The 71,020-nt window shown below is 35.1% G+C and overlaps 8 protein-coding genes across 18 annotated transcripts in view; 2 read left to right on the forward strand and 6 right to left on the reverse strand.

Moving 5' to 3' along the window:
- Positions 1-2,252: 2,252 nt before the first annotated feature.
- On the reverse strand, positions 2,253-5,648 carry LOC110660739 (uncharacterized). 3 transcript variants are annotated; one of them, XM_021819140.2, is made up of 6 exons: positions 5,196-5,641; positions 4,993-5,096; positions 4,070-4,167; positions 3,528-3,739; positions 2,839-2,888; positions 2,253-2,584 (listed from the first exon to the last, which is right to left on the reverse strand). In XM_021819140.2, exons 1-6 carry the CDS (start codon positions 5,575-5,577, stop codon positions 2,534-2,536), a joined length of 897 nt encoding a protein of 298 aa, XP_021674832.2. In that variant the 5' UTR covers positions 5,578-5,641; the 3' UTR covers positions 2,253-2,533. The 3 variants fall into 3 exon arrangements, with proteins under 3 accessions (XP_021674832.2, XP_021674835.2, XP_021674833.2); XM_021819143.2 differs by lacking the exon at positions 2,839-2,888 and having other exon boundaries at positions 2,438-2,584; positions 5,196-5,645; XM_021819141.2 differs by lacking the exons at positions 2,253-2,584; positions 2,839-2,888 and adding an exon at positions 2,907-3,422 and having other exon boundaries at positions 5,196-5,648.
- Positions 5,649-9,317: 3,669 nt separating this feature from the next.
- Positions 9,318-10,444, reverse strand: LOC131171736 (protein GOLVEN 6-like). The gene is made up of 4 exons (XM_058131637.1): positions 10,253-10,444; positions 10,040-10,140; positions 9,866-9,929; positions 9,318-9,765 (listed from the first exon to the last, which is right to left on the reverse strand). The coding sequence occupies exons 1-4, from the start codon at positions 10,368-10,370 to the stop codon at positions 9,602-9,604; spliced, it is 447 nt and encodes a 148-aa protein (XP_057987620.1). The 5' UTR covers positions 10,371-10,444; the 3' UTR covers positions 9,318-9,601.
- Positions 10,445-12,262: 1,818 nt separating this feature from the next.
- On the reverse strand, positions 12,263-16,770 carry LOC110660740 (uncharacterized). 8 transcript variants are annotated; one of them, XM_021819148.2, is made up of 6 exons: positions 16,597-16,770; positions 16,290-16,368; positions 14,993-15,091; positions 13,677-14,557; positions 12,682-13,337; positions 12,263-12,587 (listed from the first exon to the last, which is right to left on the reverse strand). In XM_021819148.2, the coding sequence occupies exons 3-6, from the start codon at positions 15,000-15,002 to the stop codon at positions 12,479-12,481; spliced, it is 1,656 nt and encodes a 551-aa protein (XP_021674840.2). In that variant the 5' UTR covers positions 15,003-15,091; positions 16,290-16,368; positions 16,597-16,770; the 3' UTR covers positions 12,263-12,478. The 8 variants fall into 8 exon arrangements, with proteins under 8 accessions (XP_021674840.2, XP_021674836.2, XP_057988347.1 ...); XM_021819144.2 differs by having other exon boundaries at positions 14,993-15,096; XM_058132364.1 differs by having other exon boundaries at positions 14,993-15,661.
- A 4,993-nt stretch (positions 16,771-21,763) lies between these two features.
- LOC110660684 (basic leucine zipper 43-like) lies at positions 21,764-22,735 on the reverse strand. The gene has a single exon (XM_021819058.2). The coding sequence runs from the start codon at positions 22,474-22,476 to the stop codon at positions 21,979-21,981; it is 498 nt and encodes a 165-aa protein (XP_021674750.2). The 5' UTR covers positions 22,477-22,735; the 3' UTR covers positions 21,764-21,978.
- A 3,270-nt stretch (positions 22,736-26,005) lies between these two features.
- LOC110660742 (uncharacterized) lies at positions 26,006-27,777 on the reverse strand. The gene has a single exon (XM_021819153.2). It carries the CDS (start codon positions 27,734-27,736, stop codon positions 26,261-26,263), a length of 1,476 nt encoding a protein of 491 aa, XP_021674845.2. The 5' UTR covers positions 27,737-27,777; the 3' UTR covers positions 26,006-26,260.
- Positions 27,778-31,041: 3,264 nt separating this feature from the next.
- LOC110660743 (protein ENHANCER OF LHP1 1) lies at positions 31,042-37,208 on the reverse strand. Its single transcript, XM_021819154.2, has 12 exons — positions 36,846-37,208; positions 35,048-36,162; positions 34,701-34,877; positions 34,423-34,536; positions 33,475-33,579; positions 33,067-33,201; positions 32,928-32,983; positions 32,711-32,813; positions 32,519-32,635; positions 32,166-32,292; positions 31,915-32,045; positions 31,042-31,810 (listed from the first exon to the last, which is right to left on the reverse strand). Exons 1-12 carry the CDS (start codon positions 37,129-37,131, stop codon positions 31,352-31,354), a joined length of 2,925 nt encoding a protein of 974 aa, XP_021674846.2. The 5' UTR covers positions 37,132-37,208; the 3' UTR covers positions 31,042-31,351.
- A 26,618-nt stretch (positions 37,209-63,826) lies between these two features.
- Positions 63,827-65,573, forward strand: LOC131171737 (uncharacterized). The gene is made up of 4 exons (XM_058131639.1): positions 63,827-64,089; positions 64,198-64,262; positions 64,345-65,066; positions 65,162-65,573. Exons 1-3 carry the CDS (start codon positions 63,996-63,998, stop codon positions 64,660-64,662), a joined length of 477 nt encoding a protein of 158 aa, XP_057987622.1. The 5' UTR covers positions 63,827-63,995; the 3' UTR covers positions 64,663-65,066; positions 65,162-65,573.
- A 2,705-nt stretch (positions 65,574-68,278) lies between these two features.
- The window catches only part of LOC110660744 (PHD and RING finger domain-containing protein C126.07c), a 3,816-nt gene continuing 1,074 nt past the window's right edge, over positions 68,279-71,020 (forward strand). Inside the window, exons 1-3 of one of the 2 annotated variants that reach the window (XM_021819157.2) lie at positions 68,279-68,416; positions 68,500-69,180; positions 69,752-70,952. In XM_021819157.2, the coding sequence (XP_021674849.2) occupies positions 68,788-69,180; positions 69,752-70,952 (1,594 nt within the window). In that variant the 5' untranslated portion in view covers positions 68,279-68,416; positions 68,500-68,787. Of the gene's footprint in view, positions 68,417-68,499; positions 69,181-69,751 lie in introns of those variants that run through there. The other variant, XM_021819155.2, reaches the window with a different exon arrangement.

A 71,020-nucleotide genomic window follows, 5' to 3' on the forward strand; every position in this document is an offset into this window, starting at 1 on the left:
AGGGGCTGTGTGATGTGATTGAGTTGTGGATATATGGATTGTGAGTATAGAAGTGTATTTTGAGCCCTTTTGCAGGTTGGGTAGGTCCTAGGTATAGGGGAGACTCTGTCGGATTTACGACTTAGGACGTATTGGTCTTTTCTTTGTTTGTATTGAGTCAAATTTATTAAATGATTGTAATAAAATTGTCAGTGAGCCTTCTTCCTCTGACCATCGTCAAGTGCGTGAGTAGAATATTAATTTTAATTGTAATTTCGATATTATTATATGTTCAAGCATGCCCATGCATCACTTATATGCATATATTTATGTAGTTAAACTCTAGGCACGATTTATGTTGCATTCATAGTTGATGTGCCATGGATGTTGTTGTGGTAATTTGGGCGTGTGTTGGCGTGCGTGTGATGTGGTGTGGACTATAGATAGGGCGGGGTAGTCACGCTTGAGTGACCCGATCCTTCAAGGGGTAGTCACGGCTTGAGTAATTGGTTGGGATCCTCGATTTGGTTATTAAGTGGAAGTCCGAGCTTGAGTAATCACCAGTTGGATTTAAGAGAGTATAGGGATCACTTCCATATGTTATGATTGATACTACAGGTGTGTGAGTGCTCCAAATTACCTTTTGATGCTATGATGTGAATTTATTGCTAATGTTGCACTTCATTCCAGTTGCATTAGTTTTAGATAGTTATAGAGATTATGGTTAAAATTGATATTTTACTCTGAGTCGAACGCTCACTCTGTTCAAAAATTTTGAGGATATTTTTGAGGTTAACTCGCTTTCTCCCTCGCAGTCAATTATTTGTATAAACTTGTTAAATCTTAGAATTTCCATGTGTTAGAAATGTTTATTTGATTTGGGTCTATAAACTAAATTATTATTTTGGGACTGTAAACTTAATAAGCTATGAATGTTTTATGGATTGGATGAGGGAGCTTCCATTTATTTTTATGTTGATGAGTATGTGGAGGGGAGCTCCCAAATGACTATATATTGTGTTTACAGTCGAGTGAGTCAAAAACTCCCGTTGGAAAGTCCATTTTTTGTTTTCTTGAAATTGGGCCCAAATGGGCCTTAGAATTTGGTAAATGAGCAGTTAGGCTTATTACGGCCTCGGGGCTTTAATCCTAGGCCCATAGGTTGGGTCGTGACATAAGTGATGCATGAACATGCTTTGAATATAATAATATTGAAATTATAACTAAAATCAATATCTACTCACAGTACACCGTAGACTACTGGGCCAGCTGAGTGGAGGAAGATGGCTATACTGCTCACCTAAACAATTATATTAATGAATTTGTTAGCTCTAATACAAAATAAGAATTTAGAGAGTCAAAAGACACTCTAATTTACGCCGAAAATCGGATAAAATTTCTCCTATACTTAGGACCTACTCAACCTGCAAAGTGATTCAAATCACACTTTTAAATCCAATGGCCTTAGGCTCACATCACAATAACATCATACTGCCTCTCCTAAGCCTGCCAAACCAGTCAAAATTCATATAACTAGACATAAAATAATTATTTAAAAATTCAAGATGTTACAAATTGTGTTTGGATTTTAAAATTTAAATTTAAATTTTGAATTTTAAATGTTTGATTTAAAATTTAGAATTTGTAATTCATAAATTTTAAAATTTTTTATTTAATCTATAAAAAAAATTTCATAAAAGTACTTAAAAATTGTAATAAGATTAATTTAAATAACACAATAAAAGTAGTTATTTTAAATTTAGTTTTTAAACTTGTCAGAATACATGAGATTTGGACTAAATCTATTTTCATTTAAAATTTTCAAATGATGCATTTAATCCAAATTCAAATTCAAATCTCTCAATCCAAACATTGTATCATAATTTAAGATAAATTCGAATAATATATCAAGTTAGAGCATTATAAAATTTAAGATAAATTTTAATGGTATTTAAAATAAATTTAAATATTAAAATAATTAATTATAATAAATTTAGATATGATAATTTTTGCCAATGTTAAACTCTCGATATCGTTAGCTGGATTTGCTAGGCTAGTAAGCAAATAGTTGTAAGTAGGACCTTGCTACTTCTCCGATCCATTAACCGTAACATTTGGTTTCTCAGGTTGGGATATGCATTATTCCAGCATACAACCATCATCTTCAATGTAGTTAGATGACTTTACACCTTAAGGCGTCAATATATTTTTATCATATTAAACTGAATCAGGAAATGATTCAACAAAGATAAAAAGAAAAAAAAAAAAAAAAGAAAAAAAAAACTGAATCAGGAAATCTGTACAAGGCATACCAAGGTTTTGACCTCAACAAACAGGCATCGTAACTCCTTGATGTTCGAATATTAAAATAAATGAAAGAAAGCAAATGAGCAACATATATATACTCCGCCAAAATGACATTTTTTGCAAACTTCTTCACGTGTGCTTGTATATTTTTTACGTACAGCAACTGCTTGCATTTTCTCTTCGCAGCCCCATTCTCCCATCCTTTATAAAATTAAGTTTCTCCTTTTTACTTCACAATCTCTTAAATCTAACCAGTTGCAGCAGTTGCTTGCTTCAAATGTTTCTCATCCTCAATATCCTGCAAATGAACACCAAAAAAAAAAAACTGATCAATGCACGGTACAGTAATTTTGGATAAGTGCTGCAGACTACCATGTCAATTTCTTAAAACCATCAGGGCAAAACCTGTGAGTAACTTGCAAGTTTAGTTTGCTGAGTAGGGTTGTGCAATCAATTAGTTCAGTTTGAAAATTTCATAAACTGAAATAACCAAAATTTATATTTTAACTAAACCAAACCTAGCAGTAAAATGAGTGAACAAGATAAACTTACACAATTGTCAATCTTGTCAAAATCATCATCAAAGTTGCTATCGCCATCATCTGAAAAGAATGTACATAAAAAGAAAACTTTGAAGATATGATAATATAACGGTAACTCCAGTTAATGTATCATTTCTAATGAATTATGTGAGGTCTGAGTTCTTTGCCTATTCCACATAAGCCAGTACATTCACGAATTATCAAACCCAACTGAATGTTCTGCAAAACAAAGTTTGCACCTTGACAAAGGATTACACATCGATTAACACAATGCAGTGCACCGGACTATAAAAACCAAAAAGGATTTCAAGCATTTGATTATGGGATATCAGTGTTGCTTTTAGGAGTCTAATCCATACCATGTCCATTTTGAAATTGAAAAATTTGTCCAATGCATTTGAAATCTGAGCTTCTAATTATGAGGGCATTCTAGCCTTCTAGGATTTCAACTTTCAATAACTTGAGACAATGTATGTGCATATTTCAGCATACCAACTTATTTTCATCACATTGTCATTATAGCCATGCTCCATGTTATGATGCCATATTCATCATTCAACATACAAGCAGCAATAATCCAAGATGTGGACCAAGCTGCATGTGGGCAATAGATATGCTTAGTTGTTCACTAGAAAATGTGCCATAACTCACCATCAACAGAAATATATGGCATAGCAATTAAGTGTTCAAATAATATACCTGCACCCCCATCACTTTCTTCAAGATCTCCCAAAAGAAAAGTGTCCAGGTCCTGCTCAGCTGATGATGCAGTTGATATCTTGCTTTTCAGGTTCTTTTCTGTCACCTCAGACCTAGAATTCTCTCCAGATAATGCACTTTGAGTCGATTTTTCATCTTTTATCTGCTCTTCTGCTTTGCACTTGATCTCCTCCATATACTGCTTCTCGTACCTGAGTTTTAACAACCAAGAGAAAGACAAGCCTACTCTGTTAATTGAACAAGAATCTTTCTTCTTTACAGACAGATTAACAGACAGATCCCTCTTCTCTTGGTAGGAAAATTTCCAATTTTCAAGTAAAACATCCAAAAGCACAGTATATTCACACTGATGTTCCCCATTAAGTCATGCTTGTTAGTAAAATCTTTTTTAGCACATGCAACTTCAAACTACTATTCAACATTAAATACACAATCATGTGTCCGTCAATGAACATCTTTCTTCAAATCATGAATGTAGAAAGTTAATAAAGTACAATAGAACTCAAGTAAAAGACACGTACGGTGCAACATGAGTGCTCAGAAGCGTAAAATAAATCCTCCAGAATCTCCTTTCCTTCATCACACGTGGGCATAATTCATATCTTAGCTTCGAGATTTGCTGCATCAGTATAATCATCACAAAAAATATATATATATATGCCAACACTATTTAGAGAGTACAATTCAAAACATTGAATGACAAAATGAAAATCTCGCCATGCAATTGTAAATTATAAACTCCATCTTTGAATCACAAATTCTGATGCAAAAAGAAATACAAGCACAATATTAATATCTTTCCCTACAAGCAACAATATTAATATGCAACAAAGAGAAACCAAAGTTAAAAAAATAAATAAATAAGCAGCAAATGATATGATAGAGTAACAAAACATAGCCCAGAGTTAAATGAGAGAACTGACAATAATACCAAGACGGATATGAACCATGATTGATAAGCTACAAGAAAATGTTTTGTGCTACCTTTAGCAAGTAATAAAACAAAAACTGTTATACATATCATCTTTCTGGTACAGCCATATTCTCTTTCTTTTCTTTAAATTCATGCTTTTTGCTCTTCTCTTCACATCAATCTCTAAGCTATCACAGAATAGAAACTGAAATAAACTACTTTCCTATGAAATTTACATTAACAAATCCAAAAGTGAAACCAAGCATATATGGTGAAGCAAAAATCTTTAGCAAATTAGAGAGAAACATCAACAAGTTGAGTTTTGAGGAGACAGGTGCTATAGCATTATGCAGCTTCAAAAAATAGATGTCAGAAACCCAATAACCGCTGCAGCATTTTGTCTAATAATAGTAACATGATTGTAAAAAGCAAATTCAAATTATTGTTCCAGCAATAATATATCTATAATTTGCCTGATCAAATACTTAACTACACAAAACGAGAACCACTAATGTTTGAGCACAAAATTACCTTTACATTAGTAAGAACAAGAGTGGCATGCCTCTCCTGCCACTCATTAAGATCTTTCCGTACATTCGACGCCGTAGTCTGCACATCAGACGCCTCAGCTTCATCTGCACCATTATTCATCATCATAAAATTCTTCTACTGACCAAAACAAAGATCAAACTAACGAAGAAGGTGAAATGAAATTTTCATATTAATCCAAGTACCTTGAATTGGAAAGTTTTGGAATGTATTGGAAGTCAGTCCCTTAACAAAATCTCTCAAATCATCTGTAATTCCAAACTTCTGAAGCTCTTCGAGATCCGAAGCCGCAGACACCGAAGAAGAAGAAGAAGAATTCACAATCGAGAGAGAAGAGAGCTGAGGAGGGATGATATCTGAAATGGACTTGATTTGGATCTGATCGGCTTGCTTCAGAGCGGCGACTTTTAGTTGATCGGCTTTCTTCGAAGCTTCCAATGCGAGTTCTTTGGATTTCTTAGCGGTCTCGGCGACTAGATCAGCGATTTTGTTGGTTGAGGTTAGGGTTTGGGACTTTTTTGCCGCTTCTTCTGCGTAGAGCTTCGCTCTTTTCCATATATCTTCCATTTCCGCTCCGCTTCTTTACTGGCGAGGCTCGGTTTTTCATTTCATCTCTTTTAGTTCTTTATCTTCTTTCTTCTCGTAGAAACGTCGTCGTTAACAATTGAAAGGCATAACGACGCCGTTTATTGTATTTAAGGTTTTGCAATAACACTAATAAAAAACATATTCATGTTCATGTTAAACGATTTTTTTAGTTAATGCAACTTTTTTTTTTTCATATTCAACTTTATCCTAAATGAAGTTAATTGTAAGACTATGGAAAATCAATTATTTTTGCTTAATTGCCAAAACAAATTGAAGCACAAGCTTTAGTTTATCAAAAGTGAAATTATCCTTGCGGGTTGTTAATTTTATTTTATTTTATAAAATTTAATTAATTAATAATAAAGATTGTTATTTTTCCTATTTTACAAAAATAAATTTTTACATTCATTTTAAATTATAATTTAATTCTTTTTTCAAATGTAGTTAATCTATTATTTTTTTAATATGTTCTTATTTAAATTAATTTTTAATAATAAATATAATCTTTTACAGTTAAAGTAATTAATAAGAATAGTCTAATATAAATGAAATGAATATTAAAAAAAAGTAAAATTTATTGATGTCACATATAAAGTCCTGTCATTCAAGTTGAAAGGCTAAAAAATTATTTTTACAAAATGTATAAGAAGCTAGTTAATGTTCATCGAAACAGTAAACCTTTTCTTTTTTTTTTTTTTAAACACATCACCCCACCTCATATTTTTCCTTTTCCCATTTCGGCCAGGGACGACAGAATTTGGTTTAAATCAAAAAATCGAATTGAATCGTGTCAATTCGGTTTAATTGGTTCAGTTTTAAAATTTAATCGGTTTGGTTCGTTTTTAATTTATAAAAATTTCAGTTATTTCGGTTCGGTTCGATTTTGAAGATAAAAAAATCGGTTAAACCGAACCGAACCGAATAATGATTTATATAGTCAAATCGAACCGAATCGATTTTTGAATTAATTTTTTTTATGGAAAATTTATGAATTATATTTAATTTTATATATATTAATTGTTTAATTTCATTGATTAATGGTTATTAGGTTCAAACCAAAGTTAAAATTAGACCAAATAATTTAAAAATCAAGTCTAAATTAAAAAATCAATCAAAAATCAAACCGATCTGTTTAAATAAAATCGAACCGAAATAAAGCGGTTCGGTTCGATTCGATTTTTCACCAATTTTGGTTCTATTCGATTTCTAAAATTGACGGTTTAATTTTTATAATTTAATTCGATTCGGTTCGGTTTGAACCGATTGCTCACCCCTAATTTCAGCCACCCTCCCACCTTTTCCAAACAACACCCCAATATATATAATTTCAACTTTTTATTTTAATTTTAATTACTTTTAAATTATTTAATTATTATTTTCATTAAAATAATTTTATTTTAATAAAATGAAATTTACTGATCTAAGGATATTAATGATCTTATCATGATGTGGTTTTCTATTTTTGGTGTTTTTATTTTTAATTTTTTGTTTTATTGTTAAAAGTAAAAACTTCCTTTTCAATTTTTACATTATATATCTTAAAATTTGTTGACATGCCACACTTTTTTTTCTTTCCCAATTATCTTTTAATTTTAATTTAGGTATTTTATTTTACTATTTAAATTTTTAAATTTCTATTTATTTAAATTTGAAACTACATCAGTGTTCATATACTGATTCAAATTAATTTTTTACTATTTTTTATATTATTTTCTTTTTAATTTTTTTTAATTATTTAATTATTAAATTTGCTTTAATCATTATTATCTTTATTTAACTAATGTTAAGGTGATTTATTTTATAATAAAATAAATTTTATTTTATAAATCAATATTATTAAGATTTTCATATCAATACAGGAAAGTATGATGACAAAAAATTATTGATTTATTTTAATAACATTTATTACACCTTTTTTAATTTTTTTTTTCTCTATAAACACTATTTTAAAATAGTAAGATTTTGATTATTATTATTATTATTATTATTATTATTATTATGATCATCTAGAAAATATTAAAATATATATATATATAAACTTTTTTATAGTATCTATTTAGAGTTGTTAATCTATTAAATTATGTAAATTTAATTTATAAGTAATAAATACTTAAATTTACTTTGTTCTTAAAATTTAATTTAATTGTAATATATTTAACTTATTTTTTAATAATTAAAAATCTTTAAAAATAATATGAATATACTTTACTTTTAAATATTCGATGAATTACTATAAGAATAATGTTTTGCTTTTTTAGATAGATTAATCAATTCACTTTTTTAATAAGTGTTATTATTATTTTTTTTTTAATTACTAAACTCTATATTATCAAATTATACTTTGTTCAATTTATTATACTAAGAAAATAATTAATAGTATATTATTAATATTAATTGATCTTAAATTAGAATATATATATATTCAATACATAATATATGTAATGATTAAATTTTAATTTTATTTAAATTTATATTAAATATTATTAACTATTAATAGATAATAATTATATTTATAAGATATAAATATAATATTTTATATTATTATAAAACAAGGTTAATATATTTTTAATATAAATATTTTAATATCCGCAACAAGGTGCGAAGGGTTTTAATGCTTGTTGTTCCTATAAACAGTACTAAAAGATTGAGTGTATGCATATATATAAATATATAATTAAAAAAAGAAAAAAACTATTTTTTATTTTTAGTTTTATCATTAAAAAAAAAGAGAGTTTTAAAAAAAATAATAAAAAAAATAATAAATCATGCAAAAGAGAGAGAGCTTTTGGGTGGCTATCCCTTATCTGGGTTGTGGGCGTATAAAGGGTTTTGGGTTATGTTTTTTTGCAGGTTTGAAGAAATAGTAATAGTAAATCAGTAAACCGTGTTGGATGGAAGTGATCTGGCTGATTATCCATGTCTGGTGTGGTTGGAGGGTGCGGAGCACTGAGAAGTTCGTTGACTTAGGGGAAACTGAAATGCCTTAGAACTCTGTGAGTTATGCCCAGTTTCTTTTTAATGGATGCCGGTTGATTAATTTGCTTTTGAGGTCCAGTATAGATTGAGTGGTTTGATCTAGAAGATATTTGGAACATGAAGACTTTTGTGTTGATTTTTGAATGCATGTTGGCATTTTGTCACCGTTAAAATTTCTGTTTTCTTTTTCCTAGTCTCTGCTTTGGTTTCGGGTCTGGATGGGGAGCGCTGCTGCTGTAGCTTTTGGTGGTTTAGTTTTTCTAGTGTGCTAATTTCCAAGGCTTTTTTATGGGTCATTTGTGGGGTTGGGGATGTTTATTGGGGACTGGATTATGAGCCTTTAGCCTTTTAAATTGCTCTGTTCTTGTTCTTGCCCGATGAACAATGAATGCAATTCTCGATTTGCAGATTAAAAAAAAATAGCTTAATAAAATAAAAACTTACAATGCATTAAAATTGGTCCATTATATTATCTGCAGCAAATTTAAAAAAAAAAGACTAATAATTGATAATATCATAAATTATTGATTAATTCTAGTTCTGAAATTAAATGATATATTTTTATAAAATTTATAATTTCATTATGGATTATGTTCGTAAACAAATTAGATAAATGAATCTAATTTATTTTCCTCTATCATTAAAAATTTTAAAAATGAAAATTTTTTAATTTCGAATTTTTTTATCTATTTATTTTAAGATTTATGATGAGAAAATAAGTTATCACCTTTAACTCAATCAAATGAATAATCTCCACGTAATGATAATAGAGAAAGGTTACATATTATATATATAAACTCACACGTACATTTAGTAAACTGATCCAAAATCTTAGGGTTTTGCTCCATAATGTTGGCCTTAACGTGCATAAATCACAGAAAAGGTCCCCCCATTTTCCCAATTACAATAACATGAACGTAGTTTAAGGCAAAACTGTGTCAAAGAAAGGTTTGTTTGGATCGATAAAGAAAGGTTTGTTTGGATCGATATATAGTCGGAAAATTAATTAAAATCCATGCATATTGTTTCATGGACCAACCGGCAATGCTTTGTTATGTATGGGACTTCTTCTTCTAACGTGGGAATAATCCATCGTAAAATATTGCGATGTGTCGTCGGTTCCCTCCACCCATTCTTGCCTTGTCCCTCTGCTTCTTTTCATCACATTTTCTTCCTTGTGGCGTGATTTTCCTGGACACAGCACATTAATTAATTTATTATACAAATTAAATTAACATAAAAGGTTTAATTAATTAGTTGTGGAAAGTTTGCTCGGTTATATTATATGTACCTGATATATCTCCTCTCTCCATTTTATTGCTTGAAGCGGAACCTTGACCTCCATGATCATTAACCTGTTTTTCAGAAGTTACAAGACAAAAAAGTAAGGGGAAATTAATTGTTAAATTTTGAAGCAATAAGCTAGTGTAAATCAACTATGAGCAGAGATACTAATGACACTTGCAGGTGCTGCTTTCTCATCAAGAAGTAGTATTATTCTAAGCTTCCTTGGAAGCGCAGCAGCAGGGAGAGAAAGCTCGACTTTATCAACTCTACTGGCCATGGCTGCTCATGATATATATACATATATATACACAGGTAAATAAAATAAGAACATGAATATGATCTAAGAGTACAAAGGCAACTGAAAGAATAATAATATATACTAATCCCTTACCTTGTTCTTGAACTTGGGTACCAACACAAGATGATAAAAGCATAGAAAGGCAAATGCACAGAACAGGGAAGATGACTAGAAGCTCCATTTCTTTCCTAGAAGACTTTGCGTGAGACATTTTCTTTAGTATGGTAAGGATATATAACTTGTATGTGGTACACTGCGAGAGCTAACAAACACAAAGCACAAAAAGAAGAGTCCCAAAACAAGTACATGGAAATCCTCTACCTATTCTTCCTTTTTAGGTGGCTTCACACCATTTGGGTTTGATTTTTTGTCATTACCTACTATAGTAGGGCCCTTATTGGTTTCTGTTTCTGTAACCATGTTTATACTACACTACACATATTCCCATCAAAATCCCAAATAAAGAAATATATATTTCACCTATCTGTCGAGAGTAAACACCACCATCGCAATCTTTCTTTGTCTCTTTAATGGAGAAGGAAAGAAATTATTTGATAATTTCATCATCTTGTACTTTATTCTTCTCTCTCATTCTTAGCTAAATGGAAGAAGATTGCAGGCTAGCTCATTTACAATATTCAATCATGCAATTAGATTTAGGCAATTGATACTCCTTGGACTATTGTTACAAGTTAGTTCGGGATAAAATTTTTGAGTTGCATATAAAATTTTATCAAAATCTCCTCTTTTGAATTAAGTTTTAGAATTATAGTAATTTATTTCCTTTATATGGCAGCAGAGCTTACCATATCTAAATAAAATTATAAAGGTCAACTTTTTAAGAAAATCTCTTGCAGCGCCATAAATCTTGATTGAATTGTACTTGATTGAGGATATTACATGAACGCTTTGTCTACCCCATGAAGTTTTTGTCAAATAGTACAGCATGCTTCATGTTAACCAAAGAATACATGGATTAGCTCAAATGTATCTTTCGTTTTCCAAAGTAAAATCACATGCCTTTACCTTTTGTTCTTCTTTCTTCTTCTTCTTCTTCTTTTTTTCCATAAAGGTCTGCTTTTATCAATTGAAGACATGACATGATTTGATATAAAAAAATGGAAAATAATTAAGGTAAACGTATCTTCTAAAATAAAAAGACTAGCAACCCTTCTCTTATAAATTATCTTTAAGCATTTTCTGTATTATTGATCTAAATTTTATCTCATATAATCTAAAGCATAAATTTTATCTCATACATTTCAGCTTAAACTCGCGAGAGAATTAATGCAGCGGGCTCACAGACGAGCCTTTTCTCTTGGGACCAGCCAAGTGCCAACCTTCCGTCTCTCGTTTCAAGAAACACGAATCCAGAGCACGAGAGTGCGGAAATGTTTTGAAGATTTCATTTCTCTCAGTCAAAAAGCTACTCACAGAACTTCTCATTTTCCTCCTTGTAGTTTTCGTAAGGCCTTTGTTTTTTCTTTGTTAACAAACTGTTAAATATTTTATTGCCCATCCCAACAAAGTTTTGAAATTTGAGGTGTTTAACTTAATTTACAAAAATAATTAGCTTATAATCACTTGAGCCTTATTTGATAAACTCATTTAACCTAAATGACGTCTCTTATTTATATTGTTCGATAATATAATATTTATAAAAAATTATTCTCGTATAGGATTATTAAGATAATATCACTATTTTTACATTTTAATAGTTTATCAATAATTATATTTTTACCAAACATTTCTACTGTAAATCAATATATAAATATGTCAATAAAGTATAAAAATGAAAAAGTAAATATAAATTATTAGTTTACAATATTGACTAAATTAGTCATTTTGATATTTAAAGCAATTTAATTACTTATATAAGTTTAAATTAAAATGAATTAAATTATAATCTCACTAAAACCCTCTCTAAATTTAACATAGCCTTAGTGCTTGTAAACTAATTTACACCGATAAACACTTAAAATTTTAAATAATTAAATATTCCCCATCAGAATTAGAATAATGAAAATTGTTTATCTTGAACAATATAAAAAATTAGCCAACAAGCAAGGAATATAAATTGATCTCCAATAGGGGCTGATGAGATCAAATAACAAACAAAATTATATACGTATTGCTTGCATCTCAAATGGCATGCCATGAGATCAAACCTAAAAGCATGACAATTTATAGCCCTACTGCACATGCACCCCAAAGTAAGAGAGAAGAGAAATATGTGTATCAGTACTACTGCCTAAAAAATAAATAAATTGTGTGAAGTATATATTTTTCTACTTTAACCTATGGACATAACAAAAGCATTCAGAATCTACAGCAAAGAAGGCCCTGCCTCCAATTCCTATGTTTCCGGAAATGTCTACGGTCAGCTTTCACCATTCTTACAGGACTGTTATTCCATTCCGACTGCAATCTGTGCCAAACAATTAGCAAAATCAGATTATTAGTATGGATTCAAAATGGGGCAGATAAAGAATGAGAAATGACTAGCTTGACAATTATTTTACATGGGGAATGCAAAGGAGCAGGCGCTCGTTGTGCTGCTATCGGATCTAAGAGAGACACTGCCAGAATTTGCAATTGGCCCTGAATAGCTTATCAGACCTAATAGAGGACCTGAAGCAGAGAAATTTGTCTCCTCAAGACTGTACTGAAGTTGACTTGAAAATGGCTCCATGTTAGTCCCCTCCAGCCTGGATGAGCACGACTCAATATGTTCAGAGCCACCATTCTGAGAATCCTTCTCTCCTCCACTTGCTGCTAGTGTAGAAGAGTGAGAGTTAAAACTTGTACATATAGTCTCCACCCTATTGTTGTCGGATGATTCATCTCCAATTGTACTGGTTGATTCAGGCACAGAACCCCCTTCCCCATCATGGGTTGATTCGGGCACAAAATCCCCATAAGGGCTTGCCATTTTATTGTCTCTGCTGCCATTTTCTAATCCCTCAGTTATAGATTTCATAGCAGTACTTGCTAATACTGTTTCGTCTGCTTTAGTTGCAGAATCCAGGGCAAGGGTTCCAGAGACAGCTTCATGATGGCCAGAATATAATTCTTCAGCCACGTGTACAACAGGATTCACCAAGAATGCTTGCTCATTGCCATTTTCAGTTTCTTCACAGGCAGAAGCCATTGCTATGATTGTGTTTTCACTTGGCCTCTGCATTAGAAGCAACAAAACCATTAAATCATAGATGTCAGACAATCTTACCATCAACCCCAAATGCAACCCTGAACCCTCTTTTTAAAGCGAGGACTTTATAACCTATCAATCCTATGCAGTTTGCACCAGTAGCACAGTGAGAAAACTCTGCATTGACAGTTCTACACCTCAAAGAGCACCTAAGCTCCTTCCCCCACTCCACACACTCACACAGAACAAACATCCTAGACCTCAACATTAATGAAGTTCAAAGAAAAGCTTCATCTCAAAGTAGATTAAACACATGCCACCATTTTTACAAGAATTGCAAACTCTAATGATTTTAGATGTGCATACCTGAATAGACTGTCGTTCAGCTTTATCAACATTGTTATGAGAAGACCCGGGTTGTGAAAGCTCCATGTCCACTTCGGGCATTGAAAGCAATTCTCCAAGTGAAAAAATCGCTTTGAGTGTAACATTTGCAATTTCATCCATTGAGTTAACGTCTGCTTCCTCTATTGGCATCAACTTCTTGGAATCGCATCCAAGAGAAAATTCATTTTTAGATCCCTTTTCTTCTGAAGATATTAGAACATCAGGAATAGGCAAACAAAGTGCTGATTTCCCTTTTTCTGACGAAGGTTTCAGAATGTCTGGTATACAAGTATCTAGATCAACTTTTTCTTTTGCTATCTCACTATTTATGTCCTCAATAGGCAGAATTATGCGCAAATTCTCCTCACTAACACCTGGGTCAAACAAGAACCTGTCCCCGAAAGGGACTCCCTCATCAACGCAGATGTCCTTAACAACATGGCAAATATTCTCCTTGTAACAAACTACCAACTCCGGCAGTTTAGATTCCATAACACTTTTGCCTACATAGAAAACTGGGTCCTGCTCAAATGATTCAATTTTCAGTGAAGAATGAATCGATGGCATTGGTGGGACAAAGTCTCCTACTTCTTTCTCATCATCACTTTTTGAATCATCCACAATGATAGAAGAATCAAGTTTTGAAGCAGCCCAACCACCTTCACCATTGAATGCATATTTTAATTGATCTGTATTGCCTTCCTTGCCATTCATACAACTGAAGACCATATGCTGATCTCCATTCACAATCCCATTTCCAGACTTGAGTCCAGTTGAGTCCAAAGCAACATTGTTGCATCCAAAAAGTTTGGAGTCAGACTTATGGTCGATAGTTCTATGGCAAAATACCTGATTACCATCTGCAGGGTACAATATTCAGTGGTAGTAAAAACGGAAATCTAACATGTACTAAAAATGTTTGTAATGCCTCAAATTTGAAAATTGTGACTCATAGAAGGTCAAAAAGGCTGCTGGTCCAGGAAGAAATTTACAAGACAACACAGAAAAAAAAAAAAAAAAAAGGCACCACAAATTTGCTTGCTCTGCTAAGCACCTTTGTATAGTACATGTTTTAATAAACGGAGGAATGAATAAGATTTCCTTTGATAATTTCTTTTTCGAAGTACAAGATTCATTGACCAAGGAACACAAGACTCTAGCATCAAAAAAGATCAGAAAAGCTGATAATACTGACAAATCTATGACATTCAAACTCTCAATAATAGTTGCAAAAAAAAGAAAGATTATTGCTTCTAACAATGATAGACGAGCCTAAAAGAGATACATATCATTACCGAGTTCCATGTTCACATAGATTGCATAAGATGCAAGATTGTCTGGTTCTTCGAGCTACCTATAGTGATATCTTCAAGCACAACACTGGAAAATGTAACCTAACCTGCCCATTAAAATTAGGCATCAAGCAAAACTGTATAAAACCGCTCTGCATATGAGACAAAGTCATTGTAAAGATACTCAGGATAAAAGATATTATAAGAAAATTTTAATTTAATTAAGCCAATAATGAGAAATATATAAAGAACTTTCCACAGATAATCTGATAACGCGTAACTGAACCAGGTTTAGTCTGTGATCAATACAAACTAAATTGTTCACAATTGAGGGAGAAGAAAACTTTAACACACTATTGAAACAACGTCAAGCAAGTTTTCAACAAAAAGTCTTCATCCAAAAAAATACTTTTACAGGTACTATCAATTTGGGGCAGCGCAAAATCTAAAAAATAACAAATCAAAAATATCCAGGTAAAATACAGAACCCTCCTTTTTTTTTTTTTTTGCGGTTGGGAGAGTGGTCTGGTCAATCCAGCATAGAAATTTTCCATGGGAAAAAAGAATCAACCTAAAGCTCCGAGAAATCATAAACTATGTAGTAAAACTTGTTAAATTATCAAAGGGAAGAAAATTCATAAACTTCTTGAATGCCTTTGACCGCCCTTTCTACTTCAAAAAAATAAGAACAGCAGAGTCAAAATAATGTAGCAACAAATAAATCTGGGTGGAATGCGTAAACAGTAAACCACCAAAAAGGTAAAAGAGATGCAATCCAGCTTCTGTTTCCTAGCTTTCAAATTATGAAAACTTAACCAAAGAAGGGGTTTAAAAAATAATGGCTACAAAAAGAGGACTCGCGAGCCAGAAACTTTCGGCGAGGCAGAAACGTTCGGCTTACCATATGGAATCTTAAATCTGTCCTCTATATATACAAAAAGACGAGAAAAGTTTTAACTTTTACGAAAGCTGACATAAACTTAAAAATTAAAAAAATAATAATAAAAAAAGAACTCTGCATTTTTTTAAATAAAGAAGTGAAGCTATAGGAACTGACTGTCCATCTGTGACAGCACCACCTTGTTTTTGTTTGGTAAGCTTTTGATCTGATCTAACTCGTCACAATTAGAAATTCCATATGGGTATTGAAGTTAGCCTCAGTATCAAGAGAAAAATTAGTAAAAAACAAAATTAAGGAATACGAGAGATCCAAAAGCAGATCCCAGCACAAAAACAACCCTCAACATCGAACCAGAACGAAAGAATTATGAAAACAAATAATATATTAACAGTGGCATACCTTTTTGATCAGATAGAAGAATTTAGTCCCATTTTCCGCTTTCTGGTTCAGAATCAGCAGGCACTCTGTTCAAAAATTACTGCAAAAACAAAGAAAAAAATTGCAAAACATAAACCGACACATCAATATACCGAGTTAAAAAAAAAAAACTAGAATTAGAATAAGAAAACGTAAGAAATGAAAAAGAAACACAAAACAACTCAGAAACTCCTACTTTAGAGAAGGAAAACAAAAAGGGATCTATGGATAACATGACATGATGATTTAAAAGGGGAGAGAGAGAGAGAGAGAGAGAGAGAGAAGGGACCTGAAAAGAGTAAAGAGAGACATTCCACAGCAGAATTTAAGTGGAAGATTCAGATTGATATTAGAAGGTCTTTAATCAAAGCCCACATTCAAGGCAGTAAAGAGAGTGTAGATGAAATGATGAACAGAAAATAAATGCAGAAAGGGAGATAGATGTGTGATAGTGGTGTAATTATGTGCAGTAATCTAAACCTTAATAAAAAAAAAAAAAAGGTCAACAATTAGCTCTGTCACTCTTTGATCCATTTATAAATATTTAAATACGTTAATTTGATCAATTTACAGATTAAAACAAATCAATTATATCTTTTTATACTATTTATATTTATTTATAATTATATAAGTATAAAAAATTAAAAATTAAATTAAATATTTATTTATAATTATACTATTATAATTTTTTATAGATAAATATGAATGATTTAATTGATTTAGTTTATAAATAATATATCTGGTTGTGATTTATTAGGTTTAGTTGGAGAGGTTTATTTTCCAAAAACAGAGGCGAATTAATTATGAATAGCAGAAGATGATAAGGAAGGAAAGCGAAACACAATGGAGCCTTTCTCTGCTCTTCGCTGGGGGCATTCATTACACGGTACGATGGTTCAGAGAGAGGGAGGGACAATATTAATAGTTGAATAGATCCCATGTTGGAGTAACCACAACCAATGAATTAATTTTGAGAGTTCATAAATTTTTTAGGATAAATTTATAACGCAGTATGAGTAAGAGAGAAAGTAATGGGAAAATATGATTTTTAATTATATTTATTAAAAAAAAACTAGTGAATTAATTATTAAAATGTTATTTACTATTTAAAAAAAATTTCATTAAGCCTTTAAAGGCCGACGACTTTTAGAACCATAATTTGATTATTTACAAACTTTGGTATGATAACAATGTAATTTAAAAATGATAGAATAATTAAATAAAGAATACCAAACTTACTGTGAACACTTCACTGTCGATGATAGGCAAGCGTCGATCCCGAGCTTGTGACGTGTCCCCATTCATCTGCTCATAAATATTAATACTATACAGTTTCAACGAGAGAAATATATATGTGTTGCTGTAAAAAAAATCTATATATTTGTATATTAACATGAGATTTAAAAAAAAAAAAAGAGAAATGGTTGAATCTTGTGATATTTTTCATATGTTTTCATTAAAAAAAAAAAAGAAAAAGTGCAAAAAAAACTTATAATTTTATACTTTGATACATAAGAAATTACCTGTAATTTACCATTAAGTGATATTGCTTACTTGATTAAATATCAATGTTCATGCAAATGTGGCATTGAATACCCATATTAACATGGCATTAAAAATAATATTTTATATATTAATACCACGTTAACAACACGTTAATATATATTTAGTAGAGTTGAATCATTTGGTCTAAAAATAGTTGTGGATGGCTATCCTCCCCTGCCTGGATAGATGGGTTGCCCTCCCATTCAGTTGGATTTGAGTTGTAGATATGGTTATTTTGCTTTCTCCTTTTGACAAATCGATACTTATGGATATGACTTTTTGGGTGATCTAGTTGTTTGCATGGTTGTGAGCTCTAGCATGGCATGGGTTGGGTGAAGGGGAAAGTGAGGTTACTGAGAAGTCTACTAGCTTGCAAGCTTTAAGGCGACCCTAGGCTATGTGAGACTGAAATGTCTGGGTTCAAAACTTGCTTTCTCTATTAGTGTTTGTTGTTGCCATTTGAGCTTGGTGTTTGTTTGGTCCAGTGGAGGCCTGAGGTTGCACTCCAGATAATGGTTGGTAGTTTGTAGGCTTTCCTTACTTTTGATGCCGAGTTTTCTTCTTCCTCAGTCTTCACACTAACTCCAACTCTAAGTGGCAGGAGGTGCTACGGTGGTGGCTTGAGTGTTTCCTTGCATAAAGGGTCAGCAGTAGTTTTGATGTGGGTGGTTTTGTTGAAGGTGGTTTTGAGGGTTTGTGGCCTAGGTTCCCAGATTTTGGGTTTTGGGTTTGTGGGCTAGCTTCCTAATTTGAAATATATATTAAGTATAAAATTTACAGACAATTATTTACTCCGATTAATAAAATCTAAAGTTCCTAAAACAATATGGTATTTCATGATAAGTTAAGGATTAATTAGCCTTTCCCTCTTAACAAAACAGTAGCAAGTTGTTGTAAATTATATGAAAATATAGTAAATAAAAAATATTAATTAATAGATATTCTTTTGGAATAAAATATTAAATACTTGACCCATTGAACACTAATTAATTAAAAAAAATTGAAGAGTAAGATTAAGTGTCATATGATAAATAATAAAAAAAAAGAGAGAGAGAGGGTCAATATGAACCACATTCCATGAATTTGAAACTTTTGTATTATGTAGTAATAATCAATGAAATGGTGGCTTTTGCCCTCCACCATGTTTAGTGATTTTCATACATTCTTTAATTGGGGTTTTGGATTATCACATGTCCTTCATCTAATTATTCAAATTTCATATACTCAACTCAACTCAACTCAACTAAGCCTTTATCCCAAAAATTTGGGGTCGGCTTTATGGATTCGCTTTTTCCACTCTGAACGATTTTGGGTTAAATCCTCAGAAATGTATAATGCTTCTAAGTCATGCTGTACTACTCTCCTCCAAATCAATTTAGGTCTACCGCTTTTTTTCTTTCTATCCTCTAGCCTAATGTGCTCTACTTGTCTAACTGGAGCCTCCGTATGTCTACGCTTCACATGACCAAACCACCTCAATCTCCCTTCTCTCAACTTATCTTCAATTGGCACCACTCCTACCTTTTCTCTAATACTATCATTACGGACTTTATCTAGTCTAGTATGGCCACTCATCCACCTTAACATTCTCATCTCTGCAACTCTTATCTTAGATGCGTAGGACTCTTTTAGTGCCCAACACTCACTACCATATAGCATAGCCGATCGTATGGCTGTACGGTAAAATTTTCCTTTTAATTTATTGGGAATCTTACGATCACATAAAACTCCCGTGGCACGTCTCCACTTCAACCATCCGGCTTTAATCCTATGACTAACATCCTCCTCACATCCCCCATCTACTTGAAGGACTGAGCCTAGATATTTAAAGTGATTACTTTGGGACAGTGCCACTCCATTCAAACTAACTTCTTCCCTATCACCAGTTTGGCCTTCACTGAACTTGCAATGCATGTATTCTGTCTTCGTTCTACTTAACTTAAAACCCTTTGACTCTAGAGTACTTCACCAAAGTTCTAGCTTCCTATTGACTCCTTCTCGTGTCTCATCTATCAGAACAATATCATCCGCAAACATCATGCACCAAGGAATACTCTCTTGTATATGTTTCGTCAGTTCATCTAAAACTAATGTAAAAAGGTAAGGGCTTATGGCTGATCCTTGGTGTAATCCAATTGAGATCGGAAAATCTCTTGTGTCCCCTCCCACTGTGCACACAATAGTAGTTGCTCCTTCATACATATCTTTCAATACTTAATTATTCAAATTTCATATAAAATGCAAAAATCAAATTTCAACTTGCATCAGCTTTTTACTCAAATTTCATAGCAATATCATTTTGTTTGATTTAATTCGATGATTAAAAGTATATTATTTACCTGATAGAAACAGATTTAAATTTTCATTCTCTTAATACTTAAAAAAAAAAAAATTTGTCCATGCTCAGTTGGGTCGTGCTGATGCACATGTGTAAATGACGCTATGAGGCCCAACCACAACTTATTAGGACTTGGGCCTTTAACAATTCTGAGATCTCATATGGGCGATGGGTCTCCTCCAAATAGAGCTTATTTCAATCGATGAGCTTTAATTTAACGATTTTTTTTTTTAATTTAATCAACTATTATTATTTATAAATAAATATAAACCAATCAGATTATATATAAATTATAATTATAAGTATTAAAAAACTGTTTATTAATTCAGTGCAATAAACTAAAAGCAATTTTCTAGTTTGGTGATGTTAAGAGTATTTTCAATACTTTAAAATTTTAAATTCAACTTAAATTGAAGGTGAATAAATAAAAAAAATTATTTTTAATATTCTACTCAGAATAATGAAAATATAATTCTGAAGGAAACTTTAAATTAAACGTTATCAATTGCAATGAAATATTTACGCCTTAACTCAAGAATCATATATGCTCAGGGGATAGTTGCAGATGCAGAGTAGCATGGATGCTAGAATGATTTCAAATGCCTGCTTTAGGCACTTGCAAATTTATTCTATATATGTTTGCAATCATGGTACTCTCCCACGTTGGTTTGGGACCTCTCTCCTTAAGCTAGCTTTTGGATGGAATTAGTAACGATCAATTTTCTTTGCATAGTATTAAAGCTTACTCTATTTAAATATTGGGTCACCCGTAAATGTGTTTGCCTGCAAATTAAACTTTATGCTATAAATATTCCTGCCTAGGCATAAAAACCCTTGAGCTGGCTTTTAGATGAAATTAATCCCAATCCATTTTCTTTACATGGTATTAAAGCCTACTTTGCTTCAATATTGGTGCACTACATATTTATGTCTGGGTATGAAAAGATCCCAGTTTGGGATAAGGTGTTTGTGCATCCTAGAATTTGATTTCAAGGCTTCCCTACAAAAAATTGTAGGAGACTAACATCTGGAACATAGTTCATTAATATCATATTAAGAATATATCCAGTGCAACATTGGATTTGCAAATGGAGTTGGCATTATTGATTTGAAGACTAATTAGTGGAATCAGCGCATGCAAAAGAGGTTGCAGGCGCCATTGTGTGGGACTCTCCATCTGTGAAATAATAATTTTGCTATTGATTGTTGTTATCAAATGCAGACTTCAGTTGCAGAAACTCTGTTTATTTTCTACTAACCATCTTAAATATATTTAATTATTTATAAACAAAAATGTTCCGTATCCAATATGGTAAGGGGCCATAAATTCAACAAAGTCCCACGAATTTCTGGCAATAAAGTAGAGCTTTTGTTGGTCATCCAGTGGCTGCAGGCTATTTTCAATGTTATTTTCAGCTTTTGGAGGTATGGTTAGCACCTAGTACTCTAGAGCTCTAGTTTTCTGCTTCTTTTCCAGTACATTTTATTTTATTAGTTGAAGCAAGAGCTTTCAAACGAATCTGTGATGATTTAATATCTAACAGGCCAATGCAGACTACACTACAGAGTCATATCCACTCATTTTACTTTCAGAAATTCTCCAATTTTCTGTTTCTTTCAAGGGAAATGTTAACGAGCTAGGCATTAATCTCTAAATATAACATTACCTGAACACCACAACAAAGTGAAAGCTAAGTGACAAATTCAGCTCTATAAATAGTTTTATACAATGTATTCAATCCCCTTAAGTCATCCTTATACGTATGGTACGTACTGATGATAGATCGATCAATTTGAAGTTTCTCCTCGAAGGCAATTGGTGTTGCATATGCTGTCTTCCACATTTCTAATAGGTGTCAACAGGTCAGACAGAACAATTTGAAAAGAAGAAACTCTCTCCTTGAGCTGGTAATTCTCTTGGAGGATCTGGTGGTTGCTCTCTAACAAGCTGATAACCTTCTCAGAAAGCTGATGATTCATGGTTTGGAGATGATTAACCTGATATTGGAGCTCTTCAATTTGCTTCTTCTTGCGCATACGAGATCTTCGAGCAGATTCCCTGTTGGATATCATCCTCTTAAGTCTCCTCGCATGGGAAATTCCCAGTTGATCACCTGTTTCGTTTAGAGTAGAGTCTGCATTGAGAGCTGAGGTGTGTGGAGATAACATATGGATTGGGAAATGGATAGGGGAGTTGGATGAGAATGATCTATTGAACAAACTTGAGTTGGCTTCTTGATTTCGAGAAAAATTTGCAATGTTTAGAGGGTGTCCTGTGGACTTCATGGTTTGCGCTTGAATGTTGAGGTTGGCTACAGAAGGAGAGAGAGTGAGAAGATTCTGAAACTAGTTTGCATGAGGCAGACAATGGAGTCTCTTGTTTTCCTGTGGCTCCATGACAATGGAAGTGGGTTGAGCAAAGGGAAGGAGGAAGCTTGAAGGGGAGAATTGGGATTTTAAAGATGATCCTTCACCAGTTAGCAAGAATTAGAAAGAGTTCCTTGTTATGCTGGCATGATGATCTTTTATAGTAGGCCTATGTGGCTCGGTGTGCAAGAAAAAAATGAATGCAAATCTTTATATTATTTATGTATTTGAGCTACCAATTCTTGCAATATATATATATATATATATATATATAACCTACCTCTCAATGTCAGCATCAATATCTACAAATTGATGCATTATAAATGTACAAAAGAAACTTAAACAATCAATCTAAAGTGCCAAAAGTAAATTATTTGAGGAATTCTGTTGAAAAAAAAAAGTTGACGAATTATTACCAATTTACTCCTGACAATTTAATAAAACAATCTTAAATTATTGTGAAATTAAACAATTAATATTTTAAAAAAGAATTAATTTTCTTTCTTTTTTTTTTATTTAGTCAGATGGTATCTCACACCGGGACTGGGAGTGATATTCAAACCCTGAATTAATGGTTAATTAGGCAATGCTAATGATGCTTTTTGACAAAATATCAGCATAACATGCATGGTTAAAACAATCAAATGACCAATGTGACGTACGTAGGATTATATATTATGACTAGGCTGTGACTTGCAAAACTGCATAATCTATTATTAAAGTAATTGATAATCCGAACAAATTATTTTTGTGAATAAGAACTCTAAACAACATGAGTATTTAACCAATAGCATCATCCAACATGAAAAGCAACACCAAGAAATGAGCAGAAGCATTTGCATAGATTGGCCTAGGCAAAGAGTCATTCATGCCTAACAACACAAGATCAATATCCTAGCAGCTACTGCATTTTGGAAGCTCTTGTACACTATTGCCTTTCAATTTTATATTACATTAGCATAATTTTCTAATTTGTAGCTCTATGTGGGGGAATTACCAAACGGGTAGACTATCCTTGTGAACGAGCCAAGCAAATGAGGATGCTATAAAACAAAATCAAAGCCCAAACCCATGCTAAATTCCTCATAGCAAAACTCAATGGGATCAAACCCACAGTTAGTTCAAACTTTGATAACATTGAAAACCTGCGCTAATAGTTTATTTGGGAGGAGGTTTTTGAAGTAAGAAATGAGTTTATAAAGTATTATGCTTGTTTGGGAGGAAGATTCTTTAAAGTAGTTAAGGTTTTTGGAGGCTTCAAAATTTTTAAAACTCTCTTTTTTTCTTTTTCACTCGCAAAATTAGTGGGTGAGAAAAATTTTACTATTTATCTTCTATCATCTTGCGTTATTTTATTTTATAAAACTTTCTCTTACTCTATTCAAACATACTGTGAAACGCATCTAGCTATAGTAAGATTAAAAATTTTACATATTTGTTGTGTATAATTTTATTTCATTCAATATTTTATAAAGAAAACTATATAAAGTTTTAGCAAGTCTAAGCACTCTTCTTGTAGTTTATCTTCATTTAATTATACTTTTGGGATTCAAAAAATTAGTGTAAATATAGGCTGATCACACATTTGAGGGAACATTGTATTTTTCATATCCACACGTATATGAAAAAATTAATTTTTACTTTTCAATAGAAGCCAAACTCCAAAAACATAATTTTTATAATTTTAGTATTTAAAAAAAAAAATCATAAAGTATACTCTTTTTTATGCAGTGCCTAAAACTTTAACCTCAACCTAAAATTGCTTCATTTCGAGAGGAAGGGCATAAAAGAAGCCATAATTGGCACAAGCAAATTACATTAAATTCTTTCTTCTGCGAAAAGACTTGCATTCCCAGTTTTTCAAGAGAAATATAGCTTTGTAAAGCTCCTTTTATGATGCGGATAGAAAGCTACTTTCAAGCTGCACTACCATACAAAATCATCTTGATTAACAACTTGTACCTTGCATATACAAACTGTTTAACTTCCGCAAAACCTCCTTTTTTTTGTTTTCCCTTCTTTAAAATGCTTACCCAGACCATCATACTCGTTATATTCAAATTCTTCTTGTGATGGTGCCAAACCTGATATTTCATGCAAAAAAAAAAAAAAAAAAACTCAGTCAAAAAAATTCCCTCAGGTGGACTTGAAAAGAATCTTTTTCCACATAGTAAATCGACAAATTTTCTGATTGTTTTTGAACACTGAACACTACTCTCACAGAACAAAAGCCCTTTCCCAGTAACAGTATGTGAATACCCTCGCTCACTGCTAAGTGGGTTACATGTCGCTTGCTTGAACCACTTCAGACTAAAGAAAAAGATTCTACAAGTTTTTCTTTGCCTCTACCCCTTACCATTAATTGTTAATCTCACATGACAAAGATGGTGACAGTATGCCTGCCTTCTGTGTTTTACTTTTCTACTTAGCAAATGCTTCTAAGCAACATCATTATCATTTCAAAATTCAACCAAAAAAAAAAAAAAAAACTTTCAGACAGAACTTCCCTCCTTTTCCCAAGACAGGGGGAAAAGAAAGACCACAAGGCTTCCACCACTAGGTAGATGAAGAAAACCGATTGAAATATATGGACTATGGAGATTCTGAAATACGTCACAATTGCCCACATAGGATTAATTTTGTCCAAAATACTTACCGATCTATGAGAACTCTAAATCAAGCAGAGTCTCCTGCATGGACAAGTAAATATGTATAAAATTCCTTTTCTCATGACGATGCCACTTGCCAACTGGCGGTACCACATGCTCTCCTAAAAATTCACATAACCATATGCGCTAATACTACGCCATATTTCAAGTTAAATGACACTGATGAAAGAATTTAATAGTTTGGAAACCATGCAAGGCTTCAACAGGGATGCACGGCTCCTTTCCTTTCCTTTTTCCTTTCAAAAGCAAGGTTACAAAAAGGGGAATAAAATGTCAGTGAACAAAATTTAGGATACACTAGTATTTGAGAAATCTTTTTTCCTTTCAAAAGCAAGGTTCAAAAAATGTCAGTGAACAAAATTTTGGAAGCACTAGTATTTGAGAACTTTCTATAAAAACCCATTGCTACAACCATCTTAAATTTCTAGCTCCACCTCCACTGCTTTGCTGAATTATCATCCGCACCAAAATATTCAAAATTTAGTATTCTTTTTGGGGCCTAACACACGATGGATCCGCTAAAATGAGGATGTCACCCAATTTCATGTTAGCAAATTCCAGCTACAATGACGCAAAATCTTTTGCAAATAAAATTTTTTCTTCTGGCACCCTATCGTAAAATTACAAGTATGGGAAGGCATATATGATCAATTGTATCTTCTGGTACCTTATCTATATGTCCAGATTATACCTCCACTCATAATAAATTGATTGAAGAATGCATGTATTATGAACATTCAATCTCCAATCTCAAAATCAATAAGCACAACATACAAAAATGCAGAATCAAGGCAAAATCATTAACATCATTAAAATAAAAAATTTCCCAAGATTACAAAGCTGCCAAAACAATACTCTTATCATCTCACCCAAATACCACAGTAAATTGGGATGAATGTCATTATCCTCATAAAGGGAAACCAATGCACTCCAACAAAAATATTTACATTCTTAAAAAACCTAAAGCTCAAAAAAAAAAAAAAAAAAAAAAAAAACTGAGTCAAAAAGCATACAGGACCAAAATGTAATACCCATCAATGGGTACGGCTGGCACTAACAGCTCTTTGTACTGCTTTCCTCCGCTCATAATCTGCATCATCCGTAGGCAACTCATATCGACATACTGGGCAAGTATTCCTTATCCTTAACCATGGCACAATGCACTCCCCATGGTACCGGTGTGTACAAGGCAAATGCTTTGCTCTCTCTCCAACATTAATATCATCTTTACAAACAGCACAAAGTGCATTATTATCATCAACATCCTCTTTTGTCAAAACCACAGATGGAAGCTTCTCAACAACAGATTTTGCTGCTGGAGGTCGACCCATCAATGCATTTTCATTCTCTGCAAAATGCCCAAACAACATCTCATACTCTGCAGTGTAAATATAATCATCATGATCCCCAAAATAAGGCTCAGCATTATTGTCCTGGTCATGGTCCAGATTTGAGTCCAAGTTGTTTGCATTCAGCAGAACTTCCCATTCCAAACTTCCCAATTCTCCTACCCTCTCTACACTCACCATACCCTCATGGGCAATAATAGGTGATATGGAGAGAGAAACAGAGGCCTCCTCGTCATCAACAAACATGCTTAGAACCTCTCTCTCATCAACACGGCCATCCACTTCCTCCCACTCAAAATCCTCATTGTTTTCTCTATGGTCCTCCAATCGAAGCGAATCCCAACAAAGAGGAACAGTAACGCTTGCATCTTCCTCATCAACGTCGTCAACATTATCAAAATTATCACTTCCTATATTCAAACGATCTAAACCATATTCATCCCCTGAATGCAAATCTATAGATAACGTGTTCTCGTTGTCCTCTGAATCAGAATCCGACCCAAACCCAACAACCCTCATGGCACTAGTGCAAACGCTAACGGTAGACTCGGCCTCACAAGATTGGATTCCGGAAATCCTTCTTTCCACAAAGAAATCATCATCATCCATAACGATATTTGTGCTATAATCATTATTATTATGAATATGATTATGGCCTATATTTTGAAATTCATCATTCTCGTGACCATCTAAACCTAACCCTAACCCTATATCAAGTTCCAAATTATCGATACCCATTTCACAATTCTGCTCTATGACACCAAAGTCCGATTCGTTAAGCGAATCGGATAACAAATGGGAACTACGACCCATTACCTGAGATTGCTGGACTTGCTGTTGAAACAGATCCATGACGAAACTAACCTGGTTCTCACGGTCCAGGGGATTCAAGCCTCCGAGTACAACTGATTCGGTATCCGAGACGGCGTCGTCGTCGTCGAGCGTCTGAATATTGAAATTGGTGTGCTCGGGAAGTGCGTAGGGGTCACGGAGAGTGGCGTGCTGGGAGTGAGGATCAGAGGAGAAGAAGAGAGGGAAGTAAGGATCAACAGTTAGGTTACGGGGGTTGTGTGGACGGCTGTAGTGGTGATTACGATGGTGAGAATCGGAGGCGGCGGCGTTGCGACGGATGTGGTTCTGAAAGAAGGAAATATTTGCCATAACTAGAAAAGAGAGCCTTTTTGTGACTTTGAATTGGAAGCGATTGCATTTTCATTTAAGGGAGTGGGAAATCGATAGCTCTGAATTTTTTGTTAAAATTACGTAACTGTCCCCAGTGCTTTTTTTTTTTCAATTTTGTAATTTAAATTTCTTATTAAGACTTAAAGTTAATATTTTATTGTCATAAACCACTCTACTAACAATGAATTAAACACCATCAATTACTATTATTTAATATTTTTATTTTTATTTTTATTTTAAAAATAAATTAAAATATTTTTAATTTTAATTTCACTTATAAAATATTAACAATAATAAAATTTAATGACCAAACAATAATTTTATATTTTATATTTTTGTTTCAAATTAGGGTTTGGGGTCATAAATTTCTGTGGTTAAAAATAAATTGTGAAGCGTGTGAGAGCTTCCTCGAAGTTCGTGTAGCACTCGACAGAGAGGAGTTGAACCATCTTATAGTGCCGTTATGCGAAATTTTATTTCATGACATTATCATGTGTTATTGTTTATTATATTATTTTATAATTTTTTATTAAATTTTTTATATTTTTAATTATTTATTTATTTTAAATCATAATTAAATTATTAATTTTTCAATTATATATATAAAACTTATAAGATATATAATAGTTATCTTCTTAATATTATAATAAAGAGTCATTATTATAAGATAAGTTATAATATATTAATGTAGATTAATTTTATGTATTTATATATTTATATTTATTATATATATAGATAAATTTTATTTATTTTTATTAAAAGTTTTAAGAGATAAAAATAATAAAAATAAATTATATAATAATTAATAAAATTGAAGACATTACATTATTTATATATTAAAATTTAAAAAAAAATATATAATTTAAAATTATTAATAATCACGTGTATTAATATGAATAATCCCTCAATTATTATATATACCTAAATCACAAAAAAAATAATACACAATAACAAATTTTGTTTAATTATAAGGAAATGAGATTTATATTTTAAAAAAGAAGATGAATGTGCATCAAATAATCTCTAAAAAAATATATAATTAAAGTTGCGTTTTTGGTTTTAAATTTGAATTAATATATGTTTAAAAGAAATATATTTGCAAGTTAGCACATGATTAATTTTACATAATGAGTTTAAAAAGTTCTTAAATAATTATTTCAATTAAATTAATTTTATAAATAAATATATTAATATGAACTGTGTTACCCAAATATTTTACTAAAAAAGTGCACTGGCAGTTGGCATGAGAGTTAGGCAGCCAGCATTTGGGTAATTATGCCAAACTCAAGTGGTGTGGTGTTTATGTAGGAATAATATTACAATTTAATCCTTGTGGTTGGCAGTTTCATATTCTCAAAACTGACATTTTAATAAATTTATAAATTAATCTTTATCATTAAAATTATAATTAAATCATCATTAATTTTAATAAAAATGATTAAAATGTATTTTATATTTAAATTAACTTAATCCCTAAATTTTAAAAAAATTTACAAATTAGTCCTTATTAATTATAATTAATAAAAATATATATTAATTGCATTAAGACCTTTAAAAATTTTAGTTAATTACAAAATCATTCATATATTTTACAAAATGATCCCTACATATTATAACTTTTTATAAATAAGCCCTTATATTTTTGTAATTAACAAACATATAAGGATTAATTTATAGATAATTATAATTGTTAAAGTATGAATTAATTACTTTAAGATCCTTATATTTTTGTTAATTACAAATTTATCCATATATTTTGACATTATAATATAAACTATAAATACAATTTAATAGTTTATTGTAAGTTAGCTATCAATTGTGCTGAATATTTTAATATGTAATTTACAAATTTTTAATTTGGAAAATTAAAATTAAAATAATTAAAATTTTTAACTTTGCCACATCAAGGACTATTTTGTTAATAAATCCAAAACGTAAAAACTATTTTGTTCATATTGAATTTCATAAATAAAGTAAATATTATTTTATTTTCTTTTTAAATTAACGGTAATATGGATGAAAAAGTGGAGGAAAAAGACTAATTTATAGGTTTATTGAAATGTCAAGAGCTAAATAGGTGAAATTTAAAAGTATAAGTACTAATTTGTATACTATAAATTATTTCAAATTGAAAATATAATAAAAGGTATTTTTATTATTTTTATTAAAATTAACGGTGACTTAATTGTGATTCTAGTGATAAAATTTGATTTATAAATTTATTAAAATATCAATTACTGAATAAGTAAATTTTAAAAATAAAAAGACTAATATGTAAATTTTATAAAATCTCATAAATAAATTGCAATTTATCAAAAAAAAATTTAAAAATTTTGTGATTATAATTTTTAATGTTTTATTTCACTCTATTTTTTTTTATTTACAATTCACATGGTCTTAAAAATTAAATTATAATTTATTAAAAAAATAAAAAATTTATGTGATTATAAATTTTAATGTTTTACTTTCACTCTATTTATCTATTCAAAAGATGTGGATTTTTTTTTAACATCTAAAGCTAATTATTGAAGTAAAGAATATTTTAATTTTAACAAAATAATAATAAACAATCCCTAATAACATTCCTTATTCCTTTTTCAAGGCCATATTACCAAAAAAGAAATAATATAATAATAAAGACTTGAGTTCTTCAAGGTTTTATATTTAATTTTTATTGACAAGAGAGAAATTATAAAAAGAAATTAGAAATATATATATATATTTTATATATATAAACTCTTTCTCAATTTAAAAAAAAAAAAACCTTTTCAATTTTGATATATCAAAGATTTAAAAAATAATATTTTAGAAAAAAAAATTCGAGATCTTAATTTTAAACTTTTCATAAATAGATTTATATATTATTTTTAGATGATAAATATAATATTAATTAGGAGTAACCTCATTATTTTTTTTTTTTTATCTCTAACGGCATATAAAGAAATATTTTAAATTTAAACCTTATCATTTATACATTAATTTTGAGATCATTCTTATCATCTAACTATTCTATGATTTATCATTTTTATTATTAAAAACGAGGACCAAAAAAAGATATTTCTTATCATGTAACTCACTAATCAATGCAGATTTGATCTTTCAATATACATATAATGTCAAATTTTTAATTGGTTATACTTTATTTTTAGAATTTATTATATTTTATCAAAAACCTATATTAAGTTTAATCTCAAAGGGCTTTTACTAATTCACCCTTTTGTAAACTCTCCCTCACCTCACTTTGCTATCTTCTATGTTCTTCGAAGCGAAGGAGCTTGCATACATTTGAGGTTACAAAGTTGTCAAATCACTAGTACAATGTAAAGCCATGGAATCTTCAGCCGTCCAAGATTTGCTTTGCTTTAGCAAAGAAAGCTTGCTTGTTATCATGACAATAAAAGCAGATACTACACTAAAAGTAACAATGAATCCTTTATCTGGTATATAAAATAGAACCTATGCCATGCTTTCATGTACAACACACTTTACCCTCAGCCAATGGAAATGAGGCATTTTGACGGTCAGATTGGGCAATGTAATTCCAGCATTCCTTTGGGTATGAACTCATTATTATTCTCTTCAAACCCTCAGTACTTAGTTTTGTGGCTTTTTAAATGGATTAGCAGGACGCTGAGATTTTACTTGATTCACATTTTCTTTCTTCTCTGTTTCTTGATTGTTTGCTGACCTTACAAATGGATTAGCGGGGCGTTGAGATTGTACTTTCAAAACTTCTGCAATTTTCACCTGTCCCACACTGTTCACCTTTCCAGCATTCTTTAACTTCTCTGCATTCCCTACATCCAAACCAGTTTCCTTATTTGCAGCATGGCTGGGATCAGATTTTTCCGATTCATGGTTATTCACTTTCTTGATAAACAGAGGTGCTGACAGTTGTGGTGATGATAGTGGAATACCAGGTTCCAATGTTTCTCTTTTTCCTGATGAAGAAAAGGTCTTGCTGTCTTTGACATCAGCCCTCATAGACACAACACTGCTTGAGTTTAGCAGAGAGTGATTTAGAGTCTCCTTAGACTCATTCAGCAATCTTTCCTGCAATGAGATAAACAGGAGTAAATTTTCAAATAGAGAACAGGAAAAATTTCCAATTTGGTTAACTAACTTTATTACCTTATTCACATATCAATAAGGCTTACCTCCAATATGCTGTTGAAACGCTCTGCCAAATTAGGAAGCTTCAAGGCAGTAACAAGCTTTATTGCTCCTTTCACTGATTTTTCGAGGGATAAAAGCTTCACAAGTTCAGTAGCTCTTACAAGCTTGTCACCTGAAACAACCAACAGAAAAGCATATTGCTAAGGCCTAGGAGCATATTTCGTTTCATCTGGACTTATGCTACAAAGAGAAACAATGCTAGCATTAAATCAGTTTGATAGTACAAACTCACCGTTGCAGCATGATGCAATCAGCCTGAGGATACATCTATCCTGAGCCGCTTCCATATTGAATGCCTCATCATCAAGTGCATTGGTATCCAAACAAGACGCTGCCATTTCTTCCATTCTTTTCTGAATCTGCAAGGTATATTCATCAAACTCACTCAGCAACAGAAGAGCATTAGAGGAAGGGGGTGAAATCATTATAACCTTCTAAAAGAAGGGAATTCATAGAAGCAAAATCAATGATTATAGAAATTTAAATTTCTTTTTATCAAATACTATAATGAAATAATATTGATAACAAAAGTTTATGTTGAGTGCAGAAAGGAGTTTGTTTTAGCGGAAGGGGAGAATAACAAACCTGAGAGAGATGCATGTTGTTGAGGATAAACTCATTTTCAAGGGCATCAGCTCCCAGATCAGACGAAGCAAGAGGAAATGAAAAATTCAGTAATGTAAGGACTGGTTTGGGCATCACCTGTGCAGAGGAGCAAATTAGTAGCAAATTGTTGTGAGAAAATAAAGCAGAAGAGAATGTAGCAAGCTATCTTACCTGTGGGAACAAGTCAGGACTATTACAAACAATGCAAAACAATTTGCTGGCATTCAGTCCAACCATCCAATAGTTTTCATCAGACTTCTTCTCTTTAGCAGCACTGCAGTATAGAAACTTTGTTATACACAGGTGCTAGACAGTAAGTCAATATTAGGAAAGTGTCAACTCAGTCTCAGAGAATCATTTAGTATTCTTAAAAAGAATAATCTTGAACCTGAAGAGCGGGAGCCAACTGCCACCATATTGACTTGTGAAAACCCTCAAGACACCCTACAAATTTGCTCAACCTCAGGTGCACCGTCAAGAAGTCATGTTTACGATTCAATGTAGTGACAAATTGAGGAGACTAGTACCTTTGAATCATATGAACTTAATTGGCCTTCTTCACTAAACCCAAACCACGTTAGATGTGAGCCTGGGCTTAGTGGAAGATGTCCTCTATGTGGCTGGGTCCCATAGGATATGTCAAATACTCTGAACTCTAGCATCTGCATGTTTGAGAAGGAGACAAATTTAGCTTTTGCTGAAATTATAACTAGATCAATATATTAACGAAATGATCTCTGTTTCCTACCAGAGTGAACAAGTTGATTGAATAACTAAGACTTAGACTCTGATTATGAATTAAGAAAATTAGGCCTTTGGCTAGCGGCCCCACAACAGATACTTAAGAATAGAGCAAGCAATTAGGGCTCCAGCCTATTCTCTCCTCCTACCTGGAACATGGAAAGCAATAATAACGGTAATTATTAAAATTAGACCTGATCATTTGAGGGAAGACAATCAGAAACATGAGTGACAACTGCAAGTTGATTTTTGAAGCCTGATGCAGTCACAGTTGGCCCATCAAGGGAGAGAATATGCCTCTGCAATGATGTACATATGAATTGCGTAAGCACCAATATAGAAACAAATGAATAAGAACTAAGAAAATTAAGCACAAACATATTAAATGCATGCACAATCATGTTGTTAAGCACTAGAAATCATTCAATAAATTTATTCTTAGTTGTCATTTGCTTGCTCAGGAACAGCTCCAAGAATCAACAAAATGAGACACGCCTGCTTTTGACCAGCATCAACCAGACAAAAACACATCATCACACTAGAAAGAACTCCAATTTATCAATGTTGGCTGCTTTGGTTACAGACACAGTTTGATTTGAAACAAATATTTTGCATGAACTGGCCGTCAATGATTAATCATTAAATACTTAAGGAATCTCTATAATATATGGACCTAAGTTTAGCATGGTGAACACAAATAAAATTTGTCTTCATCCATATGTAGTTACAACCTTTCCATTTCTCTCTCACATGGATTATTGGTGGAATATATATACATGTGACACAGACACTCCATCCACTGATATTTTGTACTTCACCACCAATTTTGCAGTTCATTCAACATTACACCTTCACATAGGTGCCATTTGAGACAACTTTCATCGCAAAATGATTCCATTCACTAAGATAAAAGATGAAATGATATAAATTCAGGAGTCTGCACCTCATAAAGATTCATTTTGAGTCTTGGAGAAAAAATTTTAATAAAAAAGAAAAGAAAATCCTGTGACTTTTGCAGGAATATTTTTTAGGAAACTATCATGGCCAGAGTACATAAATAAAGCAGAAACTGATAATGACATTAATTGAACATACAAACCACAAAAACTCAATCATGATGTGATGTGAAAATGATACTAAACCTGCAAACCACCCTCTGTGTAGATGCGCAGAAAATTAAGGCTAGTAACGGCAGCAACCCAAGCAGTGCCAAGAGCCACAACCTTCACTTCTTCCCCCTCAAACCGCATAGACCACTGAGTTTGCATGTTCAAACAGTGTTAGCTGATTGCAAAAATCCTCAGTCATTGTAAACAAGAAATAAAGCATGTATAAAGGTAAGTCCATTCAATACTGACTACTGAGCTAACACATAAAATCATAAAATGAAGAATATAATTTGGGAAATTTATGTCCTGACCTCACTGTTGTTCGCCCAGCTACCAAATGGGCGATACATAAGAGTACTCATGTTTTTCTCACCCTTGCAAGGATTTGCAAAAACACTTCCATTCTCATTAAGTGAAGCCATTGTGAAACCAAAATAGTCAGTCATTGAAGGAACTCTTGGACCTCTGCCAGTATCATGGAAATCGATCTGTATCCAATGAATGATGGTGAAACTATCAGCAAACTTTGCAAGAAAACCATTTTAACTTCTCCTTCAGGTTGATGGAGATTATTCCAGCAAAACACAGAATTTATTAAGCAATCCCAATCCCCCCAACCTACCTTTCTAGAAGGGGAAAAAGTATTTGTGTACATTACCTCTATATGGGAGTACCCATCATGTTCAATTGTTGTTATAGTTCCAAGCATATTGTAGCACAAAAAGCGCCTCTTCCCAGGCTGCACAGGAGTTGCCCCAGGCTGAAAAGCCTCCTGCATTTTTGACCTAGCAGATGTTGCTGTGATTCTTATTCCCTCATTTCCCTTATCCATGTTTCCCTTCCCAGCACAATGCACTTTTTTTCTGGGTTCAGTCTTTGGAAACAAGTTCAACTCATCATTGATGTCTTCCTCGGGTTCTTCATTAAATTCAGATCGTTTCCGTAATCTTTTCCTGCTTGGCAGTTCAGATTCTCCAAGGCTGTCTTCCCCATGATCACTTAAACTACCAGATGCACTAGGTTCCTCCTCCTCATCCTCCTCTTCAAACAAAAGGAGCCCATTATTGTTCTTTGACAGCAAACTTGGAATATCTTCTGTGGGGGATTTCATTGAAGAAGGAACAACTGATTCCCAAAGACCATACTTTCCCATAACATCAATAACAGCCAACGCATTACCAATTGGCTTCCATGCCAAACAACATATTCTCTCATCAAATTTCTGCCTGTCAATGTCCTGCTTCTTATCAACATCCCATATCAGAACTTGCCTATCTAAACCTGAAGTAGCCATGTACTTGCCATTAGGTGACCAAGACAAGAAACATATAGGTTGCACATGATCACCTCTCAATGAGAACAGTTTTTCAGCAGTGTCTCTATCATACATCACCACATCATTTCTTAAACCAGGGACTGCTAAAGTCTCCCCATCAGGACTCCAGCTAATTATATTCATGAAGGAAGTGTCTGAAACAGCATTAGGAGCGATGCCTTTAAGGTTATGCAACATAGTGCCAGACTGTAGTTCCCAGAATATGACTGTCCCTATTGAATCAGCAGATGCCAAATACTCACTTTTAGGGTCAAAAGCCAAGCCAGTAACAGGTCCTTTATGCCCTTTCAGAACCCTTGCAATTGAACCATCAATTGTATTAATAATTTTAATGCCTTCATCATCACCAGCTGCAGCTAGCATGCTCCCTGACTTATTAAATGCAAGTACACGTATTGGCAGTGTGAATCTGGTAATATTAGTATCAAACTCACCACCTGTAAAAGGAATAACAGAATTTTATCAAACTAGAACTGATAAAGAAGAAATAACATATTTGCAAATATAGAGGAGTGTACAGATGTAAAGAATGGCCCCAGTGAGAACACAAAGTAGTCAACCAGATAAATTTCATAGAAAAGTATGCATAATCTTGTGAATTTTACAAATTATAAGGAAGTTGATTCAACTTATGATCCTTTTAGAAGGTTCTCCAATTTGAAGTACATCCCCAAATGCTTGCATATTCATTAAAGAATGTGCATGTACAGAGATAGACAAGCACAAAATGACAGACAAAAAAAATCTCAGAATCCCCTTTTTCCCTCTATGCCATAAGCAAGTAAAGCCATAGATGTATATAGCCATAAGCCTGAATGTAACAGCAAAGCATACATCAGCAAATTTTGAAATTTCACCACAAAACCACGTACAGCCAACTCGAAGAATACATTAAACCAATGTTAAACTGCTTAAATCTCAAATGTTAACAAATGACATCGCTAAGAAGCCATTTGTAAATCCCAACATTTTACATATCACGTGAAATCATTCAAACCAATCTGACCTCTAGAGGGAACAGTAAGCCCAAAACTCCACACCTCGAATCAAAGCAAGCAAACCCAACCTCAAAACAAAAACAAATCATTTCCACTGTATAAAAAATAAAAATAAAAACTACCTGGAAACTTGTAGAGCTTGACGGAATGATCAATAGATCCGGAGGCGAGGCAGGTGGAATTTGTGCTGAGAGCTAGGGCTGTAACACCGTCACGGTGGTGCCGGAGAATCCTGGGCGCATCTGAAAGGAGAAGAGTGTCATGGATGCAGATGGCTGGGTCAGAGGAGGAGGCGGTGACCAGGTGTTGGGCCTTTTGGTCCCACAAGATGGAGCAGAAGGAAGGCTGACTGCCATTACTGGTGGAGGACTTGTTAGCTTCTCGTAGCTTAAGCGTACGAATTTTCATGGTGAGAGATTTGGAAGAGTGGAAATGACTTGACCCTGATTTTGGGTGGTTAGGGTTTTCTGTTTTGGGTTTTTTCCTTTTTTCATCTTTTTAAAAATTCTCTTTACGCGGGTTTGTGAATTGTGATTTTGGCGGGAGAGCACTGCAGGAATTTTGAGCCGCGCGTAAAATAATGGGCTCATCTGGCCCAGTTGGTTGCCTGTGAAGTTTGAAGTGGACTAAGGAGCTGGAAGCAGTGTTATTAAAGGCCTATCTCGCATTGCTGTTGAATGTAACTATTGAATGCAAATGTTAGCCAATAATCATTAATGTTAACTTATAACGATAAGTGATAATTGGAAATAATTAATTTATATTAAGTGTTTTATAAATTTATATTTAATTATTAATATATAAAATAATTAATAATGATATATATTATATAATTTATTTTATTATTAAAATGAATATAAAATTATAAATTTATCATATTATATTATTTATTTATTATCAATGGAAATATAAAATCATTAATTTAATATATTATATTATTCATTATATTATTAAAATTAATATATAATTTTTTATTTATTATATTATATTATTTTTTATTACAATAAGAAAAATAATTAAATAACTCAAAAAATGTAGTTATAAAATAATAAAATAATTATTATTATTGATACACAAAAAAATCTTACAATTTTAAGGTTTTAGACATAAAAAAAAACCTATTTTTTATAATAAATAAGTATCTTATATTTTATATTATTAATAAAAAATATTTTAACAAAAATGCAATACAGTAATTAAAGTATTAAGATTGTAAATGATGAAAATAAAAACAAATAATTTAATAATATTAATTTTCAAATTATATGAAAAAATAATAATACAGTTTAAATAAAAAATAAAATCAAATCAGCTATCAATTGATAAAAAATAGTTTTAAAAATATAGTTAATACAAACTACAGCGATAGGTATCATATCAGTTATCAATTAGTTATCAGATCTATTTTTTTAAGTTTACCAAACACCTTAATTCACCTTGTTTGATATTTATAATTTATCAGCTGCACTCAAAAAGTGAACCAAATATCCATTAAATATGACGAAATGACCGAGTAAATAAGTTAATATGTAACACCCTAAATTTTTAAATATATTATTTTTGGGCAAATATTGATGTTTTAATTTTATTTAAATTTTAGGAAATTATTTGAACTTTTTCGGATTTTCGAAATCAGGTTTGATTTCTCGAAAATATAAAACTTTAGTGATTTTTAAAAATTAATTTAAAGACCACGTAGCAAAACCAAAAATATATTTGGAGTCTACGAATTTTTTTGAGTTTTCTGAAATTTTTTCGGAATTTTTGGACCTCGTTTTCGGTCCCAAGACAGAGTAAAAAATTCAAAATTTTGTATTTCGAATCGAACCATCCGAATCGGACCGGAACAGATCGGACCGGTCGAATCGGACTGGCCCCTTCTTCTTCTTCTCTTTTTCTTCCGCGCGTCCCGACCTTCCTCTCCTTCTCTCCCGTTTTCTCTCTCCTCCCTCCTCCCCTTGCCGCGCCGCCACCTCCCCTGCCATCCCAGCCCGCCGGCGCCCATCCCCAGCCGTCTCGACCCACCAGCCGCCGCCCGGAACACAGAAAAAAGGTGCCCGAAGTGACGCGACGCGCAAGCGAGCCGCTTCGTCTTCCTGGCTGATTCGGCCACCAATCGAATCGAGTCTTGTGTCTAAATCTATCTACTCGTCGAGAGCTTTCCATAGACACCAAGAACGCCAAAATCCATCAAGCGGTTTGTCCGATTTTTGCTCGGGAAGTTTAAGCCTATTTTGACTTTTGGTCTAGATTTCTCGCAAACTGTAAACCCTGTGGGAGGTGGGGCGTGAGGCGAAATATCATCCATTAGAATTATATAAAATGCACCAGGTAATGCCCAGGAAAGATGGTGGAGTCACAATGGTCTCACTTAAGTACCACCTCCTTAGACAGCATTTCCTAGACATGCACTTCATACAATCCTAATAGAATCAAACCACTGGTAAGTACCGTCTTCCCATAACACTACCACGGTACTAAGGATTTATGCCACGAAGGCATAGATAGACAGGAGTCGCCACCCGGGTAATAACCGGGACATATTCAGTGTTTCTTCCGAGGGTCATGGATGGCAACTTACTCCTTGCAGAGTTTCCACAACCGTCATTACCATAGCCCAATGTCTAGGTTCGGGATAGTGGGTACGTAAGGGGAAGGTGTTAGGCACCTTACGCTGGTCTAACCTCGTTAATTCGAGTGCAGGTCCTCTACTAATGTTTCTAGAAGTCTTGTTTATTATTCCTTTATTAAACTTTATCCTAAAAATGCAATTCTAATCCTACACACGCAAGTAATTCACAAAAAGGGTTGTTGTTTACACACAATTTTCATGCACAAGTAATTCCTATCTATGGGGTTGCTAATTATTTAAATGATATTTACGAGATGACTAAAATTAATTTATTATTGAGAATTTAATTTACAAACAAATTCAATTTCAAATAACCCTACGTTTCTATTTAACCTAATTAATTAATTTTCACCAAGTTACCCTAAGGATAATTAAACTAAGTTAATTATGTACATGTGTAATTTATTCTAATATCACATAAGTCCCAAACAATCACAACCTAAAAAAGATTTCTAACATGCAAATTTATTTTACAATTACCAAGTATTAAATTAAATTTATTTTACATGCCAATGTTAGTTTAATTTACAAACAAGATTAATTTTAATTTACAAAGTATTTATTTAAATTAATTACATGCAAAAGTCAGTTAAATTAAAAACAAAGTTAATTTTAATTTACCAAATAAAAGTTCTATTATTACTACAGTTTCATGCCAATGGTTATTCAAGAAGTTTAGAGCTACTTACCTGTTGGTAAATGCGATTTGCCATTGGGGCAAGCTACCCTTAAAAAGGGTATTCTCTTCTAGTATGGCAATGATATCCCTGGCTTACTCCCGTTTAGCTCCATATAAGCTCCACGCAAATGCCCTCTTTGGTGCTTACCTTAGGGCTACTTATCAATTTTGTTTGTAATAAAAAAAAATAAAGAAACTTTCAGAAATCTTGTATGAAAATCTTCTTGAAGAAAAGAAAAAATAAGGAAGAACTCAAAGAGTCTTGAATATCTCTAAATTTCCTATAGCTTTGAATTTTCTCTTCCTCTTACCTCCCATCATCCTTTTTTCCCTTCTCTAGTAGGGTATTTATAGGGTTTTGGGAGAGAGGTGTGATAGGGTTTGGAGTCTTAGGATGATAAAGTTTAGATGACTTAAACAACTACAATTACAGAATTCGAATAAGACTGGGATATGGGTGAGGTGTTTCAACCAATAGGAAGACAGAAAAAAATGGAAGGCACCAATAGGGAATGAGGAAGAGGTGTGGTAGGATTTGGAGTCTTAGGGTGATAAAGTTTAGATGACTTAAACAACTGCGATTGCAGAATTCGAATAAGACTGGGATATGGGTGAGGTGTTTCAACCAATAGGAAGACAGGAAAAAATGGAAGGCACCAATAGGGAGTGAGGAAGAGAGTGGGGTTAAGGAGGAGAGAGATATTTTGTTATTTTAATTTTTAGAAAATAATTAAATGGGTCCCATTTAAAATTCCTAACTAGGCTTTCTTAGGCCCATAGAGCCCAATTAAACTTAATTAGATCCATTTAAGAACTACCCATATTAAATTTAAACAAAATAAAATTTTATTTAAATTTAATTAAATTAATTTCCCCAAAATTTTATTATTATTTTTATTTTTTTCAAGATCATGCCACGGAATTAATAATTCAGCTCCATGCCTCCAATTACATCTTACAGTCATATAATTTTTCATCATCGGGTTTCCCACGGCCTCAATGCACATGCTCATCACAAAATAAGGGTCTACAGTTTGCCCCCCACTTTGGCGAAAGTTGAAATCAATGCGAAAGCATTGCTCAAGTTTCATCAAAGTGAAACTCAAATTTCTAATAACTATGAAACATTGGCTATGAGGATCAAGTATATCTTGCTCGGTCGACATACTCTATGTTATGAGACTAGCTACGGTCTCATAATAGTAATAATTGTGTCATGTGAAAAACGAGTGTATCTTGCTCTGTCGATACACTCTGCGTCATGAGACTAGCTATGGTCTCATAACAGTGATAACTGTGTCATGTGAAAATTGAGTGCATCTTGCTCTGTCGATACACTCTGTGTTATGAGACTAGCTACGGTCTCATAACAGTGATAACTTTGTAATGTGAAAATCGAATGCATCTTACTCTGTCGATACACTCTGCATCATGAGACTAGCTACGGTCTCATGATAATGGAAACTCTGTGTTTTGAAATGTTGTGGATTCATATTTAGGATCGCAGTCCTAAACTACCTACGTATCTCCCTCGCTATCCTGAGGAAGAATCAGACCCACTCGTAGTTCGACACTTGAAACTGTGGTGATGCATGTTCTTCTACGCCTTACACACCTACAGGTGACATGTTGATGCATGTTCTTCTACGCCTTACACAACTATGCCATGTGCCCTAAACAACGTTTAAGGACTTACCAAAAAACATCTATCATGAAATGTTGTGGGTTCGTATTTAGGACCACGATCCTAAACTACCTACGTATCCCCCTCGCTATCCTGAGGAAGAATCAGATCCCCTCGTAGTTCGACACTTGAAACTGTGGTGATGCATGTTCTTCTACGCCTTACACACCTACAGGTGACATGTTGATGCGTGTTCTTCTACGCCTTACACAACTATGTCGTGCGCCCTAAACAACGTCTAAGGACTTACCAAAAAATATCTAATTCGTGATTTGAAAAAAGTTGGGATAAATTGGTCTCAAAATTCTCTCTGATTTTTGTGCTTCCTGTATGCTATTTCCTATCATGAGAATGCAAATTTTATTGGAGATTCTATAAAAAACATAGTCCTCTGAGGGATCTCTTTTGCAAAAACTTTCTTTTAGCCTCAAAATTTTTGAGAAAAACCATTCACTAAAAAGACTTCCTTAAGGTCACAATACAATTTCCCTCTGATTTTTCTTTTTCTTCTCTCCCCCTATGGTTTCTTCCTTGACTCATTTCTCTTCCATGAACTCCATTCTCTATGCCCTAACTTTTGCCTAAAATGCCTTTTTCGGTTTTCATCTCAGCGGGCTTGCTCTAACTTTTGCCTAAGCGGCCCTTTCGGGTTTTCCACTTAGCGAGCTCTCTTTTTTCTTTTCTTTTTCTTGTTCTTTTTCTCTTTTTTTTTTCTTTGAAATTAGACAATCACCAGGATATTCATATCAAGCACCTATTCTATCATGCTCACAAGACAATAGGTTAAATCAAAACAATGCAGTTCAATTACTTAATCTTTTGATGTATCCCTCAAGACACAAACATTCACAATCATAATTAAATAAAACCTATTCCTGGTTAATGCAATAAAAACTTCTTTATTTATTCAGGTACACCATTACTCCCTCTTACATTTAGTTTTGCTAAATTTCTAACCTTCCAAAGTTAGAAATAAGCTTTATAACCTGCTGAATGGCCTTTTCAGGTTTTCCATCCAGATCTTCTCTCATCTCTCCTTTTGCCTAGACTGCCTTTTGCAGGTTTTCGATCTAGCATTTTTTCTTTTCTTTTCTCTTTTTTTTTTCTTTTTCTTTTTTTTTTTTCTTTTTTCTTTGACCCTTACTTTTGCCTAGACCGCCTTTTGTAGGTTTTCAGCCTAGCGGGCCTGTCTCACACAAAGTACCATTTGAGCCTGTCTAAATTGACTAGTTCTTGAAATTCATTCCCATCCAGGTCTGATATTCTTACAGTAGCAAGATCTTTTTTACTATATATGGACCATCCTAGCTTGGGTTAAACTTTCCTCTTAAATCAAAAGGGACGGGCCAAGCTTATTTCAAAACCATGTCTCCCTCTTTGATCTTTCTTTGCTTCACCTTCCTCTGATAAGCCTGCATATGATACAAGGCTCATATCCTCTTTTCATCAATCAAAGCTAGTTCTTCATATCTCTTCTAGGCCCTACTCATTTTCTAGGATCTTAGCTTTTAGCATCACTCTTAAGGATCTGACCTCTTACTTAATGGATAGCATTACTTTAGTCCCATACACTAAAGAGAATAGGGTTGCCCTCATGGATGTCCTTGTAGTACTACGATAACCTTAAATAACATTAAGGAGTTTTTCAGGCCAATCCTTATATGTTTCGAACATTTTTTTCCAACAAGAACATTTCCATTCATATGGGGGCCACACATTTCCTGCAAGTATTTCTTTCATTATTTGCTCAGCCTATTTTTCTATCACACATAATAGTTTGTAGAATTGCCCCCCAGCTAAAGTAGGTTGAGTGGCTAATCCATGAATTGTTGCTCTATCTCTTTTGTAGGCTTATTGCGAGTATTCTCTCACTTCCAGAGACCTCCTTATGTCTTCATATCATTTTCCTTCTCCCTCTAGGTCCACATGTGTTATTATTAATCCTTCATAGCATGAAATTTTACTCCTCATTAGGATAACTAGCTAAGTCAACTTTTGATCACTCTTTTCCTATGGGGACACCAGCGTGGCTTGGGAATCGGCCATCTGATTTTAAGCTCAAGGCATGTGCTTCTTGGTACTTTGTTAACAAGGCTATAAATTTATCTCTTTCTTTTTGGGTTAAATCTTCAGCTAACTTAATGTCTTTAGGATTATTTGGTGTACCCAAATTAATAGAGATCGATTTTGATGCATTAACAAAAATAGATTCTAAATGATTATGAATGCCATGCATATGCCCATTAGAATAAACATCAAACAAGTAAGCAGAAGGACTGCGAATGTTATTGATCTTTGTCTCGAAATCTTTATCAAGTACATCAGAATTGGAAACATCAATATCACTACTGTGAGCATTACAAAAGATAGACTCAAACATAGGGGTATAGCTTTAGGTGTTTGGCTTTTCATGCAGTCCTCAGATCAATGGTGCTGATTTTCTGTTTTAGCTCTTTCATATGTGGTAACCCATAATCATATGTCAAGGTAATTGCCCCCTCTTTCAAGAACTTAGGAGGCTTTAGCTCTTCTTCCTCTTCTGTTAGGTCATAGCCTAAACCATGACTCGTGATCTGCCCCATCATCTCAAGAAAAGTCACCAGACCATCTATACTTTCTCCTAAGCCTGTGCTAAGAAAAAAACTCCATCCCTTTCTTCATAGTAGCCACTTTTAGATCCATCTAGTTTTTATAAATCTCGACAACTTGAAAATCAGACACTAGTGGAACTGAACCATTTAGTTGTAATGCAACTATCTCCTCATCAGAATCAGTCCAGACATCCAAAGGACCCTCATCATAGCTAGAATTATCACAAATGTCAATAACCATTATAGACTGAGGTTCATTGAGCTTTTGGATGGGTTGGATAGGTTCACTGGGCTTTTGGATGGGTTGGATAAGGTCATTGGGCTTTTGGATGGGTTGGATAAAGTTAATAATTCTGTTAGAGTTTTTTGGGGTGATGGAGATCATGTAGAGACCTGGTGTAGGTAGAAATTTTGGCTAGGCATGGGGCTTTTGGGTTGATTTTTTGGGTCAATCATCCTTTTGGCATCAATTAGGTCTTAGATATCATGCTTAAGTTGAAAGCATCAGTCGGTGTCATGACTGTGGGCTTGGTAAGACCGATAACATTGGTTGATATCATAGCTAGGTGGGAGTGGATTTGGTAGTGGTTTGGGTGCTAAGAGCTATAGGAGGTCTTGAGCTTTGAGATGCTCCAAAACTTCAGATAAGGGTTGGCTGAATTGGAAAAATCTCCTTGGGGTGTGAGACACAATTTGAACCTCAATAACTTTAATGCCACTTAATTGGCCTACCTCGGGGCCTCTTTCTAAAGTTGACCATGATTGTCTCTTCTAGCTCAAACATCTTGGCGTTCAATATTTCATCAAGCACGACTATAGTTTTTTCCATCTTAAGTAGTGCAGGAGAAATCCTTACTAGTTTCTTCCATTCCCTAACCCAAGTGACCTAATTGGAAGTCTCTTTGGTGTGTTTTAAGGCTATGTTTGCTCAAAAAAATAGGATTTAAGGGTTAACCTAAGTATGCTATATACATGAATGCAATGCATGAATGGACCATTTTTTTTTTCTTTTTCTTTTCCTTTACTTTTACAAAATGAAAACTGAACCATACCAATAGAACGAAAACTAAACCAAAACCAGACCATATAAACTGAACTAAAATCGGACCAAAGATTGACTCAAAACCAAAAAAAAATCTCCAGAACTGAATCTTCGCCCCCTTATACCTAAAATTCTCACGTGCAGGGTAAGAAAAAAATTCTATCCTAGGCTATGGTACACTGGACACACCAACAGGGGGTGGTCCAGGACGATCCTTCCCTCACAAACAAAGGATTTATATCCTTAAAGTTTAACCATAAGTAAGCATCCTCTTGCTTAACATGGGTTTTGAAATGAACTTGGGCCTATACACACATTGGGTTTATGCATAGGCCTAGGTTCATCTCAACTACCACTAGAACTTATGGTTTGAACAGTAAGGATACAAATCCAGCACAACAAAAATCTACGGGGTACCTAGGGTTGAAATCTATGGCTCATGGGCTTCATTGGGTAGGAAAAGGGTCACCCATGCGAGAGCTTGTCCATTAAGCACAACGGCCGGAGCTGTGGCTCTTTTATATACTCGAAGGTACGGGCATGGGGTGCTAGCATTCACCAATTCGTCATAGCTCGAGTAGAACCATGGTCTCCTTGGCTAGTACTAACGAGGCTGAAAGGGTAAGGGTGATCCGTGTGATAGTGTAGTGCAATGCAATAAGTTTAACAAAGGAATAATATTAGACTAATAGAAACATGTTGGACTAACTAACCATTTAGTCCCGATTGGAGTCGCCAAACCGTGGGAGGTGGGGCGTGGCGAAATATCATCCATTAGAATTATATAAAATGCACCAGGTAATGCCCAGGAAAGATGGTGGAGTCACAATGGTCTCACTTAAGTACCACCTCCTTAGACAGCATTTCCTAGACATGCACTTCATACAATCCTAATAGAATCAAACCACTGGTAAGTACCGTCTTCCCATAACACTACCACGGTACTAAGGATTTATGCCACGAAGGCATAGATAGACAGGAGTCGCCACCGGGTAATAACCGACATATTGATGTTTCTTCCGAGGGTCATGGATGGCAACTTACTCCTTGCGAGTTTCCACAACCGTCATTACCATAGCCCAATGTCTAGGTTCGGGATAGTGGGTACGTAAGGGAAGGTGTTAGGCACCCTTACGCTGGTCTAACCTCGTTAATTCGAGTGCCAGTCCTCTACTAATGTTTCTAGAAGTCTTGTTTATTATTCCTTTATTAAACTTTATCCTAAAAATGCAATTCTAATCCTACACACGCAAGTAATTCACAAAAAGGGTTGTTGTTTACACACAATTTTCATGCACAAGTAATTCCTATCTATGGGGTTGCTAATTATTTAAATGATATTTACCAGATGACTAAAATTAATTTATTATTGAGAATTTAATTTACAAACAAATTCAATTTCAAATAACCCTACGTTTCTATTTAACCTAATTAATTAATTTTCACCAAGTTACCCTAAGGATAATTAAACTAAGTTAATTATGTACATGTGTAATTTATTCTAATATCACATAAGTCCCAAACAATCACAACCTAAAAAAGATTTCTAACATGCAAATTTATTTTACAATTACCAAGTATTAAATTAAATTTATTTTACATGCCAATGTTAGTTTAATTTACAAACAAGATTAATTTTAATTTACAAAGTATTTATTTAAATTAATTACATGCAAAAGTCAGTTAAATTAAAAACAAAGTTAATTTTAATTTACCAAATAAAAGTTCTATTATTACTACAGTTTCATGCCAATGGTTATTCAAGAAGTTTAGAGCTACTTACCTGTTGGTAAATGCAGTTGCCATTGGGGCAAGCTACCCTTAAAAAAGGGTCTTCTCTTCTAGTATGGCAATGATATCCCTGGCTTACTCCCGTTTAGCTCCATATAAGCTCCACGCAAATGCCCTCTTTGGTGCTTACCTTAGGGCTACTTACCAATTTTGTTTGTAATAAAAAAAAATAAAGAAACTTTCAGAAATCTTGTATGAAAATCTTCTTGAAGAAAAGAAAAAATAAGGAAGAACTCAAAGAGTCTTGAATATCTCTAAATTTCCTATAGCTTTGAATTTTCTCTTCCTCTTACCTCCCATCATCCTTTTTTCCCTTCTCTAGTAGGGTATTTATAGGGTTTTGGGAGAGAGGTGTGATAGGGTTTGGAGTCTTAGGATGATAAAGTTTAGATGACTTAAACAACTACAATTACAGAGTCGAATAAGACGGGATATGGGTGAGGTGTTTCAACCAATAGGAAGACAGAAAAAATGGAAGGCACCAATAGGGAATGAGGAAGAGGTGTGGTAGGATTTGGAGTCTTAGGGTGATAAAGTTTAGATGACTTAAACAATCTGCGATTGCAGATTCGAATAAGACGGGATATGGGTGAGGTGTTTCAACCAATAGGAAGACAGGAAAAAATGGAAGGCACCAATAGGGAGTGAGGAAGAGAGTGGGGTTAAGGAGGAGAGAGATATTTTGTTATTTTAATTTTTAGAAAATAATTAAATGGGTCCCATTTAAAATTCCTAACTAGGCTTTCTTAGGCCCATAGAGCCCAATTAAACTTAATTAGATCCATTTAAGAACTACCCATATTAAATTTAAACAAAATAAAATTTTATTTAAATTTAATTAAATTAATTTCCCCAAAATTTTATTATTATTTTTATTTTTTTCAAGATCATGCCACGGAATTAATAATTCAGCTCCATGCCTCCAATTACATCTTACAGTCATATAATTTTTCATCATCGGGTTTCCCACGGCCTCAATGCACATGCTCATCACAAAATAAGGGTCTACAAACCCCACTAGAAAACCGAGAGTACCAGGGCGCTCCTCTCGTCGAGAGCTTCGAGGCGATATAAATTTCAAATTTTTTCGACACCGTTTTTTAATGGGTCCCACGGAACTTCGTAGTGTTTTTCTGAGCATTAAATGAGCTTATAAAATTTCGTAAAATTTATGTACTAACCCCCGTGTTGTGGGCTTCATGTAGGTATCTTCAATTCACGGAAATTCGACAATTGTCCGGGTATATGAATTTCCGGCCAGACAGACCGATTACCGGAAAAGTCTCTGAATTGGATCGAGGTTTTGGCTACCCCACCATTGTCAGACGTCCCGAGCGCGTCCCCAAAGTCGGAATCGGCATAGGTAAACCCGAACCTTACTTTTTCATAATTTTATAGTGCTTAAATGAGATTAAAAATCCGTAAAATATTTGTGGTAGCTCAGAAAATTATGATTCTTTTTGCATTAGCCTAATAATATTGCTAAGGACTGCGGGGAAACGTTTTAGAATTTTTAGAGTTCATTTGGATAGTTTTTGCAAAAATGATCAATTATAAGGACTAAACTGTAAATTTACATATTGTGATTGATGACTGTTTGGATGGGCCCAGGAGGGGCTGTGTGATGTGATTGAGTTGTGGATATATGAATTGTGAATATAGAAGTGTATTTTGAGCCCTTTTGCAGGTCGGGTAGGTCCTAGGTATAGGGGAGATTCTGCCGGATTTTCGGCACGACTTATGACGTATTTGGTCTTTTCTTGATTTGTATTGAGTCAATTGTATTAAATAATTGTAATGTAATTGTCAGGTGAGCCGGGACAACCTTCTTCCTCTGCCCAGCCACCACAGTGATCGCTGTCAAGTCTGTGAGTAAAATATTAATTTTAATTGTAATTTCGATATTATTATATGTTTAAGCATGCCCATGCATCACTATATGTATGTATCTATGTAGTTAAACTCTAGGCACATTTTATATTGCATTCATAACTGTTGAAGTGTCATGGATGTTGTTGTGGTAATTTGGAGCAGTGTGCGTGCGTTGGCGTGCGTGTGATGTAGTGTGGACTATGGATAGGACGGGTAGACACGGCTTGAGATCTTCCTTGGGAACCGATCCTTCGGGGTAGACAAGGCTTGAGTTCTTCGCTGGGACCCCAATTTGGTTATTAAGTGGAAGTCCGAGCTGAATTCTTTGCTAGCATAGGTTGGATTTAAGAGAGCTATACAGGGGATCAGCTCCCATATATTATGATTGATATTACTGGGTGTGTGAGTGCTCCAAATTACCTTTTTGCTATTATAATGTGAATTTATTGCTGATGTTGCATTTCACTCTACATGGTGCATTAGTATTAGATAGTTATAGAAATTATGGTTAAAATTGATATTTTACTCTTTGAGTCGAACGCTCACTCCTGTTCAATATTTTTCCAGGCCACAGGAAGATATTTTTGAGGTTAACCTGCTTTTCTCCCTCGCAGGTCGTTTATTCATGTTTGTGTAATTTTATAAACTTCTAGAATTTTTGCATGTGTTAGAAATATTTATTCAATTTGAGTCTGTAATATAATTATCATGTTAGACCTGTAAAATTATTATTATATGCATATTTGATGGACTGGATGAGGGAGCTGAGCTCCCATTTATTTTTATGTTGATATAAGTATGTCACGACCCAACCTATGGGCCGGACCGGCACTAGGACCTGGGCCAGCCTAAAGCCCCCGAGGCCCGTAGTAAGCCTTAACTATTCATTAACCCAACTCTAAGGCCCATTTGGGCCCAATTTCAAGAAAACAAACGGACAGAGTCCGGCCATAAAATGGACTTTCCAACGGGGAGTTTTTGACTCACCCGACCTGTAAACACAATAAATACTCAATTGGGGAGCTCAGCTCACCCTCCACATACTCATCAACATAAAATAAATGGGAGCTCAGCTCCCTCATCCAATCCATCAACATGCATAACATATTTAAGTTCTGAGTTCAACATGATAAAAATATTACGGACCAAATTCAAATAAATCTCGCTAACACATGCGGAAATTCTAGGAGTAATTAAAATTACACAATATTGATAAACAACTGCGAAGTATAAAAGCGAGTTAATCGTAATAAAATATCCTCCTGCGGCTGTAAAAATTTTTGAACAGAGTGAGCGTTCGACTCGAGAGTAAAATATCAATCTTAACTATAATCTCTATAACTATCTCAAACTAATGCAACTTTGTAGAGTGAAATGCAACATCAACATCATATTCACATCATAGCATCAAAAGGTAATTTGGAGCACTCACACACCTGTAACATCATTCATAGTATATGGGAGCCGATCCCTATACTCTCTTAAATCCAATCTGCGGCCAAGAACTCATTTCGGACTTCCACTTAAATACCAAATCGGGGTCCTGAAGAACTCAAGCCGTGTCTACCCCGAAGGACCGGTCCCGAAGAACTCAAGCCGTGTCTACCCGTCCTATCCATAGTCCACACCACATCACACGCACGCCAACGCACGCACACCGCTCCAAATTACCACAACAACACTCATGGCACATTACGATTATCAATGCAACATAATTCGTGCCTAGAGTTTAACTACATAAATATATGCATATAAGTGATGCATGGGCATCTTGAACATATAATAATATCGAAATTACGCTTAAAATTAATATTTTACTCACAAACTTGACGACAAATCTTGTGGACGGTGGCGGAGGAAGAAGGTCGCTCACCGACAATTATATTACAATTATTTAATACGATGACTCAATACAAACAAAGAAAAGATCAATGCGTCCTAAGTCGTGCGAAAATCCGCAGAATCTCCCTATACCTAGGACCTACCCAACTTTGAAAAAGGGCTAAAACGCACTTCTATATTCACAATCCATATATCAACGTTCAATCATATCACACATTTCTCCCGCCCATCAAATCAATCATCCATCACAATACGAAATTTCAATTTAGTCCTTATTATTGATCATTTTTGCAAAACGCCCAAACAAGCTCTAAAAATTATAAAACTTTGCCCCACGGTCCTTAGCAATATTACTAAGCTATTGCAAAAGAATAGAAATTTTCTAAGCTACAACGAATATTTTATGCATGTTTAATCCTATATAATAACTAGAAAATTACGAAAAAGCAAGGTTCGGGTTTACCTTTGCCGATTCCGACTTGGGAACGCTCGACGTCGACAATGGGGCTAGCCAAAACCTCGGTCCAATTCGAGACTTTTCCAGAACGGTCCGTTCGCCCGAAATTTGCGAACCAATCAAGCCGAATTTCCGCGAATCGAGGATACCTACACGAAGCCCATAACACGGGGGTTAGTACATAAATTTTTCAGAATTTTCTAAGCTCATTTAATGCTCGAAATTACACTGCGAAGTTCCGTGGGACCCACCGAAAAACGTTGTCGGAAAATTTTGAAATTAATATCCCGCGAAGCTCTCGTCGAGTGGAGCGTGCTGGTAGCCTCGGTTTTCTCGTGGGATTCACGGTTTTTGAGAAATCTAGCCCAAAAGTCGAAATAGGCGAAAATCTTCCCGAGCAAAAATCGGACAATCCGCTCGATGGATTTCGGCGTTCTTGGTGTCTATGGAAAGCTCTCGCCGAGTAGATGATTTTAGACACAAGACCCGGTCCAATCGGTGGCCGGATCGGCCGGATTTGGCCGGAGAAACTGGAGCGACGCGCGCGCAGGGGAGAGGAGGAGAGAGAAAAGAAAGAGGAAAGAGAGAGACGCGCGCGGGAGAAGAAAAAGGAAAGGGAGCCGGTTCGATTCGACCGGTCCGATCCGGTCCGGTTCGATTCGGCCGGTTCGATTCGAAATACAAAATTTTGAATTTTTACTCTGCCTCGGGACCGAAAACGAGGTCCAAAAATTCCGAAAAAATTCCAGAAAATTCAGAAAAATACGTAGACTCCAAATATATTTTTAGTTTTGCCACGTGGTCTTTAAATTAATTTTTAAAAATCATCAAAGTTTATATTTTCGGAAAATCGAACCCGATTTTTAAAATCCGAAAAATCTCAAAAAAATTCCTAAAATTTAAATAAAATTTAAATATCAAAAATACTCATAATTAATAAAATTTTGGGGTGTTACATTCTTCCCCCCTTACAGAAAATTCGTCCTCGAATTTTTACACAAGGCAGAATAAAGTACATGATTATACATTGAACAAATAAGAGTACTTGCTACGCATGTCCCGTTCTGACTCCCAGGTGCACTCTTCCACTGACTGACTCCTCCACAAAACCTTAACCATAGGGATCTGTTTAGATCTCAGCTGTCTCACTTGGTAGTCCACTATGGCTACAGGCTGCTCCTCAAATGTCAAATTTTCCTTTAGTTCTATCACATCCGGCTGCAGGACATGAGAAGGATCGGGAATGTATTTCCTGAGCATGGAGATGTGAAACACGGGATGAACGTGAGAGAGGTTGGGTGGTAGCTCCAACCGGTAGGCAACTGCTCCAACTCTATCAGTAACCTCTAAAGGTCCGATATACCGAGGTGCCAACTTGCCTTTCTTTCCAATCCTCATGACTCCCTTCATTGGAGAAACCTTCAGGAATACATAGTCGCCCACTGCAAACTCCACATCCCTCCGTCTGGGGTCTGCATAACTCTTACGCTCATCGAAAGTTGTCCTCGATCGTTCCACGATTAAAGGAACTACCTCAAAGTGTACGCACTAGGTCTACATCATGCACTTTCGCTTCCCCCATTTCTATCCAACATAGAGGAGACCTACACTTTCTTCCATATAGTGCCTCATAGGGTGCCATCCCTATGCTGGAGTGATAACTGTTGTTGTAGGCAAACTCCACTAAAGCTAGCTGCTCATCCCATTGACCTCCAAAATCCAAGACACTCATGCGAAGCATGTCTTCCAGTGTTTGGATTGTCCTTTCGGACTGTCCGTCTGTTTGAGGGTGGAAAGCTGTACTGAAGTTCAATTGTGTGCCAAGTGCCTCCTGCAACTTTCTCCAAAATCGAGAAGTGAACTGGGGCCCTCTGTCAGATATTATGGAAGCCGGAACTCCATGCAATCTGATTATTTCTCGAATGTAGAGCCGGGCATACTGTGCCACAGAGTAGGTAATCTTTACAGGTAAGAAGTGAGCTGATTTGGTCAAGCGGTCCACAATTACCCATATCGAATCATATCCTCGCGTGGTACGAGGCAACCCAGTCACAAAATCCATAGTGATCATTTCCCACTTCCATTCTGGGATAGGGAGCTCTTGCAGCTTCCCTGACGGTCTCTGGTGTTCAAACTTCACCTTCTGACAAGTCAAGCACTTGGACACAAAGTCTGCTATGTCTCTCTTCATGCCATTCCACCAGTAGCTATCTTTCACATCATGGTACATCTTGGTGGAACCTGGGTGGATACTGTACAGTGTGTAGTGTGCCTCTTGCATGATTTCATTCCTGAGATTGTCCACATCGGGCACACATATTCTAGAACCTTGCACTAGGGCGCCATCATTGGCAAATCCAAACTCACCACCATCACCCTGCTGTACTCTTTCTATGATCTTCATCAATTGTTGGTCTCTGTGCTGGGAAACTCTAACTCTGTCCCTCAAGTCTGGCCTCACTGAAAAGTGAGCTAACAGTACCCCCTCATCTGACAGATCTAGGATTAAACCTTGATCCATCAACTCATGTACCTCCTGAATCAGTGGTCTCTTCTCTACTGAAATGTGCGCCAAACTGCCAGAAGATTTTCTGCTCAAAGCATCTGCTACAACATTGGCCTTCCCAGGGTGGTACTGGATGGTGCAATCATAGTCTTTCAGAAGCTCCATCCATCTCCTCTGTCTCAAGTTTAAATCCCTCTGTTGGAAGATGTACTTCAAACTCTTATGGTCGGTGTATATCTCGCACACTTCACCATACAGGTAGTGTCTCCAGATTTTTAGTGCAAAGATTACAGCCGCCATTTCCAAATCATGGGTGGGGTAGTTCTGCTCATGCCTCTTCAGCTGCCTTGAAGCATAAGCCACTACCTTTCCATTCTGCATCAAAACACACCCTAGGCCAACTCTGGAGGCGTCACAATACACGGTGTATCCTTCACCACTCACAGGTAGTGTCAACACAGGGGCAGTGGTTAGACACTCCTTGAGCTTCTGGAAACTCACCTCACAGTCATCTGTCCAAATGAATGGAACATTCTTCCTGGTCAACTTAGTTAGGAGCCGCTATTCGAGAAATCTTGTACAAAACGCCTCAGTAGTAGCCACTAAACCTAAAACTTCGCACCTCGGTGGATTATAGGCCTAAGCCAATCGATTCTGACTTCAATTTTATTGGGATACACTTGAATGCCGTCACTAGAAACCACGAGTCCCAAGAATGAGATGCTTTCTAGCCAAAATTCACATTTTGAAAATTTGGCATATAGCTGGTGCTCCCTCAACGTCTGCAACACTATTCTCAAGTGCCACACGTGTTCTTCCTCGGTCCGAGAGTACACCAAAATGTCATCTATGAATACGATGACAAAACGGTCCAAAAATGGCTTGAACACCCTGTTCATCAAGTCCATGAAGGCTGCTGGTGCATTAGTGAGTCCAAAAGACATCACCAAGAACTCATAATGACCATATCTTGTCCTGAAAGCCGTTTTGGACACGTCCTCATTCCTGATTCTCAACTGATGATAGCCTGATCGCAGGTCTATCTTGGAAAAGAATCTAGCTCCTTGGAGCTGATCAAACAAATCATCGATCCGAGGAAGTGGATACTTGTTCTTCACAGTGACCTTGTTCAGCTGTCTGTAGTCGATACACAACCTCAATGACCCATCCTTCTTTCTCACAAATAGAACAGGAGCACCCCAGGGTGAAGTGCTCGGACGTATGAAACCCTTGTCCAAAAGCTCCTGTAGTTGCTCCTTCAGCTCTTTCAATTCTGCTGGTGCCATCCTGTAAGGTGGCATGGATATGGGGTTTGTACCCGACACAACATCGATGCAAAACTCTATCTCCCTTCCTGGTGGCAACCCTGGAAGCTCCTCTGGGAAGACATCCATATATTCTCTGACAACAGGAACATTTTCCTTGCTGACACCTTCCACAGAGGTATCTCTCACCAATGCCAAATACCCTTGGCATCCACGCCTCAACATTTTCCTAGCACTAATTGCCGACACCAAGTTATATGGAGCCACGCTCCTGTCACCATCAAAGCTAAACTCTTCCACACCAGGTATGTGGAAGTACACCTTTTTGTTCCTGCAGTCTAAGGTGGCGTAATGAGTTGCCAACCAATCCATCCCCAAGATTACATCAAAATCCATTACTGGTAAAGGAACCAAGTCTGCTGGGAGGATCTTTCCATCCACTACTACTGGGCTAACCGGAAATACCATGTCTACTTCTATGTTGTCACTAAGTGGGGTAGCCTCTTGACAAAGGGCACTCTAAAGTTGTAGGGTTTCTACCCAATCTCATGGCAAACACAGGGGAGACAAATGAGTGCGTAGCACCCGGATCTATTAAAACACGAGCCTCATAAGAACAGACCAGAAGAATACCTGCCACAACTGCATTTGAAGCCTGAGCATCCTGGTGGGTCAGGGTGAAAACCCGAGCTTGACCCCTACCCTGAGTGGCGTAACCACGACATCGACTTCTACCTCGACCGCCTCCAAATCCACGTCCCCCTTGTCCTCGGCCACTGGCCATCCGAATCACTGCCATGTTGGAAGCACCCGGATACAATTGTCGAGGAACATTTGCAACAGAACCCTGTGACCCCATCTGTGGCTCATCAAAACGGCGATCTCTAGCAAAGTGGCCGGTTGGCCACACACAAGCATACTCGACCCCATCAAACAAGGTCTGAATGTCCTCTTCCACATCAGTGCACACGGTGCCAAAGAGGATCTGAACTGCGAGCGAATCGCTTGCCTGAATCGTTACCACGCTGATCCGCACTGTCCGAACCCTCGGGATTTGTGTCTAAAACCACTCCTCTTATTTCTGCTTCTTCCTCTGTAAGTAGTTTGGCCACCACTATCCATAGTACCCGTGTGGGGAACACCTGAAGAACCCTCTGCTCTGTTTTTCTTTGCTCTTCCATTGTCATCCACAAAGATAGCTAACCTCAACTGTCTGCTCGATCCACCACCACATCAAAAGATCGATCGGACATCATGGCCGTGTTCGCATACCTCTGTCAAGCCCCTTTAGGAATCTTTTCACCTTCATCTTTTCTCAGAGCTACTGCTGCAGGGCATATCTGCTCAATTCCGAAATTGCGTAGCATATTCATCTACTGCACTGCCATTCGTCTTAAGGCCTCAAAGGCCCACGCTTTCGATCTCTGAAGCTTTACGCACGAACCGATTGATGAAAAGTTCCACAAATCGAGCCCATGTCAAACCCTCCATCCGAGGTAACACATAGTCATTCATCCATTGCCTAGGCATGGGCCCCATGACGTGCTGCATACATTCTATCAATCTTCTATCAATCAGTAATTACGTTCTGCACATGCGAGAATCCAAAAACCGATATGCATCGTCTGACACATCATAGGTACCAGGCACCAACTTCTTGAAGTTGATGATCTGTTTGTAAGATTCCTCTCTTGGTGCGGTGGACTGCTGCTGCTGTGGAGGATGGACCATATACTGAGCCATCATGTCGATGGTTCTCTGCAGACCGGCTAGAGTAGGCGCCATGGGGTCCATGGGACCTGTGCCATAAGGATCGCTGTTCTGTCTTGGGGTTGTTGCTCCTCTACTTGAGCGACTCTAGGCCTCCTACCCGCCTCCTGGCGGCGCCTCATCTGTGCGACACTTCGCCGTCGGGCACATCTGGTTACAGTGCGATGGCGCTCTCACCTTCTACGCATTTTCATGAAATTCAGCATTAGCCCACAAAATTCAAAACTGCACATTATACAGCTCTATAGACTCATATTTATACATAACATATGGAGCAGAAACTAGAAGCAAAGATGACAATGCAAGACGAATGTGGACCCTATATTTCCGCATGTGACTCCTATTAGACTCTTCCCAACACTTTAGACAACATTCCCTAAGAATCTGGAGCCTAAGCTCTGATACCACATTTGTCACGACCCAACCTATGGGCCGGACCGGCACTAGGACACAGGCGACCTAAAGCCCCGAGGCCCGTAGTAAGCCTTAACTATTCATTAACCCAACTCTAAGGCCCATTTGGGCCCAATTTCAAGAAAACAAACGGACAGAGTCCGGCCATAAAATGGACTTTCCAACGGGGAGTTTTTGACTCACCCGACCTGTAAACACAATAAATACTCAATTGGGGAGCTCAGCTCACCCTCCACATACTCATCAACATAAAATAAATGGGAGCTCAGCTCCCTCATCCAATCCATCAACATGCATAACATATTTAAGTTTACAGGTTCAACATGATAAAAATATTACAGACCAAATTCAAATAAATCTCGCTAACACATGCGGAAATTCTAGGAGTAATTAAAATTACACAATATTGATAAACAACTGCGAAGTATAAGCGAGGTTAATCGAAATAAAATATCCTCCTGCGGCCTGTAAAAATTTTTGAACAGGAGTGAGCGTTCGACTCAGAGAGTAAAATATCAATCTTAACTATAATCTCTATAACTATCTGAAACTAATGCAACCTGTAGAGTGAAATGCAACATCAACATCATATTCACATCATAGCATCAAAAAGGTAATTTGGAGCACTCACACACCTGTAACATCATTCATAGTATATGGAGCCGATCCCTATCTGACTCTCTTAAATCCAACTGTGCCTGAAGAACTCATTTCGGACTTCCACTTAAATACCAAATCGGGGTCCCAATGAAGAACTCAAGCCGTGTCTACCCCGAAGGACCGGGTCCCAGCGAAGAACTCAAGCCGTGTCTACCCGTCCTATCCATAGTCCACACCACATCACACGCACGCCAACGCACGCACACTGCTCCAAATTACCACAACAACACTCATGGCACATTAACAGTTATCAATGCAACATAATTCGTGCCTAGAGTTTAACTACATAAATATATGCATATAAGTGATGCATGGGCATGCGAACATATAATAATATCGAAATTACGATTAAAATTAATATTTTACTCACAAACTTGACGACAAATTACGTGGACGGTGGGCGGAGGAAGAAGGTCATCGGCTCACACGACAATTATATTACAATTATTTAATACACCGACTCAATACAAACAAAGAAAAGATCAAGCACGTCCTAAGTCGCGAAAATCCCAGAATCTCCCTATACCTAGGACCTACCCAACTTTGAAAAAGGGCTAAAAACGCACTTCTATATTCACAATCCATATATCAACAGTTCAATCATATCACACAGCCTCTCCTGGGCCCATCAAATCAATCATCCATCACAATACGAAAAATTTCAATTTAGTCCTTATTATTGATCATTTTTGCAAAAACTGCCCAAACAAGCTCTAAAAATTATAAAACTTTGCCCCACGGTCCTTAGCAATATTACTAAGCTATTGCAAAAAGAATCGTAATTTTCTAAGCTACCACGAATATTTTATGGATTTTTAATCCTATTTAAGCACTAGAAAATTACGAAAAAGCAAGGTTCGGGTTTACCTTTGCCGATTCCGACTTCGGGAACGCGCTCGGGACGTCTGACAATGGTGGGGTAGCCAAAACCTCGATCCAATTCGGAGACTTTTCCGTGCAGTGCATGCGGCGAAATTTGCGAACTTGGTCAATCGCCGAATTTCCGCGAATCGAGGATACCTACGAAGCCCATAACACGGGGTTAGTACATAAATTTTTCAGAATTTTCTAAGCTCATTTAATGCTCGAAATTACACTGCGAAGTTCGTGGGACCCACCAAAAACGCGTTGTCGGAAAATTTTGAAATTAATATCCCGAAGCTCGTCGAGTGGAGCGTGCTGGTAGCCTCGGTTTTCTCTTGGGATTCACGGTTAGTGAGAAATCTAGACCAAAAGTCGAAATCGGCGACAATCTTCCCGAGAAAAAATCGGACAATCCGCTCGAAGTATTTCGGCGTTCTTGGTGTCTATGGAAAGCTCTCGAGTAGATGATTTTAGACACAAGACCCGGTCAATCGGTGGCCGGATCGGCGGTGGCCGAGAAATGGAGCGGCGCGCAGGGAGAGGAGGAGAGAGAAAAGAAAGAGGAAAGAGAGAGACGCGCGCGGGAGAAGAAAAAGGAAAGGGAGCCGGTTCGATTCGACCGGTCCGATCCGGTCCGGTTCGATTCGGCCGGTTCGATTCGAAATACAAAATTTTGAATTTTTACACTGCCGGGACCAAAAGCGAGGTCCAAAAATTCGTAAAAATTCGAAAATTCAGAAAAATACGTAGACTCCAAATATATTTTTAGTTTTGCCACGTGGTCTTTAAATTAATTTTTAAAAATCATCAAAGTTTATATTTTCGGAAAATCGAACCCGATTTTTAAAATCCGAAAAATCTCAAAAAAATTCCTAAAATTTAAATAAAATTTAAATATCAAAAATACTCATAATTAATAAAATTTTGGGGTGTTACAAAGTATGTGGAGGGTGAGCTGAGCTCCCCAATTGATATATATTGTATTTACAGGTCGGGTGAGTTAAAAACTCCCCGTTGAAAGGTCCATTTTATGACCGGACTCTGTCTGGTTGAATTCTTGAAATTGGGCCCAAATGGGCCTTAGAGTTGGGTTAATGAATAGTTAGGCTTACTACGGGCCTCGGGGGCTTTAGGCTGGCACAGGTCCTAGTGCCGGTCCGGCCCATAGGTTGGGTCGTGACATAATAATTCAATCAATATGTCATTAAAAAATTAATTAAATATATATAAATTAATTAAATATAACACTTATTAATATAAATAAATATAATTAATTAAATTTTATTTATTTAAAATAAAACTTTAACATTTTCTAAGTTATATTTACATATAGTGCTTTTAAATTTTGTATAATATAATATATAAAAAATTTCTATAAATGCATAATTCTCTTTTTTGATATTTATGAAATATTAAATATATGTTAAAAAATATTTATTGAAATAAAAAATATTAAATATTAAATATATGTTAAAAAAAATATATTGAAATAAAAAAAATACATAAGTAGCTTAATTGATTTTAATTTTGAAGACTTTTTATGAAGTTTTAGTTCAATTTTCCATATAAATACTAAAAAAATTATATTGAATAATTAAACCGGTCGAGTTAACTGATCACATGAATACATTAATTCACCTATTCAACCACTTAATCGACTGGATTACACCAAGTCATTTTCTTATCTAGTTTAATTACAAACCTAGATCGATTTGAAGGTCAATTCATCAGCTCGGTTGATTCGATCTGAATTTAATAACTATGGTTGGGGGGTATATCATTCACTTGAAAGAATCAAGTCCCTAACCCCTTAATTCCTTATTAAAAAATAATAATAACAATTAGATTGTGTCGGGCATGGACAAAAAAGAAAGACTATCCACCTCAAATCCTCAAAACTTGCTATGATAATAATATATATTTCTAACTTATATTTATTACTTTTTAATAAATAAACTTATATTGTATAATAATAAAATGAAATAAAAATTAAAAAAAAAAATCATGGGAAATTTTTTCACTCTACCTGCCCTTTGGTAGGAAAAGTCCCACTTTAACCTTGATGCTTCAAGACGTGATGGAGGGAATCATCCCCACCCGTTACCACCCCTGTGAATTTTTGCTGCATAAAGGCTCTTTATGTACTCTTTTTCTAGATATGAAGTATGAGTTACGACCATCTGGGGCAATAAAATTAAAGAAGGCACCAGGGATATCTATAGCAGTGATCACTGCTTGATGGATGACGATGACTGCTTTTTTTAATGGAAAATGAAGATATTTCATTGATGAAAACAAATTACAAGGTCCATGCCCAAATACATAGAACACCTATTTACTGCTTCATACCCAAGACTAGAGATAGAAAGTTCAAACCCATATAGCCTACATCACACAAACTCATCCACATCCAACGACAAGCAGACTCTAAACTTTCAAACTATACCAAGCACAACTTTCCCAAGCAAATCAATTTCCCCATAGAAAAAACAAGTTAGGCAGAACAAGCAACTGCCAATTTGTTAAGCAAAGAACCAATAATTGCCGGAGAACTCAGAAAAGGCTAGGTAGAGCTCAGGCCTTCTCAACCTCATGCAGTCTAAAGGATTCGGTAACCACCACCTCCTTTGAGATACCCACTAGCATAAAGATCCATGAAAATAGACTTCCCACTAGCATAAAGACCCATGAAAATAGACTTCCTCCAGGTTGGCCACATATCAGCTACTGGACAAGCAAAGTGGCCACAAAGACTCATCAAAAGCTCCATTCTAAGAGGGGCATCTGATGCTGGGGGGATTGATGGTGGGCTTCTTTATTATTTTTGTTGCTATAGTTAAATTTGTGATATGAGCATTTTTAGTGGGCTTATCTGTATATTTGGCCATAAATATTCTTATGTTAGTTTTACAATATATGGACTTGTGAGTGAATTTTATAATGAGTTTTGAGGTAATTTAATTTGAACAATGTAAATTTATTATTTTAAAGTGGCTTCTCAGAGTGATTTATTAAACTTTCCTTAAAAATAAAATAATAATAATAATAATAAAATTCAATCCAATTGCCCCTTCTTTTCCTTGGAGGTAAAAGTCATCAGATTGCCTAACTTTAGCTGGTGGTCTCTGCCAAAATTACATTCACATTTGATTGCACAGACTTAAGGCTGATGAGAAAACTACTTAATTAGCCATCACAATTCACAATGCATATATTTGGTTAATAGTAGTAAGAATTCCAATAACGAAAGCTTTGTTTTATTCTTGGATTGTATATATTAAAATAAGGGCCATGAATGCAACTTCCATGTGACCATATTCCTCAAAGGCAACGCCAAGCTTAACTTTCTTGAAATTGAGTTAACTTTTCTACACCAAATTGGCTTTATTTTCTTCATCCTTTGAAATTTACAGTGAACACCTCTTCTTCAGATCCACATTGCTTTAGAATCCCTAAGCTTAACTATATAAAAACTTAAAAACTTCCTTTCCCGTACACATGGGTACAAACTCTCCTAGCCAACAATATGGAGAGACCATGATACTGCCACTTCTTCCATGCCTTGATTTGGATTTTCCATTACAAAAATCCCCTCTATTTTGAGAAATTATATTATAAATAAGTACTTTTACATAGAATAAGCAACTATTTAAATAATTATCAATAATTTCACATAAAATATCTTATATGAAACAACAAACAAATAAGGATTGTCCATATAGAGATAACCGAACCTTACAACATTACAACTACTTAATAACCATCAAGTAATTTTTACTTTTTTTAAACTTAATAACTGAAATTGCTTATATATTTATTTTTTTTTCTTGTCATTTCATGTAATATGCTTGTATGAAAGTACAATTTCATAATATAAAATTTCTTTTCTTATATGGAACCACAGTTTCACAGTAATTATTTCTTATTGGATGATTAGTTGCTATATATGGGAATTAATTAATTAAGTCCTTATAAATTTCATGAAGAGAAACATATTAAAAGATGTATAGAGCAATCAATTTCATCTATCCAAATTGATGATCAGTCGGTATTCTTTATTAAAGAGGTGGGATAATTTATCTTCTAACCTAGTGAAATTAACAAAACAAAGTGAAGTTATTATTTATACAATTGTGTGGGGGTACCAATGTTTATAAAGTGGGAGGGCATACTCGATTATTAATTAAAAGATTAATTAAGGGTATTATTATTACTTATGGGGTTAGTGATTCAATGCAGTGATAATTTTGCCCATATTCTTCAACCTTTATGGGTTGCAACCTTGTCTCTTTTGGAACACTTCCAATTGCAAAATTCACTTTTAGCACATAATTATATACGTTTACCAAAATTGTTAACCTAAATATGCTCTCTATCACTATCAGAAGTTTAATATCATAACATAATCATTATGGCAAATTTTATAGTGCTTTCAGTATATATGCATCATTTAGGAAAACTTTTAACATGGGATAGTTTCTTTGACCAAAGAAAATGAAAGCAAGGAGATGTTCTAGTTTGAATATAGCTGCATGCATATTAGCCTACCAATTATAATTAATTTGCAAAACCCTAGATAATATACTGGCTTCTGTTTAATCTATGGCTTGCCAAAACTTCAGTCAAAGCCACACCCAGCTTAATCAAATAATTTATTAAGCAACGAATTGATCAAGCATGAAATTAATTGTCTCTTTCAGGACTACTCTTGTATAGCCTGGGTAGCTTCCACTACTATAAAAAACTGAGCCAAAAAGCCATAAATCTCCTCTTCATTCTTACTTTTATGCCTTATGATCAAAATAAACAAATTTTTAGTATGGGGACAAGAGAAGCAGCAACATTATAAAACACAGAAACCTTCCTCGTTGCATGAATGGCGGCAGACAGGCGCTGAACACCCGTATCTTCTATCCCACGCTGTCATGAACCTTTTTCCTAGCACTTCGAAGCAACCCCACGAAGATAACTATTTCAATTCAAAGCTTTTGAACAATCCTTCGTGTTTTTGAGTTTCCAACAATTGTACATATATGCAACCACATGTCAAGTATTTTATCAAGAAAAAAAGCAACTGCTAGTTAGAAACCTAGCTTTGACCTTTGTTTGGACTCTATAAAGAACCCCTCTTCTATCTTTCACATGATTCCTCTCTTTTGTTGTCTGATAACAAATATATCCATAGAAGAAAAGGAAGACAAAAATGGTGTCCACAAGGTGTAGTAGCTTTCTACTTACGTTCATTCTTCTGGTACATGTAGGAAACTCAAGTTCTGGCTCCCTTTCTGCTTACCAAGGTACTCAACCATTATTTTAATTAATTTATTGCTATTAGTTCGTTTGCCAATTAGAATGTGTCATGCATGCTTAATTAACAAATTAATGTTACTCCAAACTTTTTGCAGCAAAGGAGATAACAGTAGTTGCTAAAGGCAGTGAGCTTGCAGTGGCAGAAAGCATGCGAAGATTGGTAAATATTTCAACTAAAAACTTACTGAAGTGCGCAATAATGAAGTTGTAATCCTGAAAGAATTGAACTTTTTTATTACCAGGAAATTTCTGATGGTGTTCCTGCTGCCATGGATGAAGTTAGCAACACAAGGCTCGGTGGAAGAAAAATGGTGCTGATGAAAAGGGTTTTGAGAGAAAAGATGAAAGAGGAACTATTAAATAAAGAAGACTCGAAGATTTCAGGTGCAGCTCGTTTAGTAGGAAACTGTAACCACAGAGCAGGGAAGGGAATTTTGAATGAAAAATGTAAATTGATGAGTGGTAGGAGGTCTGTTCCTTTGAAGGACAAAAGGGTTCGTTTTACGGCTTTCAGCGCCGATTATCATGTCCCAAAATCCCATCCTCCTAAGAATAACTGAGAGCTAGGAAGAACAGTAGCGAAGCCCCCAAAAGATAGCCATGTGCTATCTTTTTCAATTTTGGTTTCGTATATGTTTCTTCCCTTTAATTTGTTTTCTTTGATTGGTGTTCTAGTGCATACAAGTGCGAAATATCATACTTGTATGTATGCAAATACCATTCTAACATTGAATAGAATCCCATTTTCATTTTAAAAATTATCCAAGACCATTTAATTCCTTCTGTTTTTAGTTACTGAATGTTCATACCCACAGAGTTCGTACAATTACAATGGTTAAAGCCGCAAAAGTCTTGCTATCGTTATGTTTCAATTTTTTTATTTGGATGTTAATTGGATGCAGGAAAGAACACATATGCTTCAAAGAAGCATCCTCAGGACTCGAAAGAGAGCTTAAAATATCAGGTTTCCCTCACAATATGCATTCTGCAATGCACTGTTATTAATTCTTCCTTCTAAATTTCATATTTATAATTTATTTTATACTCTTCTTAACTTAGAATGAAAGTAGATTGTTGAAGGCAAAGTCAGAGAATCCCAGAAGCCAGCAAGCTCCTGCCAAGGGACCAGTATATTTCAAGCCTGTTTCAACTACTACAAGCAGCAGCTTGGAATGTTCATCAAGGTATACATATATAATTCCCCAAGAATTTGATGGTTCATATCAGAATCTTGAATCCCGAAAGCTTCTTGACAAGGCTGCCATGGAAATTGTTAACTTGATAAATAAAGACTATACAGGAGGGGGAGGTCCTCGTCAGAAGCCTCCAATCCACAATGACCAACCTATGACTATGAATGGTCAACAACATGATCTGACACCATAAATCTGTTGCTATTTCAAAAAATTTTGACCCCATAGGAAGGAAATCCACAACCTTTTACACAAGTACTAATTTTTCTCCTTTTACATTTGCTGGCTTTTTTTTTTAGGGGGCTTTTCGGCTTATCTTGTGGTTATGTCGCAAATGCAGTAATAGTTGATTTCCTCGTGTGTTCTTGCACTTGTATGCTAGCACTAATTATATTTTATTTAATTAATATTTTTCTTATAAAAAAGATAGCAAAATATTAGAGAAAATTTGGAGTAGGAAACACTAAGACTATCATGAAGAAAACAGGCCGATTTAACTTTTTGATTTATATCATATACACTTAACTCAATAAATATAATTTATATTAATTTTTTAAAAAACTCGAGTTTATACTTTAATATTATCACATTAAAATTTTTTAATTATGTTAAATACTATTCAATAGTTCATCCTTGGTCAATATTTTTTTTATTTAATTAATTACTTACAGTATTTAATGGTCAGTTTTTTTTATAATTTTTTAATTTTCAAATTTCAAAAATATTTTATAATTAAATTAAAGTTAAGAGTTAATAAAAAATACTAATAATAATAAATTGCGATAATAAAAATTAATTATTATGTATAATAAATTAAATATAAATTCAATATTAATAAAATAAAGCATACTAAATTCTAATAAGTTAAATATAAAATTCGAAATTCTCAATGTTATGGAAGTGAAGGTGGACTCATGCATTCTATATTCATCTCTATTTCTAACTTCATTTAATCTATATTTCTGTCTCATCTTTAAATTATGTTTAAAATTTTAGTTTTTTTTTTATTATTTTACTGTAGTGAGAACTAAAAGAATTTCAAAATTTTAACATAAATTTTTAAATTTTAATAAATGAAATTGAAACTAAACGATACTCATTAAATTAGCTACCTATTAAAATATAGGTATATTATTATATAAGGAGTTGATAATTGTTGAACCTTTTAATTCATGTAAAATTTTAAATTCCACTTTCATCTCTATTATTTTATAAATGAAAATAATATATAATTATTTTTATGTTATTGATTGGAAAAGTATATCCTGTCCAGGCACACTAGATTCTCCTTATGCTCTCAGTCAATCAAACCCAAGCCCACCACGACTCCACTTGCACAGACTCTTAGCGCATAACTATTTTTTACGCAGGGACGAGACTCAAACCCAAGACCCCAAAATGTTACGAAGTTCTGATACCACTTGAACTGAAAAGAATATGCTACCCGGTCAACGTACCAAATTCCCTTAAGCTCTCAGTCAATCAGGCCCAAGCCATATGCCGAATGCTATTGTAATTTTTTTTGTTTTTAATAAAGAGATGATAGTTTCAATAATAAAGCTTTGGATACACAAATGAACTCAGAGCCCGTACAACAACCAGAGCGTTAAGCCTCAAACTGAATCTCATATTGACATACACCGAGTCCATGACCACAAAAGCCCCTAGTCTCAACAAAAGGCTTAAAAAACAATTAAAATCCTAGGTTAAGACCCATTTCACATGACTAGTAATAAACAACTCGGAAGCAGATAGCCACACCAACTACGGCGCCGTCAAGCAAGAGCACACCACCGTTGAACCATAACAGGGGACAATCAACCTCAGCCACAACATCCATAACAAGAATTAGTAGAAACTAAAGGCACCAACACATGTAAGAAACAAGGTCATGGCTACCAAAAAGAACTAAAGATTGAGCATCCATTGAACCAAAGGCTTGCACTATAGGAGCGGGGAGATCGTTCGGCATCCCTCTCGTGCCCTACTTTCTCTGCATCCAACAAGCAAGCAGGCGAATAAATAGCACCCATCCCTAGCCCGACAAACATATCAGCAAGGAGATAGAAAAATCCCAGCATCCATACACCAAATCGACTCCGAACCATGGTCGCCGAGGAGAAAACTTTCGAACAAAGCAAGTCTTCAAGCACCCATACCCTCTCAGTTATTCACTTAACCTGCAAGCACAACACAAACAAAACAAAATAATCTATGTACATCCCACTCAACAATGGGGAGGGTAAGTAACCCATTATCAGGCAGAAACAAAGGAGACTCCCCCCTACCTGGAAGGGGAAAGGGAGAGCAAACGGAGGGCCAACAAAGTAATCCTAGCGAGCAAAAGTGAAATCCCAAAAAGAGAGAAAAGGCTAGTAAAAAATTCAAGTTTAACTAGATATCATCCAAATGCTATTGCAATTGGGATGAAAAGATGTGAGTCGTGGAATTTCAGTTCCCATAATAGGGTCTCCCTCTCTAATTGTTTAGAGAGAGAAATTTTGTCTCAATTGGTTCTTAAATTTTATGAGATACCGGTCTCTTTTTTGTCAAGGTTTTGGCCCCTTTTTTACTCCCTGGGCAAAGGTTTGGTCTCCTTTTCTTGCCCGGACGTGAGTCCCTCCCTCCTGACTGTTGAGCGAGGTTGTATATAATTGTTTGTGTTGTCTTTTCGTTGCAAGTATTGCGGTTATATATAGGAGAGAATTTTATCTGATCTTGCATGTGTTATCCTTCCATTGGCCTGAGAAGCTTATGGTTTTGGCTTGGCTGGTTGCTTATGCCCTGAGGTTGCCCGGTGAGAGTGTTGTGAGTGCCGTGAAAATGAGTAACTTTAGGGCTGCATGGTTGGCACTCCGATGACTGCCTGACCCATCAAGATAAGATTGTTCTTATAACTCTACCCATCTACTTTTCTTGTGTTTCATGGAGTTTGAATCTGGTTGTTCTGTTTGAGCAAAAATGGTGTAGTCTCCGAGTCTTATTTTTATTTTTTTATACTCGGATAGTTTGATTTACTTCCCAAATGGTAGCGAAGATGATTGGAGCTGCTTATCTACAAGATGGAGGCGAAATAGGCAGCACTGCATGCCATCCTTCTTGTTCACCTGTTGGACCTAAGGTTTGTAATTGTTTAGGCCAATGGGCTTTGTGTTTTCTGGGTCTAAGAACTAGAGCTTTATTGTATCTATTGTTTTATGTTAGGGCTTTGTATTTCGGCATGTCTTGAAGCCTTGGGCTTGTACTGAACTTTTTCATCAATGAATTTTCTCTCTGGTAAAAGAAAATTGGGCATCTCCCCTACACTAGAAATCATACCCGATTACAATGGAGCTTAAAAGAAATGTGGAAGTTCAGGAAAGACATCAGGCGAAGGAAAGCTCAACCTTAGAAAAAGCTTGTACTTGTTTAGCTTAGCCCAATTTAATCCCGGCACTAAGCATTAATTTCAGTAACGCGCTCGTTGGAAAATCCGGTACGAATTAACCATCGATGGCGACTGACTCACTGCCCAACCCAAATAAGCGCCTCAAATCCCTTCTCTCCGATTCCTGCTGCACAATTAAAGAAGAAAACCATCAGTACGAATCCGAACGAGAGCAGGAGGGGGAAGAAAATCAATCGCAGCGGGACCAATTAGTCTCAGTCTCAATGTTCGGTGAGGATTCGTTGAGCTGCGGAATCTGTTTGTCTGATCATGCGAGCGCAATCAGAGGCCAAATCGACAGCTGCGAACACTTTTTCTGCTTCGTTTGCATCATGGAGTGGGCTAAGGTCGAGTCTCGTTGCCCCATGTGTAAAAGCCGTTTTACCACCATTCGTAGACCCCCAAAGGACGGCGTGTTTTCCTCAGAACGCATTGTTAATATCCCTAAACGCGACCAAGTAAGTTTTCCTTTCAATTCTGCTAAAAAATTCATAGGCTTCTGATTTTCTCTTGATTTTGTGCATTTTTTTTTTCTTTTTTTTGCTTTATGATAGTGATTATGTTCATTTGTGATAGTAATTAAGTGCTTGTGGGCTGAAAATTGCTTCAGGATTGCTATTTTAGGCTCTGTTTAGAACTGATGATTAACTTTTTAATTGTTTTTCCCCCATCAGAGCAGCTATACAGTAAGGATTCATATTCATATTGGTTCAGGATGGAAGTATAAAGAGCGTAGCATGGCATTAGTGTATGTTTGGTAAGATGTAATTGAACGTAATAGAATGTAACCAAACGAAAATTCAATAGAAATATGAAATAAAAATTCATTTCATTACATCAGAGTATACTTAATTACATTGTAGCAAACATAAGTTTAGGAGTACCATCTCAAACTCTCACTGGCCTTACGCTGTAGGTAATGTTGGTCAGATATCATAGTGCGTAATTTGTTTATCAAACAGTAGTTGATGTGGATATGTAGATTACTTTAGATGACCGTGTCATATACTAACGTATATTACTTTCTAGGTTTACCATTTTTCCAGAAACACCACCAATGGGCCTTTTGATCCGTATGCACAAGTTCAATGTAGTATCTGCTGTCTAGGACGAGATGAAAATCTTCTACTACTTTGTGATCTTTGTGATTCTGCTGCCCATACCTATTGTGTTGGTCTCGGAGCCACTGTACCTGAAGGTGATTGGTTTTGCCATGATTGTGCTGTTTCTAGGACTGAACATGACAATATTCAAAAAGATGATGACAATATGAATCAGGATTTATATGTGAAATCCCTGGTAATGCTAGCGGCTGAATCACGTGTTTCCATGTTTAATGATGTTGTTGACAATCAAAACACCTCAGGAAACACTAATGTCTTGGCAGTGGATGAGGCAGATGTTTCCATTTTTGATATTGTTCGTGAATCAGATGACCAATTGTTTCGCAGGCCACGAACAAGATTCTCCTGTGAGAGGCAACATAGTCTTGCAAATGAATTGACTCGGCCAGGAGAAATAACTCCTCAATTTGGGTCAGTTGAAGGAGCACCTCAGAGTGATGCAGATAAGGTAACTCATTCTGGTGCCAGAACATTGAGTCGATGTCGCAATGTGCAAGGTTACATACGAGCACTGCGTGAAAATTGGAATTCCTTGCGAAGTGGGTCCTTGAGATTCTCTTCTGGTCCAAGGGAATCTAGTATCGGAAAATGTAATACTCTTGCACTATCACATGACAATTCAGGCATAGCACAATCCTTGTCTTCCATAACTGCTCATGAACTGACAACCAAAGATAGCTTACCTGGCATCTTAGTGCAAGATAGACATTCTCATGATATCGACAAGGCATGGAAAATGATGGACAAGGCAAAGTCAGTACAAAAAGCTTGTAGAAGAACCAAAAGTGTTCATTCGGAGTCAAAAAGTCATGACAATAAGGGCAATTCTTCAAGAAAAGCAATTGATGGAAGTCCAAGTCTGCATTTGCCAAGAAGCCAACAACTTGGAACTCCAGGGCTGGGGAACACTGGGACTGAGAAGCAGTATAAGCATTGTTCTCCTGAAAAGCAAACCAACATGCATATATTCACTAAGTTGAAAATGCAAAAGCATTCTAAGGTGGCGATGAAGGAAATTGTAGAATGTACTGACACTCTACCAACTATTTGTTCACCACAATTTTCTGTATCTGCGTCTTCTTCGAAGGTGCAGACCAGCAGTCCAAGTAATGTCTTTTATGAAACTCAGGAAACACTCCAGCAGAAAAATCCATGCAGAACTTCGTTAAATGAT

This window comes from Hevea brasiliensis, chromosome 13, assembly GCF_030052815.1.
Source record: "Hevea brasiliensis isolate MT/VB/25A 57/8 chromosome 13, ASM3005281v1, whole genome shotgun sequence".
NCBI lineage: Eukaryota > Viridiplantae > Streptophyta > Magnoliopsida > Malpighiales > Euphorbiaceae > Hevea > Hevea brasiliensis.

Coding starts and splice junctions, on each gene's coding strand:
- LOC110660739 (XM_021819140.2), bottom strand. CDS start 5,577: ATGGAAGATATATGGAAAAGAGCGAAGCTCTACGCAGAAGAAGCGGCA. Junction 3,740..4,069: donor CTGAGCACTCATGTTGCACC/GTACGTGTCTTT, acceptor GTTAAAACTCAG/GTACGAGAAGCAGTATATGG. Junction 2,585..2,838: donor TTGACAAGATTGACAATTGT/GTAAGTTTATCT, acceptor GTTCATTTGCAG/GATATTGAGGATGAGAAACA.
- LOC131171736 (XM_058131637.1), bottom strand. CDS start 10,370: ATGTCTCACGCAAAGTCTTCTAGGAAAGAAATGGAGCTTCTAGTCATC. Junction 10,141..10,252: donor TACCCAAGTTCAAGAACAAG/GTAAGGGATTAG, acceptor TATCATGAGCAG/CCATGGCCAGTAGAGTTGAT. Junction 9,766..9,865: donor GGAGAGAGGAGATATATCAG/GTACATATAATA, acceptor TGCTGTGTCCAG/GAAAATCACGCCACAAGGAA.
- LOC110660740 (XM_021819148.2), bottom strand. Junction 13,338..13,676: donor CTGAACGACAGTCTATTCAG/GTATGCACATCT, acceptor CTTCTAATGCAG/AGGCCAAGTGAAAACACAAT. Junction 12,588..12,681: donor TGCTCCTTTGCATTCCCCAT/GTAAAATAATTG, acceptor TGTTTGGCACAG/ATTGCAGTCGGAATGGAATA.
- LOC110660684 (XM_021819058.2), bottom strand. CDS start 22,476: ATGAAGTCCACAGGACACCCTCTAAACATTGCAAATTTTTCTCGAAAT.
- LOC110660742 (XM_021819153.2), bottom strand. CDS start 27,736: ATGGCAAATATTTCCTTCTTTCAGAACCACATCCGTCGCAACGCCGCC.
- LOC110660743 (XM_021819154.2), bottom strand. CDS start 37,131: ATGAAAATTCGTACGCTTAAGCTACGAGAAGCTAACAAGTCCTCCACC. Junction 32,814..32,927: donor AGTTGGCTCCCGCTCTTCAG/GTTCAAGATTAT, acceptor TCTATACTGCAG/TGCTGCTAAAGAGAAGAAGT. Junction 31,811..31,914: donor GTTTCAACAGCATATTGGAG/GTAAGCCTTATT, acceptor ATCTCATTGCAG/GAAAGATTGCTGAATGAGTC.
- LOC131171737 (XM_058131639.1), top strand. CDS start 63,996: ATGGTGTCCACAAGGTGTAGTAGCTTTCTACTTACGTTCATTCTTCTG. Junction 64,090..64,197: donor CTCCCTTTCTGCTTACCAAG/GTACTCAACCAT, acceptor AACTTTTTGCAG/CAAAGGAGATAACAGTAGTT. Junction 64,263..64,344: donor CAGAAAGCATGCGAAGATTG/GTAAATATTTCA, acceptor TTTTATTACCAG/GAAATTTCTGATGGTGTTCC.